The following is a 72,089-nucleotide window of genomic DNA, read 5'->3' on the forward strand; positions in this document are numbered from 1 at the left end:
AGCGGTGTGTATCTCGTGTCGCCGTCTCGCCCAGCTGACTGGAGACGCGCAGCGCGAGGTGGCCCGTTTAATTATTGCGATCGAAGTCGTGCATCGGATGGTGATACCTTGGATGTGGCGTCCCAGTGTTTCTCCTCTGTAAGCGGCCGCGTGCGTTGTGCGTCGGCCAGCGGAGCGGCGCGGCGGGGGAAGGCCAGTGTCCCGGACTCGAACAACGGACTCCCGCTTGCCAGTATTCGGCTGTCAGATCTTCATCCCAGCTCACAGGTGACTGCTGATGTGAGGCCGTTTACTGGAGGTGAACGACTTCACGGTCATTGCCTCTTCTGTCACGTTGAGAAGCTTCTCGAAGAATCTTCTTAACGTCGGTCATTGGCTCTTGGAATGTAGGCGAGGGCCTTTGATCACATGTGACGACTGAGAAACACGTGAGCCGGTCATTGCCTCTTCTGTCACGTTGAAAAGCTTCTAAAAAAATCTTCTTAACGTCGGTCATTGGCTCTTGGGATGTAGGCGAGGGCCTTTGCTCACATGCGACAACTGAGAAACACGTGAGCCGGTCGGGCGATGCCCCGACGGCTGAATCGACAGCGCCCGCTTATGTGGAACTTGCTGACTTCACGGTCATTGTCTCTTCTGTTCTGCTGTTCTGCCGGCTGAATGCCAGTATGTAACTCTCTAAACTAAACCAAGTTTTTCATTTATATTCTAATTTCTACTTCACTTTGATTTCACTAATTTATTTACTCAACAATAACTTAAGCATGATCCATGCATGTGTTTTCTGTTGAGCATGGAATACTCTAAGATCACGGTGGGCATATAGTCCAATAATTCTGTTTGCTTTAGAATGCTGCAGCAGATATGAACCAGGATGCGGAATGCTAACAATGTTCTAATGAGCGTCGTACAGCATACGCCACTTCGCATTGCGCCGCTGAAGAGCAGACGACTTATCGTGAGTACACAAAAACACTAACATACCAGCTTTAAATTCCTGCTTCATCTTGTCAGTGCTCGCATACATTTTGTTTATAATTTTGACTTTCGCAGTCTGCGTCGTACAGACTTCCCTTACCTTTTCGTCGTGTGTTGTTTGCTGAAAAGAAAGTTTTGGCAACGGCGTTGTCCAATCGTTGTCTTCTATGCCATCGAACATGAGCTCATTAGTATTGTACGGAGTTACATAAACATTGAGGTTATTGTGTACCTCTTCAAATAAAGACAAATGTGTTACTTAATTGTTATGCTTGGCGGAAATATAGGTTCTCATAAATCTGGTATAATCTCATGGAACACACCTTCAGTGGGATTACACTAGGGACTATACCTTGAGATAAAAATACTTTTAATACTATTGTCTTTGAGATATTTACGTCACTTTTACCAAGTATAGTATGCAGTATTGTCGAATAAAATAGCTTTTGGTTTGCCCACGTGAGGGATGTAGTCACATGAGAAACGACGAATGATGGTAGTGGCAGTAGCAGATCTTATAGCATACAGTTCAACATGCTTGTAGAATAAATCGTAAAATGCAAGCGTGTATTTCTCACCACCACTGCTTTTGGGATGTGGGCCACTTATGTCGGGACTTACAATTTCTAGAGGTTTACCCAGTAGAATAGAATGCAAATCAGTCTTCGTACACAAGTTCAGCAGTTCAGATTTTTGACAGATCGTACATGTTTTGAGTAAACTGTGTATCTTACGTCTCATATTGCTAAAGTAACAATATGTACTATGCTTTGCTAGGCACTTCTTGGTACCATAATGACCCCAAATAAAATGTGTGTGCCATATTAGGTTGATTTCAGAATACAAACACACCAAGTAGTGGCTTCAGGATGACGGCGATTAAATAACACATGATTGTGAACCAAATATCGGTTAGATACAGGATGGTCAGGGTGATTTGTGAGTAAAACTCTTCCCTTATTCCAGTGAGGATCAGATTTCTGCAACGTTGACATATTTCTACGTAAGGCGATATAACACTGCTGATATAGCTTATCCTGCATAAGAAGCATTCGTTAATCATTCACATTCTCCAAGTCAGAGCTACACTCATTCAAGCCTTGAGGCAGACGAGACAAAGCGTCGGCAATGATGTTGTCTTTACCCTTAATATATAAAGTTTCAAAGGAATAGTTTTGCAATGACGAAGTCCAACGTGACGATCTGGGATGTACCAGTTGACAAGTTAACAGAAATGTGAGAGCTTGGTGGTCAGTATAAATTTTAGTGTGCTTACCATATAAATCATAATTGAATTTCTTAAAGTCCCATACTATAGAGAGTGTTTCAAGTTCTGTGGTAGAGTGTATACGTTCACATTCACTAAGTGTGGAGCTTGCAAAACTAATAATTTTCACATGATCTTGATCTCCATTATTTACAACTTGAAACAAACAACAGCTTAAGCCATAGGATGAGGCATCACATGTCATACAAATATCTAAATTAAAATCAGGATGATCCAAAATATTTGCGTTAACCAAAGCACGCTTAATACTATCAAAGTCTTTGTGACACTGGTCAGACCATATCCATATTTGATTCTTTTTTAGTTTTGAACATCGGCTGCTTGGTTCAGTGACCGTTTACAAAGCAAAATTGAAACAAATGAGTCCTCGGTCAAAATTGTGTCTTATTTGTGACCGAGGGCTCATTTGTTTCAGTTATTATTTTTGAGTACGTTCCATAGAAGTTTGCTGTTTAAAAGTTGGTGTGATAAAAATCGTCGAAAGATAGAACGAATTCCTAGGAATGATTGCAATTGCTTTCTAGTCCGTGGACTACGAAAATTCCTTATTGCGTTTAACTTACTTGGGTCTGGCGTATACCTTGAGCATTAATAATGTGTCCAAGATACTTAATTCCACTACAAAAGTAAATTCCCAATTTTTGAGATTAGCTGTCACTCCAGCTTGTGCGCATTTATGTAGATTCTATTGCAAAGTATCAATGTTTTCAAACCAAGTCTTACTAGCTACGAGCAGGTCATCAGTGTAGTGAGTAACTGATTCAACCAATTCATCAACAAGTACAGTATCCAATGCGGTGATAAACACGCCTAACCTGACGTTCAGACCTAAGAGAAGGACACAAAATTGATAGTTTTGCCCCCGAATATAAAAGCAGTATACTTTCTAGAATCTGCCGTGTTTGGGACTTGACAGAACGAATTGGTCACATCTGTCGTAGAAAAACACTTAGAATCTAAAAATTTCTTGTTTTGCTCCTCTAAATTCTCAGATTTCGAACATGTAAAATAATCTCACTAATTACAGGAGCGTCCAAAACAACTCTGATATTCCCGTTGGGTTTCTTTACAATAAGTAAAGTATTGCAGTAAGGTTACTTGGAAGGTTCGATAATTTTTCACTCTAACTGTTGTTTCAACTCGTGCCACACAGCAGGTCGTTGGGATAGTGGCACGTTATAGGTTTTGTGGAAGAAAATTTGGTGAGGCTTAACTTCTATTTTATTCATAAAGTTCATTACGTTCATCATGTGTGGCAGCTGTGGTTTCTGATAACTTATTACTAATTAAAGAGTTGAAGTACACATACGCGACAATATATGCGTGTCTCCGGGTGTCAACATCATCAGTGATCAGTATTAACTGAATCTTGTACCCTATAGAATCTTTATAGTGCTTAAGAGTCCTGGTATCCAGGTCAATTAAAATTTCACTTTATTTTCGTTGGGAGATGTCAGTTGTGCTGCCCTTCTCGCAAAACATATCTAAACCTAAGAAGCAATTAATGATCATGTTTTCGACGACGAGGAATGGCCATTGTACGATTCCATTACCTACCTTGACTGTCACAAGTACCCGTTTCTTAACCATAGAAGAATTATTGCCTTCGGCAGTTAAAATTTTACAGTTCTGGAGAGAATACTCTGGTACGGGTACAAACTTACACATTTTCTTGTAAAAAGACACTAACAGCCGCTCCTGTGTCCAGAATAATTGCAGTGGGAGTACCACCCATAACACCAGTAGTAGAGGTCAAAACAATTTCATTTGATGATAAACGACATTGTGCGTTCTCTTGTAACAGTTCATCAGACAGGTTTTCGTCATGATTATACCTTATGAATAATAATGGTTGGGGTATCTTTTTGTTACCTTTCTGATTATTATTATTACCGTTGTTGTTGTTGTTGTTGTTATTGTTGCTCGGTCTTTTATTTGGATTATCGCCAGTAGAGTAAGAAGTGTTGTCATTACTGTTTATGTATTTAGGGTCAGTTTCCAATTTAGCGCAATACAGATATCTCATATAAATCGTTTTAAAAATGGTTTGTTCTTCTTATGACGTTATTAGACGATAAACGACAACATCATTTGCAAACAACTTAAGATGACTGCTCAGATTGACTCCTAAATCGTTTCTGTCGAAAAGAACAGCAGAGGACCTATAACACTAGCTTGGGAAACGCCAGAAATCATTTCTGTTTTCCAAGCTTCGACATGGTCGCGAATAAATTTCCTTTACTTTGCGTCTATGGTTACTAATTTTTTATCATCACACTACCGGTTTCGGTCTATAATGGCCATCTTCAGATCTGTTTTATGAAAACATGTTTCTGTTTTACTCGATGACATTCCGTCAGTTACTACGAACTGTGACCTCTCTAACAGAAAATGACGAATCCAGTCACATTGTTTAATTAATTTTTTTGGCTCATTCGTAACCGGATCGAGACCATACAGTGAATTATAGTAATAAATATAAAAAAAAATTATACAAACTCTCGGCGCTCGAGCACGGAATTTTCGTTAAAGGTCCGTTCATGTATTTCTAACCGTGTTTCTTCTCTCTGTGATTTCTTTAAAATTGGACTTCGTTATCAGACGGCATCCGAAGACGACTGTGGATCGAGCTGGATGATTTTTTGCGTAAAATTACGGAACTTTTTGACATGCCAAGTCACCCAACAATCTTGCAATGACTAAAAACACAGAATAAAACATACATTGGTTAGTAATTACAATATATTCAGAAATAAAAACACAATTGAAAGTGCACTTACATTATGTGATTACGAGTGCCGTTTGGTTGCAAATCGAGAATAAAATAAAGAAATAATGAGTATTAATGGCAGTGTACCACATACGTCCGATCTGAAAGACGTAGAAAATAAAACAGACTCTTCCTCCTGCGCCAATAATATGACGAAGAAAAAACTTCGAATGTTTACAGCGGCTGCACACAATATTTATACAGCTGTGCACTATATCTATGGCTCTAATTATTTATTTCATTACTTATAATTACGTTTTCTTCTACGAAAAGATCAGCATGCAAATGTGCCTTTTACGAGTAAATAACTTGACGATATTCCGTAAGCACGCAATTTCTGTACAAGCCGCTTGTGTAGTATAATGTCAAAAGGCTTCTGCAAATCTTGAATTGCGAATCAGTTTGAAAATCTTGGTCGATTGCACTTAACATTTCGATTGAGTAAGGTGCTAGTTGTTTTCACAAGAACGATGTTTTCTAAATCCCTTTCATGTGTGTCAAAAGAATGTTCTCTTCGAGGTAATTCATAATGCTCGAACATAATGTATGTTCCAAAATCCTACTGCGTATCAACGTTAATGATATGGGCCTGGCAATTCAGTAGATTACTGCTATTGCTTTCTTGATTGTTGGTGTGACTTGTACAACGCTCCAGTCTTCACGTACGGATCTTTCGAGGAACGAGCGGTTGCATATAATTGTTAAGAATGAAGCTGTTGCATCAACGTACTCTAAAAGGAATCTAATTGGTATACAGTCTCGACCGGAAGACCTGTTTTTATTAAGTGATGATATCTGCATGGGTAGGTAACTAGAGAGCGCACAGGATAAGTTTAAGTTTATGGATGGGGCCGTAAACAGTTACTGTGGGTTTCACAATCAAACACACAACCTTACTTTTCTAAGAACCACTTATTTACACATTGGCTTAAAAGATCACAATTAAAGAATACGCCAGAAGGCCTAGTTAAAGAAAACTTGAGATGCTTTCCGGGCTGAAGGCCCCAAAACGACAACAAACACAAGAACGGCTGAAGGACTGGCTTAGAAATCAAAAACAGTTAAAAGTGAAAGGTAGCTTTTTTACAACATACAATGAAAACAATTAGCGGTTGAAGGCCTACACTACACGTCTGAAGGACAACGATAATTAAAGCACATTAACATACAATTTTTCTAATCAGAAATTTCCTTTTGAACTTACAACAGAACTGCCGGGGCCTGATTAAGGAAATACTAACTTATTGCACGGCTGAAGACCACAAACAAATTTTAAACAATGGCTGAAGGTCTTGACAACAAGTCAGCTAAATAATTTCAAATTATTAAAAAAATTTTCTTTAAGAATTCACATGGCTAAAGACCTTATTAATGGGTTCACGCAGATCCTCGGCTGAAGACCACACATAAGACATGGAACACCTAATTGCTTAGAGCCTGGATTACAAACTATTTCAGATAAAACAATTTTTAAGAAATTTTTTTATTAATCAATGCTCAAAATTTTAATTTAACACAGCTTAAGGCCTTTATGTAAAAATAAAAAAAACTGAATTAATACACGGCGAAAGGCCTCGGACAACACTTCAACTAAAATGAAAATCACAATTTAAAACCAACAGAACAACTGGTGCTCAGAAGTGTTCCAAGGGTCTACATCTACATCTACATCTATACTCCGCGAGCCACCTTACGGTGTGTGGCGGAGGGTACTTATTGTACCACTATCTGATCCCCCCTTCCCTGTTCCATTCACGAATTGTGCGTGGGAAGAACGACTGCTTGTAAGTCTCCGTATTTGCTCTAATTTCTCGGATCTTTTCGTTGTGATCATTACGCGAGATATATGTGGGCGGTAGTAATATGTTGCCCATCTCTTCCCGGAATGTGCTCTCTCGTAATTTCGATAATAAACCTCTCCGTATTGCGTAACGCCTTTCTTGAAGTGTCTGCCACTGGAGCTTGTTCAGCATCTCCGTAACGCTCTCGCGCTGACTAAATGTCCCCATGACGAATCGCGCTGCTTTTCGCTGGATCATTTCTATCTCTTCTATTAATCCAACCTGGTAAGGGTCCCATACTGATGAGCAATACTCAAGAATCGGACGAACAAGCGTTTTGTAAGCTACTTCTTTCGTCGATGAGTCACATTTTCTTAGAATTCTTCCTATGAATCTCAACCTGGCGCCTGCTTTTCCCACTATTTGTTTTATGTGATCATTCCACTTCAGATCGCTCCGGATAGTAACTCCTAAGTATTTTACGGTCGTTACCGCTTCCAATGATTTACCACCTATGGCATAATCGTACTGGAATGGATTTCTGCCCCTATGTATGCGCATTATATTACATTTATCTACATTTAGGGAAAGCTGCCAGCTGTCGCACCATTCATTAATCCTCTGCAGGTCTTCCTGGAGTACGTACGAGTCTTCTGATGTTGCTACTTTCTTGTAGACAACCGTGTCATCTGCAAATAGCCTCACGGAGCTACCGATGTTGTCAACTAAGTCATTTATGTATATTGTAAACAATAAAGGTCCTATCACGCTTCCTTGCGGTACTCCCGAAATTACCTCTACATCTGCAGATTTTGAACCGTTAAGAATGACATGTTGTGTTCTTTCTTCTAGGAAATCCTGAATCCAATCACAAACCTGGTCCGATATTCCGTAAGCACGTATTTTTTTCACTAAACGTAAGTGCGGAACTGTATCAAATGCCTTCCTGAAGTCCAGGAATACGGCATCAATCTGCTCGCCAGTGTCTACGGCACTGTGAATTTCTTGGGCAAATAGGGCGAGCTGGGTTTCACATGATCTCTGTTTGCGGAATCCATGTTGGTTATGATGAAGGAGATTTGTATTATCTAAGAACGTCATAATACGAGAACACAAAACATGTTCCATTATTCTACAACAGATTGACGTAAGTGAAATAGGCCTATAATTATTCGCATCTGATTTATGACCCTTCTTGAAAATGGGAACGACCTGTGCTTTCTTCCAGTCGCTAGGTACTTTACGTTCTTCCAGAGATCTACGATAAATTGCTGATAGAAAGGGGGCAAGTTCTTTAGCATAATCACTGTAGAATCTTAAGGGTATCTCGTCTGGTCCGGATGCTTTTCCGCTACTAAGTGATAGCAGTTGTTTTTCAATTCCGATATCGTTTATTTCAATATTTTCCATTTTGGCGTCCGTGCGACGGCTGAAGTCAGGGACCGTGTTACGATTTTCCGCAGTGAAACAGTTTCGGAACACTGAATTCAGTATTTCTGCCTTTCTTCGGTCGTCCTCTGTTTCGGTGCCATCGTGGTCAACGAGTGACTGAATAGGGGATTTAGATCCGCTTACCGATTTTACATATGACCAAAACTTTTTAGGGTTCTTGTTTAGATTGTTTGCCAATGTTTTATGTTCGAATTCGTTGAATGCTTCTCTCATTGCTCTCTTTACGCTCTTTTTCGCTTCGTTCAGCTTTTCCTTATCAGCTATGATTCGACTACTCTTAAACCTATGGTGAAGCTTTCTTTGTTTCCGTAGTACCTTTCGTACATGATTGTTATACCACGGTGGATCTTTCCCCTCGCTTTGGACCTTAGTCGGTACGAACTTATCTAAGGCGTACTGGACGATGTTTCTGAATTTTTTCCATTTTTGTTCCACATCCTCTTCCTCAGAAATGAACGTTTGATGGTGGTCACTCAGATATTCTGCGATTTGTGCCCTCTCACTCTTGTTAAGCAAATAGATTTTCCTTCCTTTCTTGGCATTTCTTATTACACTTGTAGTCATTGATGCAACCACTGACTTATGATCACTGATACCCTCTTCTACATTCACGGAGTCGAAAAGTTCCGGTCTATTTGTTGCTATGAGGTCTAAAACGTTAGCTTCACGAGTTGGTTCTCTAACTATCTGCTCGAAGTAATTCTCGGACAAGGCAGTCAGGATAATGTCACAAGAGTCTCTGTCCCTGGCTCCAGTTCTGATTGTGTGACTATCCCATTCTATACCTGGTAGATTGAAGTCTCCCCCTATTACAATAGTATGATCACGAAACTTCTTCACGACGTTCTGCAGGTTCTCTCTGAGGCGCTCAACTACTACGGTTGCTGATGCAGGTGGCCTATAGAAGCATCCGACTATCATATCTGACCCACCTTTGATACTTAACTTAACCCAGATTATTTCACATTCGCATTCGCTAATAACTTCACTGGATATTATTGAATTCTTTACTGCTATAAATACTCCTCCACCATTGGCGTTTATCCTATCCTTGCGGTATATATTCCATTCTGTGTCTAGGATTTCGTTACTGTTCACTTCCGGTTTTAACCAACTTTCCGTTCCTAATACTATATGCGCACTATTTCCTTCAATAAGAGATACTAATTCAGGAACCTTGCCCTGGATACTCCTGCAGTTTACCAATATTACGTTAACTTTTCCTGTTTTTGGTCTCTGAGGACGGACGTTCTTTATCAACGATGATAATGTTCTCTCTGGTAAGCCGTCAGGTATTTTATCGTTTCGCCCAAGGGGGGGTCCCTCTAACCTAAAAAACCCCCGTGTGCACGCCACACGTACTCTGCTACCCTAGTAGCTGCTTCCGGTGTGTAGTGCACGCCTGACCTGTCTAGGGGGGCCCTACAGTTCTCCACCCAATAACGGAGGTCGATGAATTTGCAACCATTATAGTCGCAGAGTCGTCTGAGCCTCTGGTTTAGACCCTCCACACGGCTCCAAACCAGAGGACCGCGATCGACTCTGGTCGGCCTGGGAAGGTAGCTCAAACGTAAGGTGAGGTGAGACAGTCAAGCAAGAGTTGAAGTAAGGTATTCGGATGGCAACTCAAACTAGGGACGGCCCAAGGACCGACCAACAATTTAACCAAGTCCGACCAACGGCACAACGATGGAGAATACCGGCCGAGGACGAGAATACGAATGGCACTATGCTTCCAGAAACTGGGGTCTAAAAACAGCCCGGGGAACAATAACCACTCTAAGCAAATATGAACCAAACAACTTGAAAAGGCCGTCGATCTACACGCCGTGCTGTACAGCAACAAAACGACGAAGAAACGTCACACTGCATACAACCCACGCTAACGACCAGGGCAGGTAACTGGGGCGTTAACGGCCACAGGGCAGAAAATACCGCTGCTGCACTTCACTGATAAGTAATAGTCAATTTAATAACTAATCACAACATAGGAAGACGGCTGCAAGATTTCACCGAATCCAATACATCATACAGGGTGTTTCAAAAATGACCGGTATATTTGAAACGGCAATAAAAACTAAACGAGCAGCGATATAAATACACCGTTTGTTGCAATATGCTTGGGACAACAGTACATTTTCAGGCAGACAAACTTTCGAAATTACAGTAGTTACAATTTTCAACAACAGATGGCGCTGCGGTCTGGGAAACTCTATAGTACGATATTTTCCACATATCCACCATGTGTAGCAATAATATGGCGTAGTCTCTGAATGCAATTACCCGAACCCTTTGACAACGTGTCTGGCGGAATGGCTTCACATGCAGATGAGATGTACTGCTTCAGCTGTTCAATTCTTTCTGGATTCTGGCGGTACACCTGGTCTTTCAAGTGTCCCCACAGAAAGAAGTCACAGGGGTTCATGTCTGGCGAATAGGGAGGCCAATCCACGCCGCCTCCTGTATGTTTCGGATAGCCCAAAGCAATCACACGATCATCGAAATATTCATTCAGGAAATTAAAGACGTCGGCCGTGCGATGTGGCCGGGCACCATCTTGCATAAACCACGAGGTGTTCGCAGTGTCGTCTAAGGCAGTTTGTACCGCCACAAATTCACGAAGAATGTCCAGATAGCGTGATGCAGTAATCGTTTCGGATCTGAAAAATGGGCCAATGATTCCTTTGGAAGAAATGGCGGCCCAGACCAGTACTTTTTGAGGATGCAGGGACGATGGGACTGCAACATGGGGCTTTTCGGTTCCCCATATGCGCCAGTTCTGTTTATTGACGAAGCCGTCCAGGTAAAAATAAGCTTCGTCAGTAAACCAAATGCTGCCCACATGCATATCGCCGTCATCAATACTGTGCACTATATCGTTAGCGAATGTCTCTCGTGCAGCAATGGTAGCGGCGCTGAGGGGTTGCCGCGTTTGAATTTTGTATGGATAGAGGTGTAAACTCTGGCGCATGAGACGATACGTGGACGTTGGCGTCATTTGGACCGCAGCTGCAACACGGCGAACGGAAACCCGAGGCCGCTGTTGGATCACCTGCTGCACTAGCTGCGCGTTGCCCTCTGTGGTTGCCGTACGCGGTCGCCCTACGTTTCCAGCACGTTCATCCGTCACGTTCCCAGTCCGTTGAAATTTTTCAAACATATCCTTTATTGTATCGGTTTTCGGTCCTTTGGTTACATTAAACCTCCGTTGAAAACTTCGTCTTGTTGCAACAACACTGTGTTCTAGGCGGTGGAATTCCAACACCAGAAAAATCCTCTGTTCTAAGGAATAAACCATGTTGTCTACAGCACACGTGCACGTTGTGAACAGCACACGCTTACAGCAGAAAGACGACGTACAGAATGGCGCACCCACAGACTGCGTTGTCTTCTATATCTTTCACATCACTTGCAGCGCCATCTGTTGTTGAAAATTGTAACTACTGTAATTTCGAAAGTTTGTCCGCCTGAAAATGTACTGTTGTCCCAAGCATATTGCAACAAACGGTGTATTTCTATCGCTGCTCGTTTAGGTTTTATTGCCGTTTCAAATATACCGGTCATTTTTGAAACACCCTGTACGATGCTGCTATCCCAAATGGCCAAGGGGGCAACAACGTGCAAATGAATGAAGGGATGTCACAAAAGTTGAGGTTTCATAACAGATTAACTGATCACTCAACTTCAGCGACCAGGATCGGTGGGCAACATGCTTGTTGCTCTCGCAGCTAGCGCCTCACGATCCGACAGCACGTGTACGCTGCCAGCGGTCCCAGCCTGGCTTCACGCTGAGGAGACTTGCTTGCTGCTTGGTAGCAACCGATTCACTCCAGCACGCGGACAGTACTAAAATAACAGCTCAGTCAAAACCACACAAGCTACACATGGTTCGTGAAACACTTCCACAAAAAACTTGAACAATACAAAAACCAGTCACTGTCGAACAACTAGGAGGAAACACACAGGGAACGCGGAAGCAGTCGGCGTCCAAATACACGTCGTCCAATGAGACGATCGACCGAACGACCAACCAAGGTCGCCCCCATTCAAGTCATGTGTGTCGGCAACTGTCGGGCGGTTCATGGCTGTCTGGACCTCACTGCTGCTCCATCCTGACTGCCTTCGAACGGACGACGACCCAGAGACACTGGCTCGGACACAACCATCAAGAGGGAACACTTGTGCATTGGCCACCTGACATCTCTGCACAAGGAAGGAACCGATCAAAGTCCCGCAAGATGATAAATTTAAGGGGTCCAGAAGCGATCGGAAGACCAAATATAGGTCCCCCAATGAGACGACCGACTGAACGACCAACCAACGGTCGTCACCACTCTTCTTCCGTCAGACAGTGCATGTGTGTGTTTCCCCAGCGGTCAGCCGAGTACTGGCTGTCCAGACCTCATTGGAGCTCCATCTTGACCGAACTCTCGACACACCACGACCCAGAAATACTAGCGGTCCCTTCAAAGATAGTACGACAGTTTTCTTATCGATAAGCGCTACTGCTGACACTCACAGGCAGGCAGGGCAGCAACTTAGTGACGCCAGGAAACGGGACGGCAGTACCGCAAAGACAAGATGTCAAGTAATTAACGGCACGAACACGAGCCGCGCACGGCTCAAGTGATTTAAGTTAAGGGCGCAGACCTGGACACTGAGGAAGGAAGATGAAAGAAGATTGGAGGCGCTAGAGATGTGGATCCGGAGAAGAATGGAAAAAGTGAAATGGGAAAACCGAGTAAGGAATGAAAAAGTATTAAGAAGAGTTGGAGAGGAAAGTAACATGTTAAAAGTCATCAGAAAGAGAAAACGGAATTGGATTGGACATTATTAGAGGAGGTACTGTTTATTGCAGGAAGGAATAGAAGGAATGGCGGAGGGAAAAACAGGAAGAGGAAAAAGATGTTATCAAATGCTGGACAATGTCAAAGGAGACAAATATTCGGAAATGAAAAGACTGGATATGGACAGACATAAGTGGAAGAGGCTTAACCCATGACAAGACCTGCTGTAAGGCAAAACAACATACTACTACTACTGCTACTACTAAGTTACTTTACAACTGTAAAGATATCTACTTCTAAGTTACTCATGCTGGCAGCTCTTCTTGATTCGAATTCAGGAATATTTGCCGGCAGTTATAGCCGAGCGGTTCTAGGCGCTTCAGTCTGTACTCAGAGCCATTTGAACCATCCAGGAACATTTACTTCGTCTTCTTTGGTGAAGGAATTTCGGAATTCTGTGTTCAGTGGCTCTTCTTTAACTGCACCGTCATCGATAGTATTTCCATTGCTACCGCACCGAGCAGGCATTGACTCTGTCCTGTCTCTAGGATGTTTTACACACGACCAGAATGTTTTTGCATTTTCTGGCATGTTTTGAGACAAGGTTTCATTGTGAAAACTATTATAAGCATCTCACATTGAAATCCTCGATAAATTTCGAGTTTCTGTAAAATATCACCAATCTTCGAGGGTTTACGTTCGTTTAAATTTAGCATGTTATTTTCATTGTTTCTCCAACCGTGTTCTGACGTGTTTTGTATACCATGGGGATCATTTATTTGGTATAAATATCTAAATTGCTGTCGATACTATTACTCTGAATTCAAGCCACATCTGGTCTACAATTACATTGTCAATTTGGAAAGAGTCGAGTTTGTCTCTTAGGGAGACAACAAGCAAATTTTAATCTATTATTTTGAATAGATATTTTTTATGGATTTTGGAGTTCCGATATTCAGTCTCACTAAGACAACCCCTTGTTCACTAATCCCTGTATTCGTTATGATGCTCGTTATTAACTCGTAATTATTTGTTGCTAAGAAGTAAAATGTGTTTTCACAACCGTTACTATTCGAGTGGGCTCATGAACTAATTGCTCTGAATAATTTTCAGGGAATGCATTTAGCATAATTGCGGAGAATGTTTTGTGCGTACCTCAAGATTTAAACTTGAATTTTCGTCAATTTATAGAGGGTCAATTGTTGTCACCATCAACTGTAATTGTATGAGTCGGGTACGAGTTTGAAATCAAACTCAAGTTTTCTTTGAACCTTTCAGCAATTGCACCATCTGAGTTGGGAGGTCGTTAAAAGGTTCCAATTATTATTTTATTCCGGTTGCCCATACTGACTCATAGGAACTGTCTGCTTCAATTTCACTATAAGCTAAACTACTTCTAACAGCAACAAACGCGCTACCGCAAACTATATTTAGCCTGTTCTTTCGGAACACCGTTAGGTTCTTCGCAAAAATTTCGCTGAACTGATGTCCAGCTATAGCCAGCTTTCTGTGCCTATAACGATTTGAGCATCAGTGCTTTCTACTAGCGCTTAGAGCTCTTGTACTTCCTCTACATGGCTATGACAATTTACAACTGTTATACCAGTGTTTCCTAGATCTACGTTTTTCCTGTGTTTGATCTACACCCTTCGAGATTAAAGCCGTTTTGTGTTTCCCCGAGACCCTCTAACCTAAAAAACCACCCACAATTGCCACACATCCCCCGCTTCCCGTGCAGCCGCCTCCTGATCTATTTAACATTACCCGAATGGCGCCCGTCCTAAGGCGCAAGTAGAGGAATCTGCAGCCTACACACACGCCTTCATTTAGATACTCCACTCGGCTGTGCATCAGAGGACCGCAGTTGGTCTTGCCGACTACGCTGCAAATCGTGAGCTCTACTTTCATCTCGCAAGCAACACTGGCAGTCTATATTACTTCTGATAGCCGATCGAAACCAGAGAGAATCTCTTCCGATTCAAAGCGACACACTTAGTTGGTACCAATATGAGCCATCACATCAGTTGTCTTCACCCTGTGGTCTTCGTGACATCTGGGAGGACGTGTCCAAGTCTGCAATGACTCTAGCCGGTATGCAGACGGAATTCACATTGACTTTCTTCCCCTCCTTGGCATCCATGGCCCTGAGGGGCCCCATTACGCGCCTAACATAGAAGTTTCCAGCTACCAATAAGCCCACCCTCTGTGACTGCTCGGATCTTGCAGGCTGTGAGGTTTCCTCTGAAACAGGACAAGCGTCTGCATCCAGCGGAGAGACATTGTCAGCCACGGATAATATCTGGAATCTGTTTATTATAATAACAGGGGAGACCTTACTTTCGGACCCGAGGAAGTCTTCTGCAGTCTGCAACGCCTTGACCGACCTCCCAATCTACTAAGGGTGAGAGGTCATCCTCAATGCTAGCAGTAACTCGTGTGGTCACCGGTAGAGACTGATCGGCCGACTCGTGTGTCGTGCTGGACGTCCATTGGAACCCACAGCCGGTCCACAAGAGTGATGCCCATCCACTGCAGTCTCAAGCTGTGTAACCGAAGCCAACAGTCTGAAACTGAGAGCGAAGTGTCACCAACTTTTGAATTAGTGTTTGATGAGTCAAATATTTTAGCCCCCAACTCTCGATACTCATGAATATCATAAATCTGAAATTGTTGTTTAGACATAATGAACCGTTTTTCCACTATGTGAAATGGACATTACATCAGCAATACGTCAGGCATGCCAGGCATATAACTTCTCCCCTCCAAATGCAGCATAGAATAATGCTGATTTACGTTTACCACAGTGGGACGAGTGAAAAGGGCTCGTTACAATAGATATGTTGGCTACTATTGAAGTGAACTCTGTGCCTAAACCAACTATGCTTGTAGGGAACTACACTCCTGGAAATGGAAAAAGAACACATTGACACCGGTATGTCAGACCCACCATACTTGCTCCGGACACTGCGAGAGGGCTGTACAAGCAATGATCACACGCACGGCACAGCGGACACACCAGGAACCGCGGTGTTGGCCGTCGAATGGCGCTAGCTGCGCAGCATTTGTGCACCGCCGCCGTCAGTGTCAGCCAGTTTGCCGTGGCATACGGAGCTCCATCGCAGTCTTTAACACTGGTAGCATGCCGCGACAGCGTGGACGTGAACCGTATGTGCAGTTGACGGACTTTGAGCGAGGTCGTATAGTGGGCATGCGGGAGGCCGGGTGGACGTACCGCCGAATTGCTCAACACGTGGGGCGTGAGGTCTCCACAGTACATCGATGTTGTCGCCAGTGGTCGGCGGAAGGTGCACGTGCCCGTCGACCTGGGACCGGACCGCAGCGACGCACGGATGCACGCCAAGACCGTAGGATCCTACGCAGTGCCGTAGGGGACCGCACCGCCACTTCCCAGCAAATTAGGGACACTGTTGCTCCTGGGGTATCGGCGAGGACCATTCGCAACCGTCTCCATGAAGCTGGGCTACGATCCCGCACACCGTTAGGCCGTCTTCCGCTCACGCCCCAACATCGTGCAGCCCGCCTCCAGTGGTGTCGCGACAGGCGTGAATGGAGGGACGAATGGAGACGTGTCGTCTTCAGCGATGAGAGTCGCTTCTGCCTTGGTGCCAGTGATGGTCGTATGCGTGTTTGGCGCCGTGCAGGTGAGCGCCACAATCAGGACTGCATACGACCGAGGCACACAGGGCCAACACCCGGCATCATGGTGTGGGGAGAGCGATCTCCTACACTGGCCGTACACCACTGGTGATCGTCGAGGGGACACTGAATAGTGCACGGTACATCCAAACCGTCATCGAACTCATCGTTCTACCATTCCTAGACCGGCAAGGGAACTTGCTGTTCCAACAGGACAATGCACGTCCGCATGTATCCCGTGCCACCCAACGTGCTCTAGAAGGTGTAAGTCAACTACCCTGGCCAGCAAGATCTCCGGATCTGTCCCCCATTGAGCATGTTTGGGACTGGATGAAGCGTCGTCTCACGCGGTCTGCACGTCCAGCACGAACGCTGGTCCAACTGAGGCGCCAGGTGGAAATGGCATGGCAAGCCGTTCCACAGGACTACATCCAGCATCTCTACGATCGTCTCCATGGGAGAATAGCAGCCTGCATTGCTGCGAAAGGTGGATATACACTGTACTAGTGCCGACATTGTGCATGCTCTGTTGCCTGTGTCTATGTGCCTGTGGTTCTGTCAGTGTGATCATGTGATGTATCTGACCCCAGGAATGTGTCAATAAAGTTTCCCCTTCCTGGGACAATGAATTCACGGTGTTCTTATTTCAATTTCCAGAAGTGTATATTTAACGTTTGTTCTAGAATGATGAATGTCACTCAATTAAAGAACAGCTTTATGCCACATAAAGGAAATTTATGAGCCCTGATTGAGCTCTGTGAGACCAACATAACTCGTCCTGCTTAGCCACATAAGTCAATCCTTTAATCTAGTTCGCGTTAAGAATATTTCAGTTATTTAGTCACTTCTTTCAAAATTGTGTAAGACTTATTCGTAAATCCGACTTCTACAGACGTTCACCCAGAAGAAAATCAGTTTGGCATATGTTAGTAATAGCTGCCATATACGTTTCATTCCTAGATCGTCAAAGTACTTATAACTCACGATTCTTCAGAATTGGCCGAGCGGTTCTAGGCGCTTCAGTCCGGAACCTCGCTGCTGCTACGGTCGCAGGTTCGAATCCTGCCTTGGGCATGGATGTGTGTGATGTTCTTAGGTTAGTTAGGTTTAAGTAGTTCTATGTCTAGGGGACTGATGACCTCAGATGTTAACTCCTATAGTGCTTAGAGCCATTTGAACCAATTAGCCTCACAAATTTATTTGCAGCGAACATTCTGTTACTTTCACCGGTCAAATATTTCCGCTTAACACCTTCATACTGTTTCTTTTGCTCCTGCTCCTTGGCCGCAGCCCATCCGTAATCCTTGAGCTCTAGGCTTCAATTGAGTTACTCCAACAACTCGAATGCGCCGCAGTCTAAACGGGATTCTCCGACCACTGACGTCAATTTCTAATGTATCCAGTCGCCACCAATATCACAGCCACCGGAAATGAGCTGTTCATATTCATCTTCTGTGATGTTACTGACAGTGGTGTCCATGCAAAGTGATGTTCACTAGTTATCGGAATGTAAGTTTGAAAGTAACTTACCTATATGTGGGTGCTTTGAAACTGTGGCATTCTTAGGCTTATGATTAGTTAAGACTGGTACATAGCTATCCATTTCATTGAAAACAGGCACCACCTGCATCGTTGGATGGGTCCTATAAATTATGTGCATTAGTAATTCCTCTTATGGGTCTGAAATCACAGTTCTGAAATGATTCAAAAGTCAGGTAATTCTGACCGTTAAGAAGATAGCCCGATGTATACGGAAAATTATGCAGAGGGTGTCTGAATTAGATGAAAGAGTTTCGGATAAACATATATTGTGATCAAGATAGCAAATGCTGTGAGGGTTCCAGTCAAAATGTTAGCTCACTCACGGCCTACAGCCACAAAATACGTGACACAAAAGTGTAAGCCCCACGAACTCTTACTATGTTTTTGCTTAAGCCTTTCATCCGCGTATTTTTCAATTTTTTATAATAATAATGTGATGTGCGAAGCGAGTACGTCCATGTGAGCTAGAACACAAGTAGAATTACCAGATTGTCATTATGCGTGTTAAGCTTCGCAAAAACCAGCTAATCCACATTCTTCGACTATAATACAGATAACTCAATTAATAGGAATGGAACGAAATGCTTTCGCTGAAAATGTACAGGAGTAACGGAATTTTCATCACTCACAGCTTACAGATTAGTCCATCTGGAATAGGGCTTCCCTCTCCTGGTGTTAACTTGAAACGTGTTAAGTCACACAATAGTTATATTTGCATTTCCCCGAGACCGGAAGGTGTTATTACATTCTCGGACCACCAATAGAGAAACAGATTAAAGCACGTCTCTTGTGTAGAAAGAGTTTCCTGCTTCTGGAATATCGATGCTGTCAGAGTATCTTGGCTTCAGCAGGTATATCGTCTTCTAATTTGTAGAAGCGTGGTGAAAGTGTGATGATTGTTCATTACCATACACGGAGATGACATAAGTCATGGGATAGCGATAAGCATATATACAGATGGTGTTAGTATTGCATACACAAGGTGTAGAAATTCAGTGCATTGACGGAGGTGATTAATGTCAAAAAGTTTCCGGTGTGGGTAAGACCGCACGACAGTAATTAACAGACTTTCAATGTTGAATGTTAGTTGGAGCTAGGCGCATGGGACATTCCATTTCGGAATTGGTTAGGTATTTCAGTATTCTGAGATCAACAGTATTACGAGTGTGCGGAGAAAACCAAATTTCAGACATTACCTCTCGCTACGGACAACGCCATGGCTGATGGTTTTCACGAGAGCAGCGGCGTTTGCGTAGAGCTGTCAGTGCTAACAGACAAGCGAAATCGCGTGAAACAACGGCAGACATCAATGTGGGACGTACGGCGAACGCATCCGTTAGGACAGTGCGACAAATTTTGGCGTTAATGGGTTAAGGCAGCAGATGACCGACGTGAGTGTCTTTGCTAACAGCAAGAACTCCTGAACTCGTGGCCATACGAGTTGGACCCTAGACGATTGGAAAACAATGACCTGCTCAGATGAGTCCCGATTTCAGCGCTGATATAGGTTTCCACTGTGACGCAGATCCCACGAAGCCAAAAAGCCCCTGTACAAGCTGGTGGGGGCTCCATAATGATGTAATCTGTGTTTACATGGAACGGACTGGTTTCTCTGGTCCAACTAAACCGATTGTGGACTCGAAATGGTTATGTTTGACTTTCATTGACTTCATGTTTCCAAACAAATGCAGAATTTTTATGGATGACAGTGCGCCCTGTCAGCGGTTCACAATTGTTCGCGATTGGTTTCAAGAACATTGCAGGCAATTCGAGTGAATCATTTGGCCACGCATCGAACATTAACAGGCCATAATCAAGCGGATAGTTCATGCACAAAATATTGAACCAGCAACACTTTCGGACCGACATAGAGGCAGCATGGCTCAATATTCCTGCAGGGCGCATCCAGCGACTTGTTGAGTCCATGCGACCTTGAATTGCTGCACTACGCCAGACAAAGGATGTCCGACACGACATTAGATGGTATCCCATGACTTTTGTGACCTCATCGTAGGCCCAGGATTCAAATACAAATTTCAGTGTTTGTGCTAACTGCATGGCCAAGTAACTCTGAGCCTCAGTCTGTAGCTCGGGCGAAGGTTTCGCGACTTTTATATCTGTGCGATTTCAGCTCTGGGTGGAAAGACAAACAACACTGCCTCGCCCCATGTCATTTGTCTTTGCATCCTCTCGAGAACTGTGCTGTAAGCAGCGACGGCTGTGTGGCGGGGTGCATAACTGCCAGGGGCGGCGGCAACTGGAGGAAGAACCACGCTTGGTTTCCGCGCCACTGCAGCTCTGCTCTGGAGACACACTTCGCCAACAGCGGCCTCTGCGTGGCTACAGGCCGCAGGGCGCCACTGTGTCCCCAGAGGAGCCGCAGTTGCCTCCAGCGCAAACATGTAAAGGCGACAGCCTTCGAGAGAGACTAACCCGTGTCACACTCTCCCTAGAGTAGTCTCAGTTGACTGTCTTCCGTAAATATTATACCGGAATACGAGGGCGGCGAAAGAAATGGCTGAACGAACACAGTCTAGGCAACTGAAGGTTTAAATGATAGGATCATGCACATTTCCTTACATTCCTAACGAGACTAGCGATTAACTTAAAATTACTATCAAGGAACATGTGGTAGACGAAGTGAAACGAATCTGCGAGCCTCACAACAAAATGACACACAATGAACGAAATATGGGTGACATAAAAAGCAGACTAGCATAGGCAAAAGGCATTCATGGACAAACGAAGTCTACTGGCGTGAAACACTGATCTTTATTTGAGGCAGAAATTTCTGAAAATTAATTTTTGGAGCACAATATTGTAGAATCGTTTGAGATGTAATGCTATAGGGGGATACTGAGAGTTAGGTGGACTGATATGATAAGAAATGACAAGAAGAAGAGACAGTATGATAGTACAGGTGTTAAGATAACAAAGAATAACTTCCATTGTACTCGAGAAAGCTGTAGACTGTAAAAACCCGAGGGGAAGACAAAGACTGGAATATATCCAGCACATAATAAGAGGATGTTGGGTGCAAGTACTATTCTAAGATGGAGAAGTTGACACAGGAGAGGGAATATTGGCCGGCCTGATCAAGCCTGTGAGGGGACTGATGATCCAAGCACAAAGTAAACTTTAATCTAGAACGAAACTCTGGATCACGGCACATCATGCGATGTAACGACCTGCGTATGATTAGTTAAATTTGCTTAAATTAAACAGAAACATTCCTGAATCTGTTGACATTTTCAGTGTTGGAGACAAGCGATCTGTAGTAATTCAACGTTAAGGATCGGAAATCCTCGAAGTCAAGATCGCAAATAATTTTTTATTTTGATTACTAGTTTCAGCTGCACACGATCCGCCTTCTGTTCATAAAAACATTCATTATTATTGTAATTGCCATATCAGACTCAACACATCATTAAAATCTTTTTTATAATGATAACATCCACACAGAACTTACAAGGAAACAATGATCTAGAACAAAGGTCATAATAATTAATTCCTTCTGCCGTTAATACTTAGTAACTGATACAGTTTAGTCAGTATTTGTGTTATCTCATAGCAGAGATCACCATGAGCCCGTGCTGTTAGGTAATACCAACACTGATTAATTGTGTCCGTTATTAAAATTTAACGGCATAACACGTCAGTTTTATGACTACGTGATTGGTTATGAACGATGTAAAGTTAGTTTATCTGTGCATTCTCTGTGGACGTTGTCATTAAAAAACTGATTTTAACGATGTGGTGAGACGTTATGGCAGTTACTCCGTTATAGCTGTTACAATAAACAAGAATGTTTTGTGGTATGAAGATGACTTGTGCGCAGCTGATATTAATAATCACAATAAAAACTAATTTGTGATCTTGATTTAGAGGGTCTTCAATCCTTGACATAAAAATTAGTGAATCTGTTTACATTAGCATGTGTTCAGATTTTGCATCTTCATAATAATCTCAGACGCATTGTAGCAAGTATTAATGTACCGGGTGACGATAATTGTTCTTGGAGTGTCCCTTACGCCCGTTCTCCGTGGTCTGTATGACGTTGATGCCTTTTTACGCACATGTTACGCATTCGAGAGCGTCCTCAGTGAGAGATGAATCCACAACCTTGCTATTACTGATTGCACCCTCCAGAGCGACATAAAGTGACTACTGAAGCGACCATACGCATCTGTTTGCTAAGAAAGTAAACATGACATAAATCAGTGCATGAAACTCAGAACCAGTACAGTGTGCGATGACTGGAGGCACAGATGTATTAACTGCGTGACTTAGGTGTCCTGGTCAGGTGAATGAGAGTCAGAGGGGGCGTCAAATCTGATGGAAGCATTCTCGACCCTGAAAGTATGACCGCTATAGAAATGTGGCGGCTATCGCAAGCACTTTGCTTGAGGAAATCTTGGATGTCGATTTTACTGCGCTGTTGATTTCCGTATGGCATCGTCCCTCCAGCGATCAACTGCGTTCGTACGGGCAGAAGTGAAGATGACGGGTCGTAATTTATGCCTGGATAGATATTTCAGTAAGAGCATTGCCAGTGACACGCAAAGGCTCTGCGTTCGAATTTCTGTTCCGCGCACACTGTTAATCTAGCACGAAATTTCAGAACATTGCACGCTCAGCGGCGGATAAGAATCTCAGTTCTCGAAAGTGTTTGCGTGATTACAGTTGACATGTAGTTTGAATCTTACTGGAATAGTAACTCCGTAATGAGAGATGACGTCTGTAATTTTTGACGGAGTTCGGTACAACTTTAAACAGAGATTAGTACAGATGATCACGATCCACATGGTCATGATATTGTACATAACTGGTTGATTCTCATTACGAACTGTTGTTTCCATTGCAGACAAGCTTCGGCGTTTTACGGAGGTCTAAAACCCTTAACCTCATGTCGATTAGCTATTATAAACAGAGACTGATATTACTTTCTCACTATCACAAATACCTATTTACCCTCGGTGCTCCTCATTTTAACAGCAAAGGTTCTTGCCAAAATGTCGAAATCTCAAAATGTATACTATTTATAAGTTCACAGCAGTCTGAGTGAATCAGTCTAAAAATAAACGCCTGGATTTGTGGGCGAAACAATTCGTGGTGTTTGCACCATGCTAATGCACCTGCTCACACTTCACAGTTTATTCTTAAGCTTTTGGCTAAAAACAGTACTGTAATTGATGTCCCAGCTTCCAAATTAGCCTGATATGGCCCATTGTGACTCTTTCTCGTTCTCAACAACAGACGAAACCTCAAAGGGGCGTTGTCTGTTAAACATAGATCAGATTAGAAACGCATTGCTGAGAGAACTGAAAGTTATCTCACAGAGTATATTACAGAAGAGCCTCCAGGTTTGGGAAAAGGGGTAGCATAAGTAAAGGAACTGTGGTGAGTACGTACGGTGGGCAGTGTGAACGTTTCTTGGGTTTGCAGCAAAAAAGCGGACGCTTGGGATAAAGCACAGACACCATTCCGACAATTGCTAAAGCTGTAGTGATGTAGCTCTTGAGGTTTTTTCACACGTAAATTATATTTGTTTTTGACTGCCGATGCTGGTGAACTGTGGAATTTTCAGCAACGGTTTATACTTCTAATGATAAGTAGTATTGTCAAAAATGGTTCAAATGGCTGTGAGCACAATGGGACCTAACTTCTGAGGTCATCAGTCTCCTAGAACTAAGAACTACTTAAACCTAGCTAACCTAAGGACATCACACACATCCATGCCCGAGGCAGGATTCGAACCTGCGACCGTAGCGGTCGCGCGGTTCCAAACTGTAGCGCCTAGAACAGCTCGGCCACTCCGACCGGCCGTAGTATTGTCATATTATGATTAATAAGTAGGTGATCTAATGCAGATTGTACCTTGATAGTGAAATCCTCCTCAGTGAATCCGGTTTCTGTACACGCCATCGAGCGGTTGTAAGCGTCTCGTGAGGCGAAATAATGAAATCGTTTTAATGTTGCTAGAAATACGCTGCAAAGCAGATTAAAATCATTGTAGAAAATCAGAAGACACCAGCGGCACATCAGATGGGATTTATCAAATAAACATTTGAAGAAAATTACGAAGAAATTCTTGTAGCACACATTACAGACTTAGCCTGCAGGTTAAAGCCGCTAACTAAAATTGAATTTGAAAAGTTGGCCTACAGTTTGGCAGAGAACTGAAAACTGACTCTCAGATTTAACACAGAAACGATGTTGGCAGGTAAAAAGTGTATTAAAGCTTTATGAAGAAGCACCTAGTATTGCCATACGGAAACTTCAGCCCAAAAATTTAATGCGTTGATGGGTTCAATCGACCACAACTTGAAAGGTTTTTCAACTAACATTTTTATTATCTTTGAAATATAAAAAGATTAATTTTGCATGTGAACCACAGAAACAATTTTTACTTAAAAACTTATAATTTTCATGGTTCATGCTACCCGACACTTTTCTTAACATCTTGAATTGTAAGTTGTAGGATACCAAGCTAATTTTTTGTATTAAATGAAAGTTAGGTAAGTTCTGCTTCTATTCGATGTGCAATACTTCATATTTGTGCACTGTCTTTATGTGTCTTCTACGGTCGATGTTTCACGCCATGGAGGTTTCGAGCAAAAGAAATGTGATTTTAGATTGTCAGTAGCATTTTCGGTATCAGTCTAGCTTCCAGTGAGAAGTAAGTAAGAGAGTCGGGTGTTTGTGACTCTGGGGAACAGTCTGGAAATAACTAGCAGGACACAGAGATGCAAATGCAGAGGATGTTACTTTTTTGAAGTATGATTTTGTAAAGATTGATTTAAAAAGTGAGAAGATGATCAAGGGAGATCGTTGCTGCATTTCTGGCTTGTGCATAATTTATGTTAAGTTTATGAAAAGCAAATTTTCAGTGTTTTCTTGGAACACTTTTACTTAACACCCTCTTTGTTTAACCTTTAAATCTAAAGGGAGTGGAAGGGCTGACCAAATAAAGTGAACATTTCAATTCCAATGTGTTTATTAACTACCAAAAACAATCTCACATAAAAACTGGCAGACGCCACTCAGCAACATTATTTACGAAACACTTATTACATAAAATCATAAACAAGTTAATAAACCATTAGCCAGCGATCTCCCATAAACATTGAGAAACGCCACGCAGCCAAAATATTTAAGAAACTCTCTCACTGCATAAAATAATTAATGAACTAATAAACCATTATCAACGATCTCATATAAAAATTGACAGACGCCACTAAGGCTGAATCTGGCAATAACTTTAACAATACAACTCTAGTTAAGACACGTTATTTAAGACCCTTTCAATTCCAATACTTTAACATTACATGTAAAATGACACTGGACACACGGCCTCAATTTTAACACGAATACTTAGAACATATTTATTAAAACGTAACTTGGGCAATCTTGCAAATTATTAGACTAGAGAACTTTGCAGAGCGAACCACGAAATTATTCAAATGCCCATTGGCTTGTAAGATGGGCTTTTAGGGCGTAGACAGTTACAACTTTGTTCTATCATAAATGTGTAACAACAAAAGTAAGGCCCAAGCTTGTAAGGCCGAAGTTTAACCACGAACGGTGGAATCGACTGAGGGAAGTAATACTTAACTTCGAACCAAGACGTGGCTCCGTTTGCAGCCCCACTGAAATGTGAACCCAGCAAACGCTACCGAAGAGGAACGCACGAGCTCAGGCAAAGTCCACCGCCCGTAAGCCAAACTTGTAACCTAAAGTGAAGCTCTGCGCTTCGGTTACCCGCTGCCTCAGCTCACTGAAACACAGACCACACCCGACAACAGGAGGCTAAAAAACTTTTCTTAATTTTAACATTCAAGATTGACCACTAAATTAACACTATAAAATCAAGGCTAAACAACAACTAATTTCACTCGCAAGTTCTTTATTTAATTGAAACTGTACCTGATAAACAAATGCTAATAGTGGGTTATGAACTGGCTCACGAGAACCGATACTCACTAGCACTTAATGGCACATATATTGGCCACCGTAAGTCGGCCTGCAAAGCTCAACACGGTAACCTTCAGAAATAAAAACTCAGGTCACCCGCTTAGGACATATTGGCATGGATTAATCGATTTCAGAATCCAATTAAACACTTGCTAATAATAGCTAATGAACTAACATTCTGCAAATACATCAATATTATGTGGAAGCAGAGCACACGCTTAGTAAGAGGCATCAAATGAAATCGAATACCCATAACATGACGCGTCTGGCTACGTCTTACTATGACCAAAAGCGATCACAGTCACAGTTTTTTTTTTAATGGCTCTGAGCACTATGGGACTTAACATCTGAGGTCATCAGTCCCCTAGAACTTAAAACAACTTAAACTTAATTAACCTAAGGACATCACACACATCCATGCCCGAGGCAGGATTCGAACCTGCGAACGTAGCGGTCTCGCGGTTCCATACTGAAGCGCCTAAAAAATGGTTCAAATGGCTCTGAGCACTATGGGACTCAACTGCTGCGGTCATAAGTCCCCTAGAACTTAGAACTACTTAAACCTAACTAACCTAAGGACAGCACACAACACCCAGCCATCACGAGGCAGAGAAAATCCCTGACCCCGCCGGGAATCGAACCCGGGATCCCGGGCGTGGGAAGCGAGAACGCTACCGCACGACCACGAGATGCGGGCACTGAAGCGCCTAGAACCGCTCGGCCACCAATCATAGTTAACTAAGCGATCTTAATAATTAGAGTGCTTAAGTGGGTGTCTCGCTGCTGGGGTGATTTTGCGAAGATGTCAGACCATCACTTCGCAAGATACAGGGTGTTTCAAAAATGACCGGTATATTTGAAACGGCAATAAAAACTAAACGAGCAGCGATAGAAATACACCGTTTGTTGCAATATGCTTGGGACAACAGTACATTTTAAGGCGGACAAACTTTCGAAATTACAGTAGTTACAATTTTCAACAACAGATGGCGCTGCAAGTGATGTGAAAGATATAGAAGACAACGCACTCTGTGGGTGTGCCATTCTGTACGTCGTCTTTCTGCTGGAAGCGTGTGCTGTTCACAACGTGCAAGTGTGCTGTAGACAACATGGTTTATTCCTTAGAACAGAGGATGTTTCTGGTGTTGGAATTCCACCGCCTAGTACACAGTGTTGTTGCAACAAGACGAAGTTTTCAACGGAGGTTTAATGTAACCAAAGGCCCGAAAAGCGATACAATAAAGGATCTGTTTGCAAAATTTCAACGGACTGGGAACGTGACGGATGAACGTGCTGGAAAGGTAGGGCGACCGCGTACGGCAACCACAGAGGGCAACGCGCAGCTAGTGCAGCAGGTGATCCAACAGCGGCCTCGGGTTTCCGTTCGCCGTGTTGCAGCTGCGGTCCAAATGACGCCAACGTCCACGTATCGTCTCATGCGCCAGAGTTTACACCTCTATCCATACAAAATTCAAACGCGGCAGCCCCTCAGCGCCGCTACCATTGCTGCACGAGAGACATTCCCTAACGATATAGTGCACAGGAGTGATGACGGCGATATGCATGTGGGCAGCGTTTGGTTTACTGACGAAGCTTATTTTTACCTGGACGGCTTCGTCAATAAACAGAACTGGCGCATATGGGGAACTGAAAAGCCCCATGTTGCAGTCCCATCGTCCCTGCATCCTCAAAAAGTACTGGTCTGGGCCGCCATTTCTTCCAAAGGAATCATTGGCCCATTTTTCAGATCCGAAACGATTACTGCATCACGCTATCTGGACATTATTCGTGAATTTGTGGCGGTACAAACTGCCTTAGACGACACTGCGAACACCTCGTGGTTTGTGCAAGATGGTGCCCGGCCACATCGCACGGCCGACGTCTTTAATTTCCTGAATGAATCCGAAACATACAGGAGGCGGCGTGGATTGGCCTCCCTATTCGCCAGACATGAACCCCTGTGACTTCTTTCTGTGGGGATACTTGAAAGACCAGGTGTACCGCCAGAATCCAGAAACAATTGCACAGCTGAAGCAGTACATCTCATCAGCATGTGAAGCCATTCCGCCAGACACGTTGTCAAAGGTTTCGGCTAAATTCATTCAGAGACTACGCCATATTATTGCTACGCATGGTGGATATGTGGAAAATAGCGTACTATAGACTTTCCCAGACCGCAGCGCCATCTGTTGTTGAAAATTGTAACTACTGTAATTTCGAAAGTTTGTCTGCCTGAAAATGTACTGTTGTCCCAAGCATATTGCAACAAACGGTGTATTTCTAATGCTGCTCGTTTAGTTTTTATTGCCGTTTCAAATATACCGGTCATTTTTGAAACACCCTGTATTAACAGCGTGTCCTTCCAAGGAAGGGGGCACATCCACAGCTCACGAGGTTACCGGAGAATGCACACCGCCGGCCAACTCCAGCCGCCTCCAGTATAACCACGTGATAACCGCCGCGCGGCCTCAGACACGCCGTCTTCGCTTCTGCCCGCCAGCCAATGGCCCACTCGCGCACCGCCACCTTCCGTTCTCTAAGCGTTGTTCCTCATACTCGCGGTCGGGCACTCGCTTATATCCCGAGCCGGCCCAAGCCCTAAGACATACCTCTACTCTAGGAAATCGATCGTACTCATGTCAGAGATGGGGTAGTTAGTTTTTGTTGTCGAGAAGACATCAAACACAATTAACATTTCGCATGGCCTGCACTCAGAGATATAGATTCAGCACTCTTTTATTATTCTGTCAATTTGTTTCATGACAAAGTCATATTTTTTTATAAGAAGTTATTTTTGAAAAGGAGATTGTAATTGTTAAGGAATGAGGTTCGCAGGAAAGTGTTTGAATCTTAGTATCTTTTCAATCATTTAGTAACTCCAGTTTCTTCCGCCGTCTTCTCGCGAAAGTCTTTTTTTCAATTTGTGTGCCGACGCACTGCAGTGAACGGAACACAGTCATTCGAAGTGAAGCATGGTGTGGCTAGCATAGGTGGTCTCCATAGCATTGCACTGGGCAAGGTTTCCTTTCTTTACCTGGTTTACTGCTGTTCTGTACTTTTATTTTCACCACTTCGAGTTTTACCGAGTCTCCGTTGCCACAAGGTAAGGAACGAAGATTTGTTAGGGTCAGTGTAACATTAGTCAGGGTAAAGTAAGATCATTTATACTTAAACTATATATTTCAAAACTGTTATGAGGTTCAGTTCAGGCAAAGTTCAGTTCAGTTTACATTTCCTTCTTAAACATTCACGTGTGCATTATTTAATATGTGGAATTATATAGTTGGTTTGCGTGCATAAATTTACAGTGCATCCTTATAGAAGCATTTTGGACATTTACTCTATCAAAATACGATTTGCAATTTTACGTAAAATTTGTATTTCGTTAGTATTATTTGTTGGGACTGCAAGCCACGCACTGTGACGTCTCGAGCTGTAGCACTGTCCACTGACCTACACGATTCAAGACATTTTCCTCAGTATACAGTTTTACGTTATCGATTTGCTTTTTGGCAAAAGGTAATTACAATACAGTGATACAGTTTCAGATTGATTTGGCGACGCTTTTATCAGAGAGAGAATACGCCATCACATCAGTTGCATTGTTCAGCACCACATTCAACATAAACATATATGAAAGCTTAAGAAGAGGAAACCAGCTTAGTTTCAATCAACCACATACAACAACATAAAAACAATAACAGTATCAAACAGAAAAAATTTTCTGCCCTGTGTCGTTTTCGTCAGAATTTTTTTGACCATTTAGCCTAAACAAATGATCAACTGAAATTTTTTTCTCCGTTATACGTTATTTCAGAAGAAGAACAAAAGTTTGATTCCAATTTTGGGTTTGGAGGCCGGCCGCGGTGGCCATGCGGTTCTAGGCGCTGTAGTCCGGAACCGCGCCACTGCTACTGTCGCAGGTTCGAATCCTGCCTCGGGCATGGATGTGTGTGATGTCCTTAGGTTAGTTAGGTTTAAGTAGTTCTAAGTTCTAGGGGACTGCTGACCTCAGATGTTAAGTCCCATAGTGCTCAGAGCCATTTGAACCATTTGGGTTGGGAGACCCTTATCAGGGCCGGTCCCACAGTTTAATTGTCAGTGGAGGGATAATGTTGACTTAAGTCCCATTTAGTTTATGAACACGAAATAAAGTGTTACAAGTCTGTAACTACACACTGAATTGCCTAAAGTTTGCTTGAAAATTGCAGTCGCATTTTTCAATCATGAGAAGCAGGTTAAGTTGTTTGTAGTTGCAGTATGTTATAACTGTTATTTTGGGACCATCCAATTACAACTGAATGAAACACAATTTTTGTGCCATATGCGTTTCGCTTTTATTCTTTGCAAGGCGTCTACGGTGTTTGTATTAATTATTTGTTTAGCTTAGGACGATTGTTTATAAGTTATAAATAGTAATGGAGTTTTTTTTTTGTTTTTGCTTTTCTATGATGCAGTAGTAATTTAAAGTTCTATTTAGACATTTCGGACGTTGATCTACATGTTGTGTTTTTGTTCCTTTGTTATTGCTGTTCTTATAACTCCCCTTTGAAATTTTGTTTTCAGACTGCACAGTACTAGGAACTGAACACTCTTTCTGATGTATTGTTTTGGCTAGTGTTGTTAGCTGCTGAATTTTATTCCCAACTGTTCAAATGATTCTTTTTTTTTATATCTGAGATTTTGGAATGATTAGGGGACAGCAGGCCGAAGACGTCGAGCGGTTCTAGGCGCTACGGTCTGGAGCCGCGCGACCGCTACGGTCGCAGGTTCGAATCTTGCCTCGGGTATGGATGTGTGTCATGTCTTTAGGTTAGTTGGGTTTAATTAGTTCTAAGTTATAGGGGACTGATGACCTCAGAAGTTAAGTCCCATAGTGCTCAGAGCCATTTGAACCATTTGATTAGGGGACAGTTTATTTTTTGTAATGTGATTGTGTGTGTTTGTGTGCGTGTGTGTGTATGTGTGTGTGTGTGTGTGTGTGTGGGAGGTGTGTGTCTGTGTGTGTGTGTGTGTGTGTGTGTGAGAGAGAGAGAGAGAAAGAGAGAGAGAGAGAGAGAGAGGGACAGAGAGAGAGAGAGAGTATATTTGTTTTAATACGGCTGCATGTTCATGTGGAATTACACTCCAGGAAATTGAAATAAGAACACCGTGAATTCATTGTCCCAGGAAGGGGAAACTTTATTGACACATTCCTGGGGTCAGATACATCACATGATCACACTGACAGAACCACAGGCACATAGACACAGGCAACAGAGCATGCACAATGTCGGCACTAGTACAGTGTATATCCACCTTTCGCAGCAATGCAGGCTGCTATTCTCCCATGGAGACGATCGTAGAGATGCTGGATGTAGTCCTGTGGAACGGCTTGCCATGCCATTTCCACCTGGCGCCTCAGTTGGACCAGCGTTCGTGCTGGACGTGCAGACCGCGTGAGACGACGCTTCATCCAGTCCCAAACATGCTCAATGGGGGACAGATCCGGAGATCTTGCTGGCCAGGGTAGTTGACTTACACCTTCTAGAGCACGTTGGGTGGCACGGGATACATGCGGACGTGCATTGTCCTGTTGGAACAGCAAGTTCCCTTACCGGTCTAGGAATGGTAGAACGATGGGTTCGATGACGGTTTGGATGTACCGTGCACTATTCAGTGTCCCCTCGACGATCACCAGTGGTGTACGGCCAGTGTAGGAGATCGCTCCCCACACCATGATGCCGGGTGTTGGCCCTGTGTGCCTCGGTCGTATGCAGTCCTGATTGTGGCGCTCATCTGCACGGCGCCAAACACGCATACGACCATCATTGGCACCAAGGCAGAAGCGACTCTCATCGCTGAAGACGACACGTCTCCATTCGTCCCTCCATTCACGCCTGTCGCGACACCACTGGAGGCGGGCTGCACGATGTTGGGGCGTGAGCGGAAGACGGCATAACGGTGTGCGGGACCGTAGCCCAGCTTCATGGAGACGGTTGCGAATGGTCCTCGCCGATACCCCAGGAGCAACAGTGTCCCTAATTTGCTGGGAAGTGGCGGTGCGGTCCCCTACGGCACTGCGTAGGATCCTACGGTCTTGGCGTGCATCCGTGCGTCGCTGCGGTCCGGTCCCAGGTCGACGGGCACGTGCACCTTCCGCCGACCACTGGCGACAACATCGATGTACTGTGGAGACCTCACGCCCCACGTGTTGAGCAATTGGGCGGTACGTCCACCCGGCCTCCCGCATGCCCACTATACGCCCTCGCTCAAAGTCCGTCAACTGCACATACGGTTCACGTCCACGCTGTCGCGGCATGCTACCAGTGTTAAAGACTGCGATGGAGCTCCGTATGCCACGGCAAACTGGCTGACACTGACGGCGGCGGTGCACAAATGCTGCGCAGCTAGCGCCATTCGACGGCCAACACCGCGGTTCCTGGTGTGTCCGCTGTGCCGTGCGTGTGATCATTGCTTGTACAGCCCTCTCGCAGTGTCCGGAGCAAGTATGGTGGGTCTGACACACCGGTGTCAATGTGTTCTTTTTTCCATTTCCAGGAGTGTATTTTTATGTCATTGTTTCTTTTATTGAATGTAGTACAGAGTCTGTGCTAATGTGTGTGTTCGTTTATCTCGGCAAGGGCTTTCTAAATACAGTACTTTCCTGCAAGTAGAACTTTAAATTCATACTGCATCATAGAAAAGCAAGTAGGGCGAACATTGCTAAAACCGACCAACTGATGAGACTACTGACTGGAAATGGAAGAAATAAGGTCCTATGAACATGTGTCGGAAAATGGACGGTGCACGTGCTACGACAAAAAATTATCCCGGAACACAGGACGGAACTGCATCCCATGTACATCACAACAGATGTTCAAAGAGGCCTACATAGGATTGCAGGTGATAGGGATATAGGGATAGATGCTGTTGTTATGAGGGATACACATTATCGTTGTTTGGCACACAAACGCTTAAAAACAAGCTCGAAATGTTGTGGTTGGCGTCTGTGAGTACACCTGTCTCGCCTTGTTTCCGACATGAATCCAGGACCACTCTGCTGCTTACAGCGCGCTGCATCAATCGTGCAGCCAGCAACGCACGGCTCCTGGCTAGAGGAACTGTCATTCGTGAGCGTCATCTACTGTGCCATAACGCGTTTCTGGCCATGAGACCTTTTCCATTTCCAGTGAGACTCCGTCCTTGCAGTTCTCGGTTTTATTAATATTCACTCTTACATACAACGTCGTAAATATAAACTAAATAATTTAAACAAAAATACACTACTGGCCATTAAAATTGCTACACCACGAAGATGACGTGCTACAGACTCGACATTTAACCGACAGGAAGAAGATACTGTGATATGCAAATGATTAGCTTACAGAGCAATCACACAAGGTTGGCGCCGGTGGTGACTCCTTCAACGTGCTGACATGAGGAAAGTTTCCAACCGATGTCTCATACACAAACATCAGTTGACCGGCGTTGCCTGGTGAAATGGTGTTGTGATGCCTCGTGTAAGCAGGATAAATGCGTACCATCATGTTTCCGACTTTGGTAAATGTCGGATTGTAGCCTATCGCGATTGCGGTTTATCGTATCGCGACATTACTGCTCGCGTTGGTCGAGATCCAATGACTGTTAGCAGAATATGGAATCGGTGGGTTCAGGAGGGTAATACGGAACGCCGTGATGGATCCCAACGGCCTCGTATCACTAGCAGCCGAGATGACAGGCATCTTATCCGTATGGCTGCAACGGATCGTGCAGCCACGTCTCGATCCCTGAGTCAATAGATGGGAACGTTTTGCAAGACAACAACTATCTGCCAGGAATGGCAAAACATCATTTTTTCGGATTACTAAAGGTTCATCATGGTCGCATCCGTGTTTGCCGACATCGCGGTGGACGCACTTTGGAAGCGTGTATTCGTCATCGCCATACTGGTGAATCACCCTGCGTGATGGTATGGGATGCCATTGGTTACACTCTCGGTCACCTCTTGTTCGCATTGACGGCACTTTGAACAGTGGACGTTAAATTTCAGATGTGTTACGACCCGTGGCTCTACCCTTTATTCGATCCCTGCGAAACCCTACATTTCAGCAGGATAATGCACGACCGCATGTTGCAGGTCCTGTGCGGGCCTTTCTGGATACAGAAGATGTTTGACTGCTGCCCTGGCCAGCACATTTTCCAGATCTCTCACCAACTGAAAACGTCTGGCCAATGGTGGCCGAGCATCTGGCTCGTCAGAATACGCCAGTTACTTTTCTTGATGAACTGTGGTATCGTACTGAAGCTGCACGGGGAACTGTACCTGTACACGCCATCCAAGCTCTGTTTGACTCAATGCCAAGCGTATCAAGGCCGTTATTACGGCCACAGGTGGTTGTTCTGGGTACTGATTTCTCAGGATCTATGCACCCAAACTGCATGAAAACAATCACATGTCAGTTCTAGTATAATATATTTGGCCAATGAATACCCGTTTATCATCTGCATTTCTACTTGGTGGAACAATTTTAATGGCCAGTAGTGTATGCCCATATTCTAGACCACTGAAGTTGCCTTGCAAAGAATAAAGGCAAAAAGCGTGCGGCACAAATATTGTTCCTTTTAGTTGTAATTAAATGGTCCCAAAGCAAAAATTATCAACATACCGTTGTAATATCACAAACAACTGAGGACGACAATACTACAACAACTGTTGATGAAGTTGTTTGTAATTTTTTTTGTCGGCTTATGTGCACAGGAAGTGGAATAAGAGGTTTTGCCGGCAGCGAGCGGTGGCGCCGCCACATTCGTTTCCGGCGGGCCAGGTCGGTCACGCCGTGGAATCCGGCGACAGTGCGCACCCCGCTGCCGCTGCTGCCGCTGCTGCTGCTGCTGCTACGGTGCCGGCTCTGGCGCAGCGACCGTGAAATGAGGTGCGCCGCACGCGGCCGGCAGCCAGACAGACTCTCCCGCAACCCCGCAGCGGCCGCCTGCCCACCGAAAAGTAAATTAGCCACCGCGCCCTGTCCGCCGATGGCTTAATTATTTACCCGTTCACTGTGCGTAGCCTGGCACAATCCAGCGACCGACGCCGCACCTAAATCTAGACTTATAAGTAAACTGCCGGCCATTAAAATTGCAGCACCGTGAAAGCAACATGCAGCAAACACGAAATTAGCGTGCAGTGTGCTACATGCCGGCACGTGCAAATGGTTAGAATTCCAGTGTAACCGCCCAGTATAGGAGTAATGTCATGTATATTCAGTATGTATAAACAGGCTTCGCAGGGCATTTCTGATTTAGAAATCTCATTTCAATGCAGGTTGTTTGTGTGTGACTGGACGCTGTTATGCCTCGTGTTCCGACGTTTGTGAGTGTCAACGTAATGCAAAGAAGGCGTGAATTACATTAGGCCTGCCATTGACATCCTGCAATGGGGAGTAACGTGTGGGTTAACTCCACAAGTTGTGAGAATACTCTGGTCTGACTTAGTCATGATCAGTCCTTGGACTCTAATCTGTCGGAAAGTAGAATAGCTGTGTACTGAATAATATATTTGTTATAAAAAAAACTATCTAGAAAAATATACAGTTGTACAAGTACAGACATAGGACGTTAAGTTCGACTCATTAAGTTAAATTCAAGACTGGCACAAAGTCTATGATTTGATTCGGAATTGTGCCCCCCTTCATACGACAGAAACACAGAGTGATTAATCCGGATTAGGATCGCAGTTCAGAAAGCCTCTACCCTGACTGGCAATGACTTCCAAGCTCTCTGCGAGCCAACAAATGGAACTTAACACATTTACTGTTAAAGATTCCCTATCTACCTAGCCGTTGCTTATATCACCGAATTCTGTACTGTAAAATACATTTCTGGATAGGCGACCTAATCACTGGTCTCGGCGGTCCTGCTGATGACATGCGTTCCGTAGCGGAAAATTCTGACCACCCGGAGGACGTTATACAGCGTCCGCAAACTCCTAAGGTCGAAGCTACTTCTGTACAATGTGAAACTTCCCCTTTGAACAATTTTACTCGACTGTCCTTAAACTGACACACAATATTTTTTTAGCGCAACGCAATCTGACTTTCAAAAAATCCCTACGAAAGAATGGCCCTGACTAACATTAAACTATACCTTTCACAAATCACTAAATCACTTACCTCACAAAAATCTTCGTTACTCCCACTACTGCAATACAGCAAGCGCCACTACTGCCAGCTAAATAAAAGATTCAAACTATGGAAGGCACTAACTACTGATAGGGATAGTTAGCAAATGAAAGATATTAATAGAGAACAAACAATGTATTTACCTTGATATCATCATATATAAATATAGCAGTTCATGACAAATTTCAAAACTCCGCCATCTCTCTCCCCACATCCACCACTGCTGGCGGCTCACCTCCAACTGCGCAACGCTACGCGCTGTTAACAGCCAGCTGCCTAACACTACAATGGCGAGTATTACAACAATGCAAAGCAGCCACAGACTGCACACAGCACAGCCAGAGATTTTCATACAGAGGTGGCGTTACCAATAAAAAACCTAAACAGCCTACTTACATAGAAATAAACATATACATCAGTGTTACAAAAATAATGACATAAGAACATACATAAAAGATCAGAATAATTATTGAAACATCGACTTCACACATGAGCATTAAAACAAAACAGAATAAATAATGTCTAAGCATCTTTACAAGTTAAATAACATATTATTAATACCAATTATATTTGAGGATAACAGTATTCCTCATCATAGTGAATAGTATTAGAAAAAAAATTCTATAGAACTACACAGAGACAGGAAGAAAACAAATACACAAGGGTACACAAACACATAGGGGGATAACACAATGGAAAGGACAGGGTTCGTTTTCAGTGTAACTTTTGGTACTGCAGTATTTTGCGAACAAAAGCTTTTTTGTTCTTGGAGATCTCCCTTCGTTCATCATTATTCCCAAAAAGTCCTATCTATACCTCTTTTCTGTATTCTAACCATATTTCTTTCAAAATAAATATGGCTCATTGTACAATACTCATTTAGGCCCAAATCGTTTTCATATACCTTGTTAATGCATTGTTTCCAATTCATCATAGTTAGTTTCTTATATAGTCTACCCCCTCTTAAGCTAACTTAAATCTACTGAGCTCAGATGCTAAACTAAGGGACGAGGCAATGCAGTAGCACAAAACAATTAACACAAACAGCAATGATCAAAAATACAAATGGCGAAGCAAGCAACATAAATTACAACTAACATAAGGCAATGAGCAGCAAACAAGAAAAATAAATCTGGCTTAGCAGAGTAACACAAATTAAAACTCAGTAGCACTATGCCTGGCAAACAGCAGCAGAAAATGAAATACTTAAACATGACATAGCTCAAGCAAAAAAAATAGTACACTAAAGATAACAATGCAGATAAGGGAAATGTATAATCACATCTTAATGTCTAAGTAATTAATGTGGTGCACCACAAGAAGTTATTCTACCAAAAATTTACCCAGTAGTTGAAAAGAAAATTCCATATGCAATTCCTGTGAAGGGAAATATCTTTTTATGCTCCTTCGTTTTTTTGAATAGATCATAAAATTATTTACTGGATCTGTAGGCATAAAATATTTATATTAGTACATCTATTAAATTTTATTTTAACCAATGCTGCAGTGCAGCTAGAAACTAGATATTAAATGAAATAAGCAATTACGCAAACCAAAGCATAAAAATATCATTCAATAGTCATGTGACATTTCATAAGTTAGTAGAAATTCTCTCAACTCTCGTAGAAAGACACTTGTCCTAATCAGGTGTGCAGTTGTAAGAATGTTTCCAAGTTATTATTAGCGTGTCGTATTTACGATGCTTTCTACAAAGGAATGTCAATAGCGAGGATAATGGCCTCCCTTTTATTTTTCTGCCACCTAATGGCTTTTTCTCAAGGCGGCTGGCACACCTGGCCGCTCACAGCGAATTACGTCACGGTCACTTACCTTTCATACCGAAATATTTACGACAGCAGTTTTCGCTACAGTGACAGTCTCATATAATAAATTCACAGGTCGAAAATTTGCGTTACAAATGTGTAGAAACAAAATCCTATAAATATAACAGTGTCCAAAAATTTTTCGCTGGCATTGTGATACATTTACGCATTTACACACATTTCCTACTCTTAAAGTACGATTCTTGGTTTCCAACATCCTTTTTCACAAGTCAGTGTCCCTAACCGCTACTCATTACTCCTTACCTTATTACACATATATATATTCGTCGACGCTTCTTTAATATTTCATTATATGAAATATGTAGCATAATCAAATTCCTCATATAGCATCAGCTTCTTGACCATAAACATACTTCAGCAGCATAATACACATCGTCGTCGTAAAAATAACATCATAACACCTCAGTCAACTCTCAAAATCGTCGTAGCTTCCTCCAATAGTTTCAAAACCTAAAAAAATTCTCTGCTCATTTCAATAGTGTCATCAACCTCAAATGTACTTTAAAATCATGCTCCCTTACCAAATACATCATTCAAAGCTCTCATAGTATCACAATGGTTCCGAAAAAATATGAACAGTTCACAAAGTACAGACAAAATGCAATTTCATAAGTGTGAAGTTATTCAACTGTGTAATTGCGTAAACATCTGTCAGTGATGTAGTAAAAAAAATGTTTATCTCTCAGTTAAATGATTAGATAGCTGTGTAATTTGTGTGTTACAGAAGTATGGTACCGATGTGTAAAGTTGTATAAGCAAATACCATATTAGCTAGGGCTCCTTGTGCTTGCCAAACACATGGTACACAAAGTAAGCGTGTACCCCCCTGAGGATTAATGTAATTATACCCTCAGGTGTTACAAATTACAGCAATGGAATGAAATGTATCACGGAAAACTTTCTTTGTAATTCAATTAATTTAAGTATAAGATTAATCACTCAAATACGTGTACTGTAGCGCTAAACTGTGCGTCATGTTGTGAGATAATCTCTGTGGAAGTCTCGTAGTTATCGTCCTCCGAAAGCTAAGTTCTGCAGAAGTCGATGTACTTACCTAATGATAAACAAAAGTGAAATGCTTCGTGTATAGGTATCTTAGTTATTACGCTTATTGTTGTGATGAAGAAAGTACTGTACTGTAACGTATTGTTGTGCCACGAAAAAGGCTGTCTCATTGTAGATATACCACAAAAGTTAAATACTAAAGCATGTTTTACTTTCCAGAAGAATTCAGAAAAATTGTGCAGATATAAAACAGATACACTGCAAAAGCAACATTGTAAATTGTCACTCATTAGTAGCGTCGTGATATAATTGTGTAGCTGTCACATAAACTAACCACTGTGTCGTCTGGTATCTCACAGAAAGTACTTTAAATCCAGAATGTATTTTCAAGTAAACCAAAATGTTGCATTAAAATCTCAAGTTAAAAAAGCACATTATCTCTCAATAAACGGTTTTATGTGTGAAATGTGGTGTAAACCTTTGCTCTTCCTAGTACGCAGAGTTTCAACTTTAACGCAATTATCAAGTGGTATACGTCGGTAAAGAATACTGGAATTTTTCTCAAGGTTAGCGTCTATGTTATTTTTCCCTGAGCCAGCGGCCGCACGCAGCTGCCTGCTGTGCGAGTCATTGTCCGTCTCTTTGTTGGCGTGCACCGTTATTGGGATTTAGAGACCTAACTTCTACAAATTCACTTTGACGGGAAGGCCCTGCCCTGTTTAAATCCCGCCAGTTTTGATGCAATTCAGGTCTGTCGTTTTGTCGGTAGTTTACATAGTTTCTTGTTTGTCGGTCATGTGGTGGAGAATTTCTCCCTGAATCGTAACTGCGCGCTGAACTGTTGCGTCTGAAAGTATTCTGTCTCCCTTGATAATAATACCTGTAGTTCTGGTTACCATACTGTCTGTTTCTATGATTGTCTCTGTAATAGTCATTACCGTGGAGAGGTGATATTTCCCTTTAATTATTACTACTCTGCCAACGGTTGTCATACGGGTGGTGTCTGTTTTGGTCACGATTTACGTTATAAGAATAGCCTTGTGTATTATTTCTGTCATCGCGGAATTGTGACAGATGTGACCTGTAATTGTTGTGTTCCTGTTCTCGCGTTCCGCGATTGTCAGTGTCAATTTCCAGTTCTTGTAACAGTCCCTGAAAAGCTTGAATGTCGTCTTTGCAACGTCCTGCCAAAATAATATGTCGTAAATGTTCAGGCAGTTTGATTAAGCAAATTCGGATGAGTTCTGAGGGGCTGTATGGGTTTGAAAGATACTGATTCTTATGCAACATGTCTTCAAAATATTTCATAATACTGGAAAATTCAGATTGTTCGAAACGTTTCATCATTATGATGCTATGTTTTACTCGGTCTTGTGTGGCTTGAGACCAATATGCTGAGAGGAAGGCATGGTAAAATTCTCCTTCACTGTGGCAATCGTGAATGACCGATCGCATTCTTACAGCTGGTTCATTCTCTAAGTAGCCACACATAAATTCTAATCTGTGTTCTAATGACCAGTTGGGAGGAAAACAATGAGAGAATTGATGGAGCCACGCTTGTGGATGAATGTCGTTGGCAGAATTCTTAAACGTTTTGAATTTACGTGTAGTAATGAACAGCTTATAGTCAAAATCATCATGTCGGCAAGTCACATGTCGGTCATTGTTAGGTCGTGTCGGCCGTTCCATCTCAAAATTCGGTGCACATTGCCAGTTTCTTTCATAACTTCCGAAATGCCCTGTGTTATTATTTTGCGTCTTTTCCGTATTTCTAAGTCCCTCTTCCCGTGTTGGGGCGCGAGTGTCCTCTGAAATACGTAATTCTTGTATTACCTGTGTCAGCTGATCTTGTACTTCGCGGATTTCTCTTTGGTGTTGCGTATTAATTTGATTCAGATTTTGTTTCAGTTTCCTAATTTGTTCGCTCTCTTCTGTGTCATTAAAGACTACCGGTTTTGTGTCATTCAGATTATCATCTACCTTCGTAGATAAGTTAGTGAACTGATCCGAAAGTTCGGCTACTTTCTCCGATAGTGAACACATTTCCTCAGTGTTTTTTTCTGAACCAAGTTTCAGAGTGTCCATTTGTGTTGAAATCGAATCTACTGTGTCCTTCAAGTTTTCCTGAGTTTTTGCAAGTTGCGTAACCGAATCGGTAGATGCAACTGAGTCAAATTTAGCTTGCAAGGTCTCATGATTTTCATGAACAGTAGTTTGCAGTTCTTTTATGGCTGCTTCGTGATTCTGTAGTGCATTTTCATGCCGCGAAAAAATAGGTTAGAAATGCTCACAAATTTGTGTTTTTACGTCATTACAGACTTTTTGACATTTCGATTCAATGTGATGTAACTCAGTAGTTAAATCCTCACGTGTTTGTTCAAGAGTTTGCTCCAATGAGTCTAACTTTTGAAGCTGTTGCTGTGTTTGTCTCTGATTTAGTTCCATTGTGTGTAACTTTTGAAGCTTTTGCTGTGTTTGTCTCCGATTTTGTTCCATTGTGTCTAACTGTTGCTGTGTTTGTCTCTGATTTTGTTCCATTTGTTGCATTAATTGCAATAATAATGCATTAGTGTCTGGAATCTGTTTCTCTATGCTTTTTGGCAGTGAATTTTCACCGGCAACATTCACATTTTGACAAGCAGAAAATGTGTCTTGACTCATCTGAGAAAACGGTGATGACCCAGAACCTGAATCTATAGTATTTGCGAAATTGTGTCCTGTCATTTCGGATTCCTGAGGCGAGCTGTTGCCGACCGACCGATCGATAATGCTTCCCTGCTCACTAGTTGTTTCACTGTCTACGCCATTGTTTGCCGCCCGCTCCATTTCCCTATGCACAATTACCAAATTATTACTTAGAACATCAGTTAATTCATTACTCGGTGGCGCTAACACACTGCTTTCGTCTTTACTGTCATTTCTCAGTTTACTTTGGAGCCTAGTATTACGTTCTTCACACGCCATTATTGTCACAGTATTTCACACAACAACACAGAAAAACACAATTTGAAGAGCAAAAATAAGAAAACACATTAACATAACACTGAAAATAATATCTAGTTAATTGCAGCTGCGAAATACTTGGTGCAAATCTACATGCGTGCCACACCTGTTTTACTGTACGACAATGAAAGACTGCAACTACAAAGGAAATTCTCTACAATTACGCGCTAGCAATAAACAAAAGCTACACTAATTACACAAACTACAAGAAAAAAAATCAGAAGATTCCAGTGAGGTATCCTCGGCGAAGGGTCGACATATGAAACGTCCCCTTTTTGAACAATTTTACTCGACTGTCCTTAAACTGACACACAATATTTTTTTAGCGCAACGCAATCTGACTTTCAAAAAATCCCTACGAAAGAATGGCCCTGACTAACATTAAACTATACCTTTCACAAATCACTAAATCACTTACCTCACAAAAATCGTCGTTACTCCCACTACTGCAATACAGCAAGCGCCACTACTGCCAGCTAAATAAAAGATTCAAACTATGGAAGGTACTAACTACTGATAGGGATAGTTAGCAAATGAAAGATATTAATAGAGAACAAACAATGTATTTACCTTGATATCATCATATATAAATATAGCAGTTCATGACAAATTTCAAAACTCCGCCATCTCTCTCCCCACATCCACCACTGCTGGCGGCTCACCTCCAACTGCGCAACGCTACGCGCTGTTAACAGCCAGCTGCCTAACACTACAATGGCGAGTATTACAACAATGCAAAGCAGCCACAGACTGCACACAGCACAGCCAGAGATTTTCATACAGAGGTGGCGTTACCAATAAAAAACCTAAACAGCCTACTTACATAGCCCCCATGCTCCCCACAAAAAATTTTACAAATTTTTTTGGGCACTGGCGAATACATATTTGTTAAAATTTTTCATAATCGTAATTACAATAACAAAGAAATCAAATGCACACACTTATTGATACAATGTTGGTCAAAAGCTAAAATTTTCTCAGTCCATAAAGACAGTCCTGATCATTCATCACATTGCAGTGTTTTTCCCAAAGTCTGAGCAGTAAAAGAAAATGCACACGGAAGTAGTGGATTTCCATGCAGTCTTGAAGAAGTAGTGTTGTCTTTCCAACGGAAAGACAGTGCTGACTCTTGACATGCTGACAGGTAATGGGCCACAACAGAGCAAACCCACAGCGGAGTCAATCGAAGTTTTGAAGAATATCGTTTGGTAGGTCATCACAGAGCAGACCCACTGCAGTCCTGGTAGAGATTACGGTATTGGTGGGCCACCAGAGGTGCAGACCCACTGCAGTCCTTGTAGAAATAATGGTACTGATGGATCATCAAAGATGTAGACCCACTGTAGTCCTTGTAGAAATAATGGTATTGGTGGGTCATCAAAGATGCAGACCCACTGTAGTCCTTGTAGAGATGGCCAGCAGCCATCTGTTGTGACTATGCAGGTGCACAATCACCACTGAAGAGTCTTGCGGATAATATAGCAAGTCCATAACCACCACTTGTGCACTCACAAAGTTTTTTGGAATTGTCCTTAGAACCAGCAATGCTGTTATCCAGTCCCTTGCTGAATTATTAACACACATACAAACACTAACAGTCCCTACTTCTCACATATTGTCCATATACTATGACCAACAGAAACGTGTGCAGTGAAATGTAACTTACAAGTTACTTAATTTGATGACCTGGTGTCAATTACAATTTTATAACATGAGAATACAATTACAAAGATACAGAAAACATCATTAAAACATAATAGTACAGATAACATTCGTAGTAATAGGGGCTTTACAAAAGAATAGAAATAAACATATACATCAGTGTTACAAAAATAATGACATAAGTGTGAGGAGGCTTTGGGTACCCAGCACAATCACCTCTGGAGCGCGTAGCAGGCGTCTCAGAGCACATTTTTAAAGGCACATTTCTCAAAAAATATGAGAGGGTGTCACCAAGAGTATTATTGAACTGGCTTTCTCTGCCATTGTACTTACACATGTTTCAATGTCGCACCCCTCCGTACCCATGCCACAGGACGGCGTGAAATACGACAGTGGAAAAGTATACTCACCCTTCGCTGCTTCAGATCAAGTTCAAATTTCGTCGAATGATACTGAATGGTAATAACCTGTTTTTTTTTTTTTAGTCATACGTCTTGTAATGGGGTTGATGCGTCCAACGAAGAATTCCTCTCATATTACAACCTCCTCATCCTAAGTAGACCTGTAACCTACGTCCTCTAATATTTGCTGCGTACTTCCAAATCTCTGTCTTCCTGTAGAGTATTTACCCTCGACAGCTCCCCCTAGTACCAATTAAGTTCCTCCCTGATGTTTTAACAGATTTCCTATCTTCCTGCTCCTTCTTCGAATTCAAAAGGCTCTATGCACTATGCGACTTAACATCTGAGGTCATCAGTCCCCTAGACTTAGAACTACTTAAACCTAACTAACCTAAGGACATCACACACATCCATGCTCGAGGCAGGATTCGAACCTGCGACCGTAGCAGCAGCGCGGTTCCGGACAGAAGCGTCTAAAACCACTCGCATCTCAAATACTTCGGTTTGCTTCTGTTCCGGTTTCACTTTAGTCCATGTCTCACTGCCGTACAGTTTTATGCTCCAAACGTATATTCTCAGAAATTTGTTTCTCAAATTAAGACCAATGTTTGATACTATTAGACTCCTCTTGGTCAGGAATACCCTTTTTGCATGTGTTTGTCCTTTTTATTTAAAAAATTTCGTGCTTGTTGCGTCCGTCATGGGCTACTTTGCTGTCTAGGTAACAGATTTCCATGCCTTCATCTATTCCGTGATCACCAATATTAAGATATTAAATTTACCACTATTTTCATTTCTGTTACATCTCATTATTTGTCTTTCTTCAGTATACTCTCCATCCGCATTCTGTATTAATTAGAACGTTCATTCCATTCATGTAATTCTTCCTCTATTTCCCAGAGGATAGCAATGGCATCAACGGATCCTGTCATTGATGTCCTTTCACACTGAATTTCAATACCATTGTTGAACCATTCTTTTATTCCCGTCATTGCTTCTTGGACTGGTGAGAGACTACATCCCTGTCTTAGATCTTTTCTGATTCGTGCACTTTGTTCTTGGGCTTCTAATCTCATTCTTCCCTCTTTATTCTTGTACATATTGTATAGTACCGTCTTTCCCTATAGCTTACCGCCGTTTTCCCAGGATTTAGAACATCTCACCTCATTTTACGTTGTCGAACACTTACTAAAGGCCGACGTGTCCTACGAACGTATCTTGATTTTTATTTAGTCTAACTTCCATTATCGACGGCGTCAGAAATGCCTCTCTGGTGCCTTTACGTTTCCTAAAGCCAAAGTGACAGCAATCTAACACATCCTCAATCTTCTTTTGCTTTCTTCTGTATATCATTATAATTATTGTTGTCAGCAAGTTGGATGTACGAGCTGTTAAACTAATTGCGCGATAATTCCCGCACTTGTTGGCTCTTGCAGTCTTGGGAAAACCTGGACACTAGAATAAAAATGGCGGTCGCACTCTAAAGGCCGCACGGGGTAACCGTGCTGTCTGGGGTGCCTTGCCACGGTTCGCGCGGCTCCCCTCGTCGGAGGTTCGAGTCCTCCCTGGGGCATGGGTGTGTGTGTTGCCGTTAGTGTAAGTTAGTTTAAGTTAGATTAAGTAGTATGTAAGCCTAGGGACCGATGACCTTATCAGTTTGGTCCCATAGGAACTTTCCAAAAATTTCCAATTACACTACAAAGGCGTGCTATCACGTTGAATGGAAATGTAGCCCACCTATGTCCCTACAAAGCTGTTGAAACGTCCGTGGTCGTCAGTAGCGTCAGAGATTGTCAAGGAGGTTGTACTGTTCCTAATAGCACTGGGATCTATTGTCGACCGAGAAATGTGTAGGAATCAAAGACCGCGGACAGGGATGGTTCCATCGGCAACATTTATGCCGCCATCTGATGAATTTTCGTGTCGATTATGAGCGTCGGTATGTCTGAAACCTTTTCCTCGGCTACCCAAAAGAAAACCACGTAATTTCAACGCTGTGTGTCGCCGTTCGGACATCCATCGGAGAGGGGAGAAATGTGGATAAAATGGGATTTGACGACCCTCTGATAGTGCGACACGACCACGGTGGTGTTGAGCAGAATTGTTTTTGTGACAATGTGACGCCATTACCCCACTTTCTTCTTCAGATAAACTTCTCAAGTGTGGCCTTTCTTCGCATGTGTCGACTCCTTGCTGTTCGAAGTGGCGCCGAGCCCGGTGCTTACGTCACAAAGTGCACTCTTTTTGCACCATTACAGAGAAAGCTTGTAGGCTTCTATGAGCCGAATCTCAAACTTATACGTCGCAATAGGAAACAATTACGGGTTGAACCAGCAAGGACTGACGTACTTGTATCCAAGTTCAGTGCAGTGCCATACCAAGCTGGATTAGAGCCATTCTTACCACAGCTGGCAGTTCCGTTTTCTACATTTGGCACCCTGTTGATCAATAAATGGTTTAAATGGCTCTGAGCACTATGGGACTTAGCTTCTGAGGTCTTCAGTCCCCTAGAACTTAGAACTACTTAAACCTAACTAACCTAAGGACATCACACACATCCTTGCCCGAGGCAGGATTCGAACCTGCGACCGTAGCGGTCGCGCGGTTCCAGACTGTAGCGCCTAGAACCGCTCGGCTATCAATAAATATTTAATCGAGTGTTGTTATTTTATTGTATAAGCACGAATATTAAAATTTCGTTAGGTGCCATCCTGCCTAAAGTTGCGATTTTAATGCCGAGCAATGTAATGCGTTAGAGGTGGATACCATAGGGGAAGAGACAGGCAGACACACAGAGAGAGAGAGAGAGAGAGAGAGAGAGAGAGAGAGAGAGACAGAAAGAGAGTGCTCCTGCGAATGGATTAGTTCGCTGTGTCACGGTGATGTTAGTGTAACGTACTGCTGAAACGTCCCATTAGAAAAATTTATGAATGACCTCTTACATTATTTGATTTTCAAACAGCTGGGCAAAACTGAACGTACTCCGACATTTCGCCCTTTACCTATTCTGATCAACACTAAACCGACACACAATATTTTTAGCGCAACGCAGTCTGACTTTTAATAATCCCTACAAAAGAATGGCCCTGACTAACAATAACCTATACCTTTCATGAATCACTTACCTCACAACAATCTTCGTTACTCAAACTACTGCAATACAGCGAGCGCCAATACTGCCAGCTAAATAAAAGATTCTAACTACTGAAGTCACTAACTACTGACAGGCAAAGTTAGCAAATGAAAGATTTTGATAAAGAACAAACAATGTATTTACCTTAATAGTGTTCAAAAGTCAGTTCGTGACATCCAGTCTTACAAATTTACTGTCTCTGATGGACACACGTCCAGATCATCCGCTCTCAAAACTCCGCCCATCTCACTCCCCACATCCACCACTGCTGACGGCTCACCTCCAACTGCGCAACGCTACTCGCTGTTAACATCCAACTACCCAACACTGCAATAGCGAATATTACAACAATGCTAACCAGTCACAGACTGCACACAGCACAGCCAGTGATTTTTATACAGAGCGCTACGTGGCGTTACCAATATAAAAACATAAACAGCTTACTTACACTGCGAGCAGAAGGCAGAGCGCTGGAATACCATACTGTCTCCTATGTAACTCATGCATAGAGCAATTATTGTGCTACCGTGTCAATTGTTTGTCGTGGGCTTTGCGATTCTGGCTAAACTGCTGTCGCCAACAGGCCGTGGTTAAGAAAGTGTTACAGCAAACACCTCACCGTTTCAATGCTGAACAACAAGAAGGCCTGGTGAATAGTCACACCATCCCGAAACACTCTTTCGTTATGGTGGTTAGAATCCATCAACTTAGACATACACCGCACATCAGTGGACACAGAAATAAGCTTTCAAACGGGTGCATCAAACGGTCGAATGTGTGTGAATTCCTAAGGGAGCAAACTGCTGATGTCATCGGTCCCTAGACTTAGACACTACTTAAACTAACTTACGCTAAGAACAACACACACACCTATGCCCGAGGGAGGACTCGAACCTCCGACGGGAGGGGCCGAGGGGTAAATCACCTTTCTACTTTCGTAGCACGGAGAATGATCATCTGACCAGATGAGTTGCCCCGACGCAGGTGCAAGTTCATAGCAGGTTACGCATATTTACAAGAAACGATGTATCCTTCTTGCCAACCGTGTACTATTCATGCAGGGGAAGGAGATGTTTTTAAGTGTGGGATGAAAAGGCGTTCTAATAAGTCTATAGTTAGTATGAATCCGTTTGTTCATCCATAGCACCTTTCAGGAGACCTGTGCACTATGTGCGCCACTCCATCACTCCCATAGGCCTTCAGACTGTTTCAAAGAACCCTCCACAGTGCTTATGGTGCAGGTCTATTGCGGTCTCCAATTTTGTTAAACTGAAAACTTTATTTTTCAAAACCTCTGATATTACAACAAACGAAAAGATCTACAATCTTGTTTCACACACATGTACGATACACATCACACCAATGAATATTACGACATCAGTACGTAACATCATAGTTTGCACAGTTTCCGACCATTCACGGCACAGTATTGGTTTTATTACTGACTGAACCATCGTCGTCTCATTCCAGCTCCACTGTACTTTCAGGCAGAGATTCTTTTCGGTGAGTAGCAGTACTGACGTCTTTAGTCCTTGTTTTTGCTTTTCTTCCGCAATGCATAGGAATTTGGCTGTGGTCCGATTCTACACCGTCTGCTTGTCATAAATATCTCGGCAGATGGACGCGTCTTGAACGATATAGGATCCATCTGCTCTTGAGTCACTGTTTGTGTGAGCGTCGCAGACGTATTTTCTCTACAGGCAATCTGCTTCCGCCTTCCTTTTGGTTTCCTGCTTGTTTGATGTCGTTAAGTCTTTTGTCATGCTTGTTTTGGCTTTGGGGCGGTCATTCTCCTGTTTGTGCACAAGCATTGCTTTCCCTGTTTTTCTTATCCAGAGTTCGTTCTCGGGATTGTGCTTGTTTTGTTTTGGCGACTTGATGTGCCACGTGCGGCGTGGAGTTGGCCTCTGCCTATTGTGGCTCAAGAGCAGCCTGCGCTTTTGACATTATGATGTCTGCGCTGCTGCCTTCACGGCTTCAGCTGTACGTAAGAAACCGTTCATTTCATGTGTCGGTTTCGGACCACAGGGGGTATACAAAATAAAAAAAAATGACTTATTATTAAGGGGTTGGACCCCCATTTGACCGTAATAAAACTGCGTTTCGTCTTGGAATACTGTCATAAAATGATTGTTCAGTCTCTAGTGGCATTTTATGCCACTCTTCAGTCATAACCTCTTCTAACTTCTGTAGTGACGAGAGAGGTGAAAATTCGCTCCGGAGTCTTCACTCTAATACCCCCCACAAGTATTCGATAATGTTCAAGACCGGGGACTGTGCTGGGCGAAGATGCTGCAGTTCAGTTGCATGATCCTTCTACCACGATTGTACTGTCCTATCAGTGTGAATCGGTGCGTTATCGTCTTGAAATATGGCAACATTCTGGGAAACAACATTTGAAGCATTGTGTGTACCTGATCACCTAAAATGTTCACATAATCGTCGTCTGTAACACGGCCTTTGACTATAATGATGGGACCAGCAGAATACCATGATACGGCTGCCCACACCATCACACTTCCACCTCCGTGCTTAACCGTCGGAATTAAGCAATTGGTATTGTAGGTTTCATTTGGCGTTCTCCAGACGTAAACCCGCCCGATTTTGGAAATAACGAAAACGTTGACTAGTTGGACCATATGACGTGATTCAACTGATCAATGGTCCAGGATTTATGCTTCTGCGTGTTGGCTGTCGTCACTAATGGTTTCGGCATAGAAGCTCGTCCTTGAACATTCGCCTTATGGAGCTCTCAGCGGACTGTGTCGATAGATACGACGTCTTGAAGATGGCTATAGAGCTCTGTAATCATTTTAGCCACCGTAGTTTAGTGTTGTTTTAACACAATTCGTGTTAGCGTACGACGATCTCTGTCATTTAGTTTTGATTTGCGTCCACTATTATATTTACAAGACGATGTCTTTCCATGTTTTGTGTAGGCAGTCATGCCTGTTGAAACAGTTGATCTTGAAACATTCAATAAGGTGGCTGTCTTGGTTACTGATGCTCCGGCTAATCTCTTGAAAACATTCCACAACACTTCTACACTTACATGATCAGATCGGAAGGAGTAAAGACTGTCTCTTAAAAAGGTGTCTCTTAAAAAGCGTTCAGAGTTAGGTCTTCGTGTGATCGTATAATCTCGTGGTCACAGCTACAAGCAATCATTCCTGCCAGTCGGCCGCTGTGGCCGAGCGGTTCTAGGCGCTTCAGTCCGCGCTGCTGCTACGCTCGCAAGTTCGAGTCCTCCCGCGGGCATGTATGTGTGTGATGTCCTTAGGCTAGTTAGGTTTAAGTAGTTCTAAATCTAGGGGACAGATGACCTCAGATATTAAGTTACATAGTGCTTAGAGCCATTTGAACCACTTTCAATCATTCCTGCCCAGTTTTTCAGCAATATCGCAGAAGGAACATCCAGCTTCGTGTAGCAATGTTACACGAACTATTTCAAAGTCAGTGACATGCTATTAATGGCGTCTTTGTCGCATTAAAAGCATTCTTGACTTAATAACAACTCACAACGTCCAGTCTCAAAGTTAGCTAACGCCCACGTCTGTTACAGCGTGTATGTAAATCAGACCTGATTTGCTTCATCATAATGTCACTACTGTGATGCGAAATTTGGATAATTATTCTTCAGATGTGGAAACACGCCTACAAACTTTCGTTTATCGCACTTTTATCCGTTTGATATGCTCCTTTCTTCGCCCATTCTGCGGAAAGCCTCCTGATCCCTTATCTTAAGAGTCCACTTGATTTTCAACATTCTTTTCTTCTGTAGCACCACACTACACTAGTTAACAAATTTAAACTTTCTTTCTGCATCTGGTCTGTAAACAGGTTGATTTACCTAATTTTGGGGTGCTGAATACGCTGGTAAAATCTGTTTATCTCTATGATGTCACATTTCCTAGATACACAACACAATAAAAAATGGTAACAGGGAAAATTGGCACAAATAACTCAAACAAAAATCCACATTCAGAACGTTCCAAATCAATACTATTTTATATGTATATATGGACATGATGGCAATAAAAGGTCCACATTAGTTCGGAAGATATTTTCACTTTTAATCGTCTTTGGTTTTTGAAAAATGCGACAACTGAGCTATTCTTTTATTTCCCGTTTCATCAAACAAGACCCCAGCAGTAATCACCCATCATCGAAGGGTTCCAATGGCCTTAGTAACGGCGTTCCATGCTAAGAATGTGTTGGTGAAAGCGTTCACCATGCTCATCGCTTACGGCTACCAAATTTTCCAGGATGAAATCATGGTGAGAATGTAAAAAGTGAATTTTAAGCGACATTCTACACTTCATGTTCTTATAGTTGTCCAACAGATCGTTCACAATGGTAACATAGTTTTTGGCTTTTCTGTTACCCAAAAAGCCCTACTTTATTTCATTAAAAATAGACCAAGCACCTAATTGGGTATCTGTGAGTTTGGTGTTAAAGGTTGGATCCTTCAGAAATTTTCTTATTGGTGATCCAACAAAGCCAAACTGCCATTCATGACGATCTTGCCTCCAGCAGTAAAGTCATGGTTTCATAAGTTTCTTTCATGTCTACTCCGTAAGCCAAAGGTACGGTTGGAAATGCAGTAGTACTGCTTTGAAGCTGGTTTTACTGGAGTCAATAAATAGTCGCCACTCCTGTGCATTATGTTGTACACCTAGCTGAATCATCAGACCATTGACATCTCTAAATACACACATTTAATTCTGCATATCAGAATATTGAGCGAAGGAAGCACCTCTTGATCTGAAACAGGAAATTTTTGTCCCTGGAGCTAAAAGGTTCCGTTGCTGCACTCTCGACAACAAGGATTCAGCTTGCTGTTTCGAAAGTTTCAGATCGCGAACGAAATCGTTCAGTTCCTTTTGATTGAAGACCTGAGGCGAAGTATCATGGTATTGAGGACAGTACTCTTCTCTATGTTAAATACTTTCTGATTCACTTGACATGGTGTCTGGTTCTGTGGCTTTCGAGTTATAGACAGGAAGAGTCAACACCTCCTCTTGGGGCCAGGCCAATGCACTGAAGATGCATTTGGATACTTTATTTTGTGTCTAGTTTTGCTTGAATATCCCGAAATATTTGTAAGACAGAAGTAACAGTCCAAATAATGGTCATTAGGCCCCTCAACGCGGAATGGCCGCGCGGTTAGAGGTGCGATGTCATTGAGTGCGCGGTCTCTCCCGCCGGAGGTTCGAGTCCTCCCTCGGGCGTGGGTGTGTGTTGTTCTTAACGTAAGTTAGTTTAAGTAGTGTGTGAGTCTAGGGACCGATGACCTCAGCAATTTGGTCCCATTGGAATTCATACATCTCTGAACATTTGTCATTAGGCTCACACCACACTATCGGAACAGCGAATGGAATGGCGTTTTCCTTTCAACCACTCGGTTAAGGTTGTAGTACAGGTTATGCACGCAATATGAGGTTCAAAATGTTTATCTTGATCACCAGCAGGACAATCGAAATACAGTTTATATGCCTTCTTAAACAAATCAGTGATTGGTTTTATTTGGGCTTTTGGAGTGAATTTTCCACACAAATAACAAAAGTTGTCGGGGTGGTTTAGACAGCAACTTCTTAGTGTAAGTTTTAAACACAAAAAGTTTGCACCATCTTTCACAGGGGACACTCACTGAGGACCTCTTTCACACCACTGGATTACCACACCAACTATTTACTGACGATTTGTAGATCTTCTAGCTCTCCTCTGCAAATCAAAACCAAACAATTGAACATTAAAACAGAAGAACAGCAAAAAGCGAAATACTGAATACGAAAAATAGAAAACACTTAAAAACTCACAAATGGTACACGCTAGAACAATTTGAAAGGTATATTCGGATTCCACACACCAAAATGCATACCAGTTGATGTATCACATCCCAGATGCAAAATGGCTGTTCACTAGTGTTGTACGAGGGTTGTCCAGAAAGAAAGTTCCGATCGGTCGCGAGATGGAAACCGCTGGGAAAATCCGGTAAAGCTTCGCACAGATGTGTTGGGCAGTGTCTGTAGTATGCCCGTCGATCGTGTCGCGTCAGTCTTTTCAGTTCTGAGTGAACAGTGGGCACGTAAAGATGCGTAGGGGATACCGTCCCCCGCCAAGTCACGCAGCCCACGTAACACACCTGTTCAGCAGTTCCTTCTTCATGCCAGTTCATACACGCACACTGCAGGGGCAATGAAGACGCTCCTGCAGCGTTTTCGATGAGAAGTGTTTCATCACCCACAACACAGTCCGAAATCTCTGCTCACAAGAACCGCTGGCTATGGAGACAAAAATTTTCCACATAGAACGACCTGCAGACCAGTGCAGATAACTGGCCGAAATCAGAGGCGGCTGTTTTCCATGACTAGGATATTGGAAAGCTGATACAACACTACGACAAAACTCGAAGTTGGAGCGGTGACTATGTAGAGACGTAGGTGGAAGGTGTACTGAACTGTAACAAATAAAACGTTTCTGGTTTTCACTGTGGTTTCCATTTCGCGACCGATCGGAACTTACTTTCTGGATAACCCTCGTATAACGTGCACCATGTGTTTTAACTTGCAACAACGAAATATTTCGAAAACGAAGCACCGTACGAAAAAAATGTTCTAGGTGGAAAGTTAATATTAGTAGAGAAAACATCACTGTGTGCTGCAACTGGCGACCTCTTCCCACCCCTCCTGCATGGGCAGGATCAACTTTTTAATTTCAAATGGGAACCCCCAGATTTAGTGCATATTCTACGCCAGGAAATACGTACTCTTTACTCAAGCCTTTGCTTCCCTTTCACGGTAGATGTCACTGGAATTGACAAATATCAGTTGTGTTTATTTTTGTCATTTAGAAACGACGTATTTATCTACACATTTCTTTTACGATGTTAGTGCAAAGTTTTGTGCTCTTACGGTTGATACATTTTTAGAAATTTTCTTTAGTGTTACAAATTTGATTGTACAGTGCAATATGGTTAGCTGTTTCAGTGTCTGGTTAGAAACTATGTTTATCTAACCTAGGAACGATGGCTTTGATGTAATAGTTTTCCGTTGGCATAGAGATGCTTGATATTGGTGAATCCCCTTGCCTCTCACCGTGGGGGTGCTTGATTTCAGTAACTCGCCTTGCCTCTCACCGCTGTGGTTCTTGATTTCGGTGAGTATCCGTGGCAAGTAAGCCTATCACTGTAACTTCATTGGCATCTTCCATATTGCAATGGTTGTGGTTTGTATTCCGGCGGTAGCCAGCCAGCGAGAGAGAGACAGTTGTTGGACAGAAACCCACAGCGAAACCAGTCATGCTAATCGTGGGGTTCGAAGATGTCCACCAAAATCAAACATTCCGATGGTTTGGAGACTCACGACAATCAACCCTGTAGGGAACAGAAATCAATGTGAACACACGAATAGTTTATTTTCAGAATTTTAAATGTCTAGTCCCATTATTTGTACTGTGCAATCACATTTGCAGGATTGGAGTAACATTTCAACATTAGCTACAAACGTCGGAACATAAAGATTTACATTAATATCGTAAATCAAATGTAGAATAAAATTCATCAGTTCCTTATTGCAAAAAACCGGCGGACTTGATATTTGCCTATTTAGTGTCATTTGCCACAAATGACAAACAATGGTTTTAGGGAATTTTACGTACTTTATGGCGTAAAATCCGAATATGAGGGGTACCCCCCCCCCCCAAATCCCCAAAAGAAAGAAAAATCGGAATAACACTGGAGTGGGTGGAGTTTGTGTAGTACGCATTTCTGCCACTAGACGTGTGTAGCGCAACTAATTGTCAGTTCATTGCCGACTGTGTTGTCTACCTGGCTTGCTCTGTTAATCTGCAGTGATTATGTATGACGGCGCTGTATTGTTCTTCTTCCATTTTTTATGACGGCAAGTTTAAGTGAACAAAGTGCAGCTGTGAAGTATTGTTTTCTACTCGGTAGAAATGCTGCGGAAACTGTTTTAATGTTTCGAAAAGCTTACCAAGGCGACGCTTTCGGGACAACTGAAGTCTACGAATGGTTTGCTCGATTTAAAAGTGGCGATATGTAAATTGATGACAGACATCGTTCTGGACGTCCATCAACTGCCGAATCGACGAAAATATTGGAAAAAATCGAGAACTTGTGCTCACAGGCCGTCGTTGACAATTGGTCAACTGTCAGAGATTAGTGGGTTATCTTGGAGCTTGGTTTAGAGAATTTTAACGGAAGATTTGGGAGTGAAAAGGTTGCTGGCAAGTTTGTTCCTGGGGTTCTGACCGGCTATCAAAACGAACGTCGAGTTGAAGCATGTCGTGCTTTGAAACAATGGCTTGAAACTTATCCAGAATTTCTGTCAACTCCCTTCCACTGTTTATTATTTCCATGCATCAAAAGAGGCATAAAAGGTCACCGATTTGCAAAATTGATGAAGTCAAGAGAAAAACGGGAGATGAGCTGTCAGCCATTTCTAAAGACGACTACAAAAAATGGTGCGATCAGTCGAAGCACACGCGGGAAAATGTGTTGGTTGTGATGGAGAGTATTTTGAAGGCGATAAGATTGTTTTGTAAGCAGTTTGAAAATATATAATTGTTAAAAAATAATTTCGTTTTTTTGGATACACCCTTGGATGCAGTAAAAATGGGGTGCAGCTGTAGTTCGCATTTAAAAATTCAAAGTTGACCCCTACCACACACAAGTCGTGGTTCCCTTTACTAAGGTAAAGTTTTCACCTAGAACATTCTTTCGTATTACGCGTCGTTTTAAAAGAATGTATGTAGTAGGGGTCTACCCAGTCGCGTGATGCTAATTAAATAAATGGCAGATCCAAGATCTGAAAAGCCTGCAACTTCCATGAGAATCGTGTGCTGAACTCGTGCCACTCCACACAAAGTTCGAATGACGTCACATGGCAGATCATGACACGGTGATGGATCGGAATCGCGCGGGCCTCTAATCTGGCCCTTGGAGTCTATACATACGTGTAATTTGTTTCGAGTGGTTAATAAGAAGCTTCTAAGGGATTCGGTTCGTTGAAACAATACGGGGTTCCGTAAGTCCGAATGGCTGTGCGACTGTCACCCGGAATGTGGGCTCAGTAGTAGGCGCAAGCGAACAGCTGCATTACGGGCTACACGACCTGCGCGTAAGCTCGTTTGCGACTCAGTGAATCGCGACCGTCGACGCGGCATCGGCTCCGCCAGTGAGCGACGCCGCAAACGAGGCATCCTCGCCGGCGCCAGCCGCTAATTACGGTACGAGCTGTGACACCTGTCTGCCGGCGTTGCCGTAACTCGGCGTCGGCCCCAGGGATGGCCCGCACCCCGCTCGCCCGTTCTCTCTAATTCTCCCGCAGCCACCAGTAAGGCTTCGAGCGTATCACCGTGTCCCGGCGTGCACAGACGCCCCTCGCCGCTTCTACTGTTTGGGCCAATCCGTTCCCCGACACTGCAAGTTAGCCGGCCGAGCACCTGGTCGCTGTTCGCTGTTGCTGCCGGCCCGCTGAACGGATTATACGCAGAATGGGCGGGCGCCGCCAAACTCCTACATTCCCTCTCTCCCCCGCCCCGCCCCTGCAGGGCTCCCCGTGGCGTGAGCTCCCCCTCTGCAAGGAGAAGCCAGAGCTGTGCTTACTCGCTGATCCGATTGACCTACGGGCGCCTCCGACAATAGCTCGTGATGCCGCCGCTTCGCACAACGGGCTGAATATGGAACGGCGGGAAAAGAGCCGAAGCCGAAAAGGACATTCCGCCGTCCTTTCTCATGCCCAAATGTAGTCTCAACGCTTTCAAAGAGGATTCAGTCTGCCCCAAGTCACGCTTGCGGTCCAGTTGATCCCTATACGCCTGTGACAGTCGTTCTCAATAAACATGGCTTCTGGCAATACACTCATCCCACAGAGTTTTAGCTTCTCTCGCTGTATGAAGTATACCTTCTCTTCCTTACAATCAGTGCGGTTTATGCTCGTCGTAGGATGAACCGATTAATTTTGCCTCTGAAGCCTTTGTCGCTACAGTTTAATACCAAAAGCGGCCTCCCCTCTGGTACGATCAAACTTCCTGTGAGATGCTCTAAAGATACTGGACTACCTCCACAATTAATCCCAATTCTACATGGTAAGGCATAACTCTACTGATCCCTCTTAGGGCTCCTTCACCAACACCATCTTTGAAACAAATAGACTGACGTGACCAAAGTCATGGGATAGTGATATGCACATACACACATGGCGGCAGTAAAGCGTAAACAAGGTATGAAAGTGCATTGCATTGGTGGAGCTGTCATTTGTAACCAGCTGATTCATATGAAACAGTATCCGACTTGACCGGAATTAACAGAGATTGAAAGCGAAATGGGAGTTAGAGCTAGAGGCATGCGACATTCTAAATCGTTGAAGAATTGACCATTCCGAGATCCACAGCGCCAAGAGCGTGCACAGAATAACAAATTTCAGGTGTTTCCGCTCACCATTGACAATGCAGTGGCCGACGGCCTTCACTTAACGACCGACTGCAGCTGCGATTGCGTAAAGTTGTTAGTGCTAACAGACAAGCAACACTGCGGCAAATAACAGCAGATATCAATGAGCAACCTACGGTGAACGTAATCGTTAGGACAGTACGATGAATGTTGGCGTTTTCAGAGATATCCATTCCTCCTCAACTGTACTGCCTACTGAGCTATTCCTTACCTCTGTATCTATGGCCTTAGAGAACTTTAAAGTGTATCTCGTCATTTCTTAGTACTTCTGTATCACATTTGTGTATTGTTTCTTCCTGAATTATCTCTTAATCTTATTCTTCATTACTACTACACTGTGATCTGAGTCTGTATCTGTTACTGGGTAGGCCTTATAACCCAGTATCTGATTTCGAAATCTCTGTCTGACCTCGACGTAATCTAACTGAAATCTTCCCCTATTACTCAGTCTTTTCCACCTCCTCCTCTTGTGATTATTGAACAAAGTATTTGCTTTTACTAGCTGAAATTTATTACGGAACTCTGTCAGCCTTTCTCCTCTCTCATACCTTGTCCAAAACTCATATTCTTCTGTAACTCTTTCTTTTACTCCTTCCCCTACCACTGAATTCCAGTCCCCCATGACTATTAGATTTTCATCCCCCTTCACGTACTGTATTTCCTTTTCAATGCCCTCATATACTTTCTCCATCTCTTCATTTAAAAAAATTGCGATGTCGGCATGTATGACTGAACTATCGTTGTCAGTGTTGGTTTGTCGTCGAATATGATGTGTACCACCCCATCACCGAACTATTCACAGTAATTCACCCTCTGTCCTACCTCCCCATTCACAAGGAATCCTATTCCCAGCATACCATTTTCTGCTGCTGTTGATATTACCCTATTCTCATCTGATCAGAAACCCTTGTCTTCTTCCCATTTCACTTCACTGACCCCCACTATATCTAGACTGAGCCTTTGCATTTCCCTTTTGAAATTTCTTAGCTTCCCTACCACGCTCAAGCTTCTGACATGCCCTGCCCTGCCTCGTAGAACGATATCCTTTAGTAGATCATTCAACCTTTTCTCGTCGTCGCCTCTCGTTGCCAGTCCCCTCCTAGAAATCTGAATGGGAGCTTTTCTTGTCAATGAAGAGGTCAATATGACACTTTTTCAGTTCCAGGCCACATGTCCTTTGGCTACACATTATGTGTTTTTAATGCACTGATTTCCATTGCCTTCTGCATCCTCATGCCATTGATCATTGCTGATTCTTCAGCCTTTAGGGGCAGTTTCCCATCATAAGAGGAAGAGAGTGCCGTACACCTCTGTCCACTCCTCTGTCCTGCTTGACAAGGCCGTTTGCAGAAAGAGGATAACTTCTGATTCCGGAACACTCACATATATGACACACCACAATCGGGGCAAAACCCGTGAGCTTTGTGTTACGAATTGCGACGGTTGGAACAGAATAACGTCATACTGCATGCTGTTATCCCGCTCATACACAGATATTATAGTATTTAGATCACCCAGAGATAAGGAAACATCTTATTGTTTACAACGTAAGTCATTATTTAAAAAAAATTGTCGAAGCTCACACATACATAAATAAATACATAAAAATACGTATACTTACGTCAGTTTCCTGACGATCATTTATAAGGGCGAAAACTACTCCCATCACTATGTTGCCGTGAAGTTTACAAGGAAAACAAAGAACATGCATCATAAGCATTCTATGCGGATGTAAAGTTATGTGTAGAAGCAGAAGCATAAATAACAATACTCGCATATCTGATCCTTCACATTTACACCAAAACCCATGACCTTTATGCTGAGAATAGGGATATCTGGGATCAAATATCGTCCTATACACTGTTAACTCAGTCTCACATAGATGCAATAGCATCAAGACCACCTGGAGAAAAAATAAAGCATCTCATAAATATTGTTTGCAAAAAACATTATTTTGCCGGCCGAAGTGGCCGTGCGGTTAAAGGCGCTGCAGTCTGGAACCGCAAGACCGCTACGGTCGCAGGTTCGAATCCTGCCTCGGGCATGGATGTTTGTGATGTCCTTAGGTTAGTTAGGTTTAACTAGTTCTATGTTCTAGGGGACTAATGACCTCAGCAGTTGAGTCCCATAGTGCTCAGAGCCATTTGTTTTGAAACATTATTTTCTGTCAAATGCTCTTGAAATGCACACGTATATACACCCCTGGAAATGGAAAAAAGAACACATTGACACCGGTGTGTCAAACCCACCATACTTGCTCCGGACACTGCGAGAGGGCTGTACAAGCAATGATCACACGCACGGCACAGCGGACACACCAGGAACCGCGGTGTTGGCCGTCGAATGGCGCTAGCTGCGCAGAATTTGTGCACCGCCGCCGTCAGTGTCAGCCAGTTTGCCGTGGCATACGGAGCTCCATCGCAGTCTTTAACACTGGTAGCATGCCGCGACAGCGTGGACGTGAACCGTATGTGCAGTTGACGGACTTTGAGCGAGGGCGTATAGTGGGCATGCGGGAGGCCGGGTGGACGTACCGCCGAATTGCTCAACACGTGGGGCGTGAGGTCTCCACAGTACATCGATGTTGTCGCCAGTGGTCGGCGGAAGGTGCACGTGCCCGTCGACCTGGGACCGGACCGCAGCGACGCACGGATGCACGCCAAGACCGTAGGATCCTACGCAGTGCCGTAGGGGACCGCACCGCCACTTCCCAGCAAATTAGGGACACTGTTGCTCCTGGGGTATCGGCGAGGACCATTCGCAACCGTCTCCATGAAGCTGGGCTACGGTCCCTCACACCGTTAGGCCGTCTTCCGCTCACGCCCCAACATCGTGCAGCCCGCCTCCAGCGGTGTCGCGACAGGCGTGAATGGAGGGACGAATGGAGACGTGTCGTCTTCAGCGATGAGAGTCGCTTCTGCCTTGGTGCCAATGATGGTCGTATGCGTGTTTGGCGCCGTGCAGCTGAGCGCCACAATCAGGACTGCATACGACCGAGGCACACAGGGCCAACACCCGGCATCATGGTGTGGGGAGCGATCTCCTACACTGGCCGTACACCACTAGTGATCGTCGAGGGGACACTGAATAGTGCACGGTACATCCAAACCGTCATCGAACCCATCGTTCTACCATTCCTAGACCGGCAAGGGAACTTGCTGTTCCAACAGGACAATGCACGTCCGCATGTATCCCGTGCCACCCAACGTGCTCTAGAAGGTGTAAGTCAACTACCCTGGCCAGCAAGATCTCCGGATCTGTCCCCCATTGAGCATGTTTGGGACTGGATGAAGCGTCGTCTCACGCGGTCTGCACGTCCAGCACGAGCGCTGGTCCAACTGAGGCGCCAGGTGGAAATGGCATGGCAAGCCGTTCCACAGGACTACATCCAGCATCTCTACGATCGTCTCCATGGGAGAATAGCAGCCTGCATTGCTGCGAAAGGTGGATATACACTGTACTAGTGCCGACATTGTGCATGCTCTGTTGCCTGTGTCTATGTGCCTGTGGTTCTGTCAGTGTGATCATGTGATGTATCTGACCCCAGGAATGTGTCAATAAAGTTTCCCCTTCCTGGGACAATGAATTCACGGTGTTCTTATTTCAATTTCCAGGAGTGTATATAGCTGTTAATCAGGTCTACCTATTCAGGAACTGGCCTTCACAGGGAAACCCCGGAAAACCTGGAGGCTTAGACCCCAACTACGTATCACAGATGATAGGAAAGACAGAACAATTTAGAAATTTGAGAGACAGATACAAGTATGTATACTTATGCTCACCTACGTGTGAGTCAGTCCCGTGAAAAGCCATTGTTTCGTTATGAAAGAGTACTAACGGCGTGGCGCATTTTGTGACACCCTCATCGCCTTCACCTGAAAAACGACATCTCTTACACACTCCATCTCCATTAGGACACCATTAGGACACTTCGGCTGGCGCTTCATATTGATGCAGTAGCCATCAATGATAATGATCAAACTGAAGTGAACAGGAGATGTTCAGCATGGATTATTTCTAGTCACCTTTATCTCCACTACAGTACGCATGTCACAACTTACAATTAGAATAATGCGAATGATGGTACTGCTAGTTTGTGAACGGCCTGGATAGAAGTCAGTACAGGGAGAAAGTGTACTTAACATACAGTATTTCGCCGCAGACATACCTCAAATGGGTAGAATAATAATGACGCTGTTTGGGTACAACTGTGTGAGCAGTCTGGCCAGAATTCAATGAGACACCAGTAAATAAAGACATAGTGTGTGGGACCCGTTTGGCATACAAAGACTGAAAGGAAGCCGCTAGCCTTGGACAATGCCAACACACATACACACACACACACACACACACACACACACACACACGTGCCGTTTTGATATTTGATGTGGCAGAAGATGCACAAATGCCATAAGGTATAAATGACACACAGAAGCGGCTGCTATAGTAGATATCAGCATCAGTGTTTCCCATGATGGACTGCGTAGGCAAAATGTGATGAGTCCTTACCCTTTTAGATGTATAGGAGGAGCTGAATAAAAATCACCATGCAATTTTGAAAGACAATATCGTTTGATGATGAAACAACTTAACTCTATTCGTACTTTCTTCGAAGCCCGTGTCTAGCCACTTTTGACATCACCATACATTTGCTTGAGTATTCGAATTAGTGGATAATTGTCTTTGGGATTTTAATTGAAGCAGTCTTGAGGAGGTCACGCAACCATGAAATTTTTTTGTGACCTCTGACACAAACTATGCTCCCTGTGTGATCATAGATATCGAGTGATGCCACCATATTTTCAGGCAAAAGCCCCTCATGCTTTCCATGATGGAATCGTGTCAGCAATGCAGCAGCTGATCGTGTCAACTATACAGCAGTTCTTTGAGGCTTGGCACACTGTCCTACATTAAACGGTTTGAATAAAGTGACAATTATGGAAACTTTGTTAATATTCACCCTGATTTGGGAACATCCTTAAAAACAAATAGACCACAATCACTGTAAAACCACTGTGCGTATGCAGTGTCGTCTGCACTCTGAGACATCATATAATACCTCATACGTAGCGCAATAACTCTACACTTATACTACATGTTGTAGGACTCCTGAAACAGGTGAATAGTTTACGACAGTCATGTAGCGATAATGCATAAGCTGCAGTGTCTGGAAGGAAGTTATGTGATGACTTAAATTCAATACGTACATTTACAGTACCAGTTTTCATGGCCTCATTTTGCTCTGAACAAACTACCACCAATATGGGTCGTAATTCTTTAATATTCTGTGGACTGAACTTACGTCTGAATACAGCGTCATTCTTGTTGTATATGCCATGCAACTGAATGTCGAAGTAAAGCTGTAAGTTATCATACGGAAAAAAACTTGTAGCTTAGATAAACCCTTACACTGGTTAGTTTGCAGTTGTCAAATGAACTCGAAACTTTTTCAGACTCCCTTCCCGTCTTTTTGCAGTCCCAGAATAATAAATCGAGACGTTTTTAGCTGAGTCGATGCGTTAATTGCCACATTTATCTGGATATCTTTGGAAGGATTGCTTACTAGTAAAATTCCATTGAAAGGTGAGTTAGTGACAGCTAAGACTAAATGGAGTCACGCCACTGTTATCAAATTTTGTATTTCTTCCGTAGGCCAATCCAAAGATACCTAAATAAACGTGCAACACTTCATTGGGAAGTAATAAAAAATTTTGACACAACAACCAAGACGGTATTCCTATGTTATCACAAAGACGTCCGTCCCGGTAGCTGAGTGGTCAGCGTGACAGACTGTCAATCCTAAGGGCCCGGGTTCGATTCCCGGCTGGGTCGGAAATTTTCTCCGCTCAGGGACTGGGTGTTGTGTTGTCCTAATCATCATCATTTCATCCTCATCGACGAGCAGGTCGCCAAAGTGGCGTCAAATCGAAAGACCTGCACCAGGCGAACGGTCTACCCGACGGGAGGCCCTAGCCACACGACATTTCCATTTCCATCATAAAGACACCGTTTCTCGTCAGCAATAACGATGCAGGATAGGAATGGTTGGTGTTGCTAACGAGCCAGTTGCTGACGCACAAGCAGACATGCATATATGTTCAGCCGCAGATTTTTGTGATTTTATCTTAGCGCATGCGGTAACCATACAGCCGATATTTGAACCTTCCTCATTGCATGCGTTGGAATAATTATAGTTTATCGCATTTGACAGTTCTCGAGTAGACTAACGTGGATCGTTGCTGATTAATGCGTTTAAACGATCTTTATCACTCCGCGAAGGTGTTCCTGCACGTGGAGAATCACTAACGTCAAAACTTACCTCAGAACGAGAAAACCATTTTCTTGCCGTGCTCTGTCCAATAGCATTGTCCCCATACATGGCCTCCGCAGCTGTCACCCCTTTATTGAACTGTAACGGAAAAATGTGTCGGAAATGTTACGATTTCTCCACATGGCACTCTGTTCCCTAGCGTTCACAGCTCCACTCATTATCTCGAAATGACAAGATGACAATAACAACTGAAATAGCGACAGTCAACTACAAATAAGAAATGACAATCGATAAGTAAACCCCTAGCAGCCGGAATACCAACATGCAAAACGAAAACGCTACGAAATTATGCACCAATCTAATAATTGAGCACTTATGTCGAAGAGTATCACGTATTTCGTAAGAAACCGTCTTGTTGATAAACGGTTCTGAAAATTTTGAAGCTAGAGTTATGACTAAGCCTTCTTTCAGCAGAGAATTTTTCTAGACTCACTCAGATTTTATTTAAATACTCCATTGTTAATGGATCGTACCGTCATTGACAGCTGACGAAAATCCAAGTGACGGCAAACGCTTTTCTTTTACGGTCGCTAGGCAACGTAGCAACGATTTTTTCCCCTCTCCCAAATCCGATGCCCGGGAATTTTCGGCAGCGATTCGCAGTATTTTAAAAGCATTTTCTGCGAAACTATAAACGTAGGCCGTGCGGAGCGGAGAGAAAGGTGTGAGCGGGTGTCGGCTGCAGCAGCGGCGGCGGCACCCCGCGGGCCATACATTTCATTTTATTACCCTGTTCGTGAGGCCGTGTCGCGCGCGCGCCAGCACACTCCCCTCCAAAACACACCCTCCCCCCCTCCACTCCCCCACCCCTTACCCTCACGCTGCCAACAGCTCTGCACTGTCACACAGTACCACGTCGCCTGAATAGCGCAACCCCGCCAGATGCTCTTTTGTTGGAAGAGAGGGGTGAGATTCAGGGGTGGTCCCAGAGGTGTTTCTGTCGGCGAGGCGGGGGCGTAAAACATTCCTCCGTGCAGTGCGTGGCAGATATAGCTCACGCACTCGTGCCACGCACAGAGCGCTGCTGCCGCGTCGTATATAGGCCAGCTCATCACCGCTAGGCCGTAAACAGGCCAGCGGCCATGACACACCTGCTCCTGGCACGGTCGCCAGCGCCGCTGCTGTCTCATTTGAGGACTGTCACCGCATTATTAAATTAAACAATAGTCGTGTTTAGCTCAGACCGGGGGCGCTATCTCTCGTTCCACGGATGGCCCCTGTCTCGCTGGCCTAATGACCGCAGACAGCCAGTGGATTTAACAGTACCGCCAAAAGCCTTTTTATGTTTTTGGTTCCTCTCTGGAGTATATTTTTGAGAAGTGGATGCTATGTGACAACCTTTGTGGAAAAAAGAGCAACAGTGTAACTCTGTATGTATATATTCATACAATGCAAATAACACTTGCATGATGATGAGAGACTGGATTATGTCATAGTCATGCTCTTACCAAATTTTATTCCCACCTTACATTGTCAGTTCCCGATGTTCCCGCTAGGTGCCATTGCAACCTCCCCTTAGAAAAATTAATGAATTACTGTGCTGATAAACCTCTTACATTATTTGATTTTCAAACAGCTGAGCAGAATTGAACGTACTCAGACATTTCGCTCTTTACCTGTTCCGATCAACACTAAACTGACACACAATAATTTTAGCGCAACGCAATCTGACTTTCAATAATCCCTACAAAAGAATGGCCCTGAGTAACATTAACCTATACCTTTCACAAATCACTTACCTCACAAAAATCTTCGTTACTCGAAATACTGCAATACAGCGAGCGCCACTACTGCCAGCTAAATAAAAGATTCAAACTACTGAAGGCACTAACTACTGATAGGCATAGTTAGCAAATGAAAGATTTTGATAGAGAACAAACAATGTATTTACCTTAAAAGTGTTCAAAAGTCATAATATATATCAGTTCAGGACATCCAGTCTTACAAATTTACCGCCTCTGATGGACAAACGTCCAGATCATCGGCTCTCAAAACTCCGCCATCTCTCTCCCCACATCCACCACTGCTGGCGGCTCACCTCTAACTGCGCAACGCTACGCGCTGCTAACAGCCAACAGCCCAACACTACAATAGCGAATGTTACAACAATGCCACCCAGCCACAGACTGCACACAGCACAGCCACTGGTTTTCATACAGAGCGCTACGTGGCGTTACCAATATAAAAACCTAAACAGCCTACTTACAACATATGCGAATGAGTTATTCCAACAATCATCATGGAGTGATAACCCTCCGAGCCGATTTTCATCACAAGAGCGAGCGTGCGGCATACTTTGGACGCATGTAAACAACAGCTTATCACCAATTAATCTCAGTTTACTTAAACAGTGATAAAATTGTTTAATTAAACAATAATAAAGTAAACTTTCATTCTCTGTTGCCTCAGAGAAGAGTTATCGCCCAGTAATGACCCACTGCAATGTAAAAATATAAAAACAGTGAAATGTAAAAAGTATACGGCAGTTTTCCAGTGTAATCGTATTCTTAATGACTCAATAGTAGCGGTTGAAAACACTTCCCTGAAATGAGTCACAAGAATGTTCTTAATAGTGCAATATCTCTTAAGTTAGCCCGACACAGGTCAGTAATTAATAAACTAGCTCAGTTCTCAGGGTAGTTACGTAATCGTCGATGCTTAATTGTCCTTTCCTTCTTTACCCAACTCCACAGATATTATTCCAGGCTCGTGAGAAGTCGTGTGCTTATTGCACCTGGGAATATTTGTAAGTCTGCTCGATGTACACTACTGCAATACGTAACTTAATCTCGTGGTTTCGTCTCGATTCCCCAGTATAAGATAACAAGAGTAGCATCTACAATGAAATCCTATAATGGAACTGGAATCCTGTGACCAGACCGTTTCTGCCTGGGATGTTATCTCGTTATATAAAGAAAAGCTGTAAGTAAAACTTGCTAAATTATTATTAGCGGCCGCCGGGCTCATAGGATCTGCAAGAAAGTTAATCGTCCTAACCGAAGACACGTTTTGTAGATGAGCTAAAATAAAATGTTAAAGATTTTCTAATGTGGCACCTAACAATGAAAATTCTTAAGGCCCATATCTACTTAGGACTATCCCGGTATCAAACTGATTGACCGCATACACAAATACGTTTGACGAAATAACAATTATATTTTTCTGGTTTTAAGTACAACTTACATTATTAGCTGGTACAGCAAGATGAGCTTGACACAAGAACGTCCTCTTAGGACCGAATCAAAGCAGATAAGATAAGCGAATGACATAGTTCATGCATAGAAGTGCAAGATTCCATGGAATAGCATGTCCATTGTAGTTCTATCTCTTCTTTCTTGGCGACACTTGTCGGTTCTTTATAAAATTTATCGTAATATTTAGTTTACATTCTTTTTAAGACCCAAGACCACCCTGGAGAAATAGTACACCACACGGAGCATTAAACAGTACAGCTGCATCAGATCCGAGTTAACCGTTTATTCGATTACTAACTACCTCACATACAGCTGACTCACTTCGGGATTGTGCTGCTAGTTCGGAATCTGGGGCATTTTCTTGCACGGATCGTAATTTTTTTCCTACGTATCTCGCTATTGATTATATATTACTACAGCTGCCCTAGACGTATAACTGTACAGTTTATCACTGTGTTAGCTGAAGCAATATTGAAGGAACCGCAACTGCAACACAACAATGGAGAGGTACAGGACAATGTTATTTGCGATTGGTGCACTTTATTTATAGGCACACCTGCTCGACTGTTAGAGGTGCAGACTATATGCAATGCTGTTTATGATTTCATAAATCCAGATCTGCTACTAATATTCAGAGACAATTCAGGACTAAATATCGCAAGTCGCCACCTCGAGGCAAACTGTTACTTGTTGGTACAATAGTTTCACCGAAGCTGGCTGTGAATAACATAGGACGCCGGGTCAGGATCGGCCAGCAATCTCTGACGCAGCAATTGAACCAGTTCGGCAGTCTTACATTCGTAGTACGGGTATCTAATGCCGCAGTTACAACAGGATATGGGCACAGAATTTATGTTCTAGCAAGATGGCGCACCACCACATTAACATCAATGAGTTGTCGCCCATATTCGCAGGAATGGGCCGACTTCGACTGGACGTGACGGAACAATACGTTGGCTACCACGATCAAGTGTTTTAACCTCAGTGGACTTCAGTGTATGGAGTTTTATTAAAGACAGAGTGTTTGTTCTTCCGCTTTCTGGAAACTTCGACCACACATCAAGACTTGCTCCAAAGGATTTGGGACATTTGTTGTATTAAGAAAGGAAACCACATTGAATGTTTGTTCAAAAATGGTTCAAATGGCTCTGAGCACTATGGGACTTAACTTCTGAGGTCATCAGTCCCCTTGAACTTAGAACTACTTAAACCTAACTAACCTAAGGACATCACACACATCCATGCCCGAGGCAGGATTCGAACCTGCGACCGTAGCAGTCGCGCGGTTCTAGACTGTAGCGCCTAGATCCGCTCGGCCACTCTGGCCGGCGTGAATGTTTGTAAATAAGACTTGAAGATAGAGTGCATTCAATGGTGTATCGAAAATTTCTGTAAGCTATTTACCTGTTTCACAATTTGAGGTTACTTTTCTATGAGTAATCTATAAGCGTGCTGTATATACTAGGCTTACATAGTACTGCAGGCTTCACTCTCTCCCCATCCCACTTTCTCTCCACTCTCTCTCCCACCACCTTCCTATCTGTCTCTCTCTCTCTATGTATCCTTGACGACGAGAGAGAGGGAGAGAGAGAGAGAGAGAGAGAGAGAGAGAGATAGAGAGAGAGAGAGGTGGAAGGGACAGTTAGTGGAGGAAAGAGTGAATGAGGAAAACCATGACCACGCTCAAAACCTTTCCCGAGTGTCCCTGGTACATCGATTTCGGTACCTTTTCTACTGTCTAGTTGCATTCCTTTCAAAAACGGTGTAAACATCGACCAGAAGCGGTTCAGTATTGCATACTGTATTTCGAACCTCATTCATCCAGCATCGACAGTAATTTATCCATTTATAAACCTGTAATTTGTTATATGAAATATGGAACGCAGTATTCGATTGAAGGCACCTTTTCCAAAAATCTTTTGAATAAAAATTTAATTAGTAGATATGAATTCGACTACACTAGTATAAAAGGATATGTGTATTTCAAATACGCTTTCCTCCCTTGCAGAAACCCCTTCAGTTAGGCAGTTCAAAACCTTATGCAGAATCAAACGAATTGGAAAGGCCAGAATGGTTTTTGTCAGACTTCATAGGGAATAGCTAAAATTTATCATTTACTTCGCGTGACTTGTGTATATGACACCATAATGACTTCTCTGGTAACACACGAGAGGGTCTTGCAGGACTTGCTGGTTCGTCGCCGACCTTTACTATTAACCACCAATTGTTGGGACGCTGAACAACACACTCCCTGGGTTCGGATTCATACGAGCAAGGTTTCCTAGTCATTATAATATTCACACAGTAGGTAACTTCGAGTAAAACCTTTGAGAACAGATAAACAGATCGACGAAAAAAATTCAAAAATTTTCATGTAAAGACAGCACTGCAGTAACATAAGCCACTCAAGAATGAAATGAATATTAAGTGCAGGGAAGCCAAGAGTAAATGGCTAGAGGAAAACGTTAAAGAAATATAACAAGAAATTGTCAACATTATGAATGATTAAGCGTATAGCAAATTCCGACAAATCTTCGGTGAAATTAAAAGCGAGGGCATCAACTTGAACAGTACAAACGGCATTCCACTGTTAAACGCAGCAGAGATTACATGTAGGTGGAAAGAGTACATTGACGTTGATAGGAAGGCAATGCGTGATAATGTGACAGAACATGAAATGGAAATCGCTACGGAAGACATAGTATTAGAGTTAGAGTTTCACAGAGCTTTCGAAGACTTGCTATCAAACAAGGCAAGTGGGATCGGTAATACACTCCTGGAAATGGAAAAAAGAACACATTGACACCGGTGTGTCAGACCCACCATACTTGCTCCGGACACTGCGAGAGGGCTGTACAAGCAATGATCACACGCACGGCACAGCGGACACACCAGGAACCGCGGTGTTGGCCGTCGAATGGCGCTAGCTGCGCAGCATTTGTGCACCGCCGCCGTCAGTGTCAGCCAGTTTGCCGTGGCATACGGAGCTCCATCGCAGTCTTTAACACTGGTAGCATGCCGCGACAGCGTGGACGTGAACCGTATGTGCAGTTGACGGACTTTGAGCGAGGGCGTATAGTGGGCATGCGGGAGGCCGGGTGGACGTACCGCCGAACTGCTCAACACGTGGGGCGTGAGGTCTCCACAGTACATCGATGTTGTCGCCAGTGGTCGGCGGAAGGTGCACGTGCACGTCGACCTGGGACCGGACCGCAGCGACGCACGGATGCACGCCAAGACCGTAGGATCCTACGCAGTGCCGTAGGGGACCGCACCGCCACTTCCCAGCAAATTAGGGACACTGTTGCTCCTGGGGTATCGGCGAGGACCATTCGCAACCGTCTCCATGAAGCTGGGCTACGGTCCCGCACACCGTTAGGCCGTCTTCCGCTCACGCCCCAACATCGTGCAGCCCGCCTCCAGTGGTGTCGCGACAGGCGTGAATGGAGGGACGAATGGAGACGTGTCGTCTTCAGCGATGAGAGTCGCTTCTGCCTTGGTGCCAATGATGGTCGTATGCGTGTTTGGCGCCGTGCAGGTGAGCGCCACAATCAGGACTGCATACGACCGAGGCACACAGGGCCAACACCCGGCATCATGGTGTGGGGAGCGATCTCCTACACTGGCCGTACACCACTGGTGATCGTCGAGGGGACACTGAATAGTGCACGGTACATCCAAACCGTCATCGAACCCATCGTTCTACCATTCCTAGACCGGCAAGGGAACTTGCTGTTCCAACAGGACAATGCACGTCCGCATGTATCCCGTGCCACCCAACGTGCTCTAGAAGGTGTAAGTCAACTACCCTGGCCAGCAAGATCTCCGGATCTGTCCCCCATTGAGCATGTTTGGGACTGGATGAAGCGTCGTCTCACGCGGTCTGCACGTCCAGCACGAACGCTGGTCCAACTGAGGCGCCAGGTGGAAATGGCATGGCAAGCCGTTCCACAGGACTACATCCAGTATCTCTACGATCGTCTCCATGGGAGAATAGCAGCCTGCATTGCTGCGAAAGGTGGATATACATTGTACTAGTGCCGACATTGTGCATGCTCTGTTGCCTTTGTCTATGTGCCTGTGGTTCTGTCAGTGTGATCATGTGATGTATCTGACCCCAGGAATGTGTCAATAAAGTTTCCCCTTCCTGGGACAATGAATTCACGGTGTTCTTATTTCAATTTCCAGGAGTGTATTTCTCCGTAATTTCTAGAATTTGGGAGAAGCGGTAGACAAACGACTATTCATGCTGGCTTGTAAAAACTACCACACTGGAGGCAACTCATCAGACTGTAGCAAAAAGTATGGTCCATATAATCCATGCCAACAAGAATAATGTATAGAAGAATGGAAAAGAAAATTTACAGTCTCTTAGATAACGATTAGATTGACTTTCGGAAACGTAATGGCACCTGAGAGTCAGTTCTGACGTTGCGCATGATAATGGAAAAAAGATCTGTCGTCATAAAAAAATGATGTTCGACAATGTAAAACTGAGGAAGATGTTGGAAATTATGAGAAAAATAGGAATATGCTCGTATGATACAAATACGTCCAAGAAGACTGAGGTAACAATAAGACTCAAAGACAACGGAGTGCTCCAATTGTAAAGGGCATCAGACAGGGATGTAAACTTTCGTCCCTACAGTTCAA

This window comes from Schistocerca nitens, chromosome 2 (genome assembly GCF_023898315.1).
Source record: "Schistocerca nitens isolate TAMUIC-IGC-003100 chromosome 2, iqSchNite1.1, whole genome shotgun sequence".
NCBI classification, from domain to species: Eukaryota; Metazoa; Arthropoda; class Insecta; order Orthoptera; family Acrididae; genus Schistocerca; species Schistocerca nitens.